This window comes from Nicotiana tomentosiformis, chromosome 12, assembly GCF_000390325.3.
Source record: "Nicotiana tomentosiformis chromosome 12, ASM39032v3, whole genome shotgun sequence".
Classification (NCBI taxonomy): Eukaryota; Viridiplantae; Streptophyta; class Magnoliopsida; order Solanales; family Solanaceae; genus Nicotiana; species Nicotiana tomentosiformis.
The window spans coordinates 74,407,086-74,479,174 of NC_090823.1; the positions used below are offsets into that span (position 1 = coordinate 74,407,086).

Consider the following 72,089-nt stretch of genomic DNA (forward strand, 5'->3'; position numbering starts at 1 on the left):
CTAGATACTAAGGACCCGTTTGGATATAGATTTTGGCTACTTTTTCCAAAAAAAATTTAAATTATTATTTGTTCATAAAATTTGATTAGTTTCTGGAAAAAAAATTGAAATAAATTTTCAAGTTCCCAAATGAATGAATATTTTTCTTCCACTCACAAAACTTTAATCGTTTTTCAAATAAAATGCATGCCCAAACACAACTTCAACTTTCTAAAACTATTTTTCAAAACACAACTTCAAAAACTGTTTTTGTAAACTTCAACCAAATCTATGTCCAAATGCTAGCTAAATTAATAAGATGTTTCAATTATCAGAAACAATAATTGTGCGCATTTGTACATGAAAGCTATGTTTATAGTACGTATGAATATTTCATTTTTTCAATTGAACTATTTTTATTTCACTTCGATTGATATCAATTTGCTCAGGTACGGATAAGTCCATGTACTTAAAATCCAAAAGTCAAATGTAGGATTTCTGTTAAACAGATGTTCAAATTAAAATAATTTAAATTGCAAGGTGACCGTTAGAATTTGCAAGATATAACTTTTAGATATATATGCACGTGCAATAAAACTTACCATAAAGTATAATATAATGACATGTTAATAATAACTGAATAAAACTTCCCACACCCTAGCTAATTAACCTTTTTATCTGCAGCAAAAATATAATGAACACAAATGGAGGGGTTCTGAATTAAGGATTTCCTCTAGCACCAGAAAGTAAAAAGAATTCACACTTGCTCTCCAGTGGAAAACTACAATCACATACAAATGACTAACAAGAATATGGCCATTGGAACAACCTCCAATGCCTTCTGCTATTTATCTCCCTAACAATCAATTAAACTTTACAATGATTATGTTATTAGAAACACATTTCCTTCTTACAAAATAATTCAAAACAAACAAAAAAAGGAATTGTTGATTACCAAATAGGCCCCCATGAACTGAATTGCACCAAGAATACTCACATTATGGTGCAGTTGCACTTGGATTCAAGTTTTGGAGGATTCAAGCTATCACCTTTAATAGGAGCTCCTACAATGCGAGTTGTGGATTTGTCGGTTTTCTCATCACTCTCGGTGTTGGTGTCGTTTCGAGGAGATTTTGTGTCTGTATCCATCTTCTGCCTAGTCTTTAGTGAGGACTTAGAATTACGTCTACCAGAGGTTCTACCACGCGGATCCCTTCTATCCGAATTTGCTTTGCCCACTACAGTCACTGTGGGCCGCAAATCTTCAAACATAACTGAATTCTCTTTTTCAATAGCTATGTTTGCAGCTCGATATGCAAGGTCATGTACAATGGAGCTACAAAACAGTATTGTGTCAGTAGCTTCTTCTAGTGTCAAGCTTCTCGCCTTATTTCCTCCTTGCCCCTCCAGCGTAACAGTTGATTCTTCTGTCAAAAGAGATGGATCTTCAGATACAAAAGAGTAAACTGGTGGATATACACCTTAAAACTTTCCACAACGGGATTAAAGGATTGTAAACTTGATTCCCTAAGTCATTTGGTTCAACAGTTAATATAGCAAACCCAAAAGGGAAAACCTTAACAAGAAAAGCATATTTACAATGCAAGAAACATACATACCGAGAATGATGTCTTTGTGATCCATGGACTCAGATTTTTCAACAGTCGCTACAATTTCATTGCCATCACCAGATGCTGCATGCAAGGACTGCTCGTTTAATTCATCTATGCTGCTCTCCGAGTGAAAGGAGCAGATATCAGATTGTGAATCAGGAGAACCCACATGACCATTCTCAATTTCCAGCTCAGATATTGCATCTAGTGAGCTCTGATTCAAAGAAGTCGCAACCTCCACTTTGTCAACGGAGGAATTTGAAACATCTTCCTCAATAGGACGAGTTTCAGAAATCAAACCACAAGGTTCCACGTTCACAGAATTGTCTGAGTTGTTTGCCAAGTTTTCACCATTCACAGATGAAGTGGACTCGTCAAAATTTGCAATTGACGGCACAGATCCTGTGTGATCCACTGATTTAGAGGAAATTCTACAATTATCATCACTCTCAACATCAGTGCAAAAGTTGTTCACTTTTGTATTTTCCCCATGCAGCAGTTGTTCTTCTCGATCAACATTCTTTTGCAAGTGGGCAGAAGCAGATGTTTCAGAGAACTCTTCAAGGGAACTTGTTGTGATGCTTAAAGTTTGGACTGCATGACTTGAAGTTCCAGACAAGGATGAGTTGGAGCTTTGGAGCTTTCTATCACCCTGATTCCTATAATTTTCCAAGTCAAGTTTCCTTCCACTTAATTGCCGCTGGAAGCGAGTCTCTGTCTGACCAGTGGAACCCAAGTCAATGGATGATGAAGCGGATGCACTGCCATACCCAGTGGAGCTTCTCAAGCTGTTCACTGTGTCTCTTACATATGATAAATCATCATAATTTATATTAGTGGCATAAAGTGTTCTGTTTTGAACAATGTTTCCTTTCCCACTACTTGATCTATTTAGCAGCACTGAAATACCTGCACCTTCTGGAATTTCAGCAATCAGGTCAGGCTCGGAGCTAATGTTAGCATTGGGCGATTGAGCCATTGCTTGGCGGTTGGCAAGAGCTTGCACACCTTCATCTACATGCGGATTCATAAAAGACTTCTCACCCGCATCAGGACTCAATCTAGTATGACAATCCCCTAATATATTCTTGCCAGTTGCTTCTGAGGAATTACGTGAATCGCCAGCTGGCACAAAACCATCAACTAGTCTGTCTTCTAGGATTGCTGTCAAAGTTTCAGGAGAACTCTCACCAAGCAATTGTACTTCTGAACTTCTGCAATCTGGACAAAGCTTTAGATCTCCATCAATTGTTTCAGTGTCATAGTACCACTGACCACATCTACAACACTGTACCGCATCTTCTAGAGCATCTATACGTGTCACATTGACATTCGAGTTCAAGACTTCCAAATCTGCTGTGATTTCCACAGCTTTATCACGTGGACAGCCAATTTCATAGCCAACAAGTTGAGAATCAACCATCAGGTCACCATCAAGTTCACCAAGCGGACTACAAGATGCCCTATCATATATTTGCTTCCCAAGAGCTTCATTCGTAGCATCAGCCTTATCAAGGACAAAAACTTCCTCCTGTAAATCAGCATATGTTGTCTTTACTTGACCATTACCTATATCCTCCTGGTTTTGCTCACTTCCTTCAGTGTCATGTAGTGCAGTCGTAGCTTGATCGGAGCTAGCATTACTGCTAGTTGTGATAGAAGAGTTTCTGGAAATCATAGAACGATGTGCGGCGCTAGCTTTACCTGCGTAGAAGGTTGAACTAGGGACACTTGACATGAGAGGCCTGAACATATTCTGGGGAGCTTTCCTTTGATCCTACAATGGGGTTGTGCAGGGATGGACTTCAGAAAACATATTTTCTCAAGAAATTCAACGAGAAAGCTAGACATTCTCCCATGCAGTCACTATTTAGCTGCAACTGAGATTTTGTATGTGCTTAATCAGTAAAACTAAGCGCTGAGTTCCACCCCCCCCCCCATAATTTGCTTATTAAGTTCCATGCTTTTGGTGTTAGTGCAACAGTGCTAGTAAACAGGGCTGCAGATATCTTTAATTAGTTTGCTGAGGAGTTTCACTTGCACTGTGGTGATGCAATGGGTTAACATTTTCAGTTTTGCAAGTTTGAAGATGTTTACTTGCTAGCAATGCTACACTCACGTGGTTACTTCCCAAAAAAAACTTACAAAAAATGCCAATGAAGGAAATCACAAAGTAACTTGGTAAGCGGGAAGAACAAGCAGGAGCAAAAGGTTAATTGATGGCCCTTGTCAAATATTCTTAGTCCTCTCTTAAGTGGTGTGTTGGCTTTTGTTTGATTGCGTAACAAAAACCACCTAACTCATGTATTCGGTCTTAGTCGTGCTCAACTTGAAGCCTTTGGTCTCCAGGATTTGTTTCCAAACCTCCAGCCTAGCATTGACACCTCCGCACGTCTCGTCAATCAACACGATGTCATAAGGGAGGTATAATGAGAGGTAGAGGGAAGCCAAAGAAGTATTGATGAGAGGTGATTAGGAAGGACATGAAGCTTCTTCAACTTACTGAGGACATGACCCTGGATAGGAAGTTGTGGAGGTCGAGAATTAGGGTGAAAATTTAGTAGGTAGTAGAGCTTTATGTCTGTCCTTGCTGGTAGTTTTAGGCCTCATTTATTTTTATTAAGATTAAGACATTTAAGAATAAAATTAAGATTAAGACGTAACAAAAACCACCTAACTCATGTATTCGGTCTTAGTCGTGCTCAACTTGAAGCCTTTGGTCTCCAGGATTTGTTTCCAAACCTCCAGCCTAGCATTGACACCACCGTACGTCTTGTCAATCAACACGATGTCATAAGGGAGGTATAAGGAGAGGTAGAGGGAGGCCAAAGAAGTATTGATGAGAGGTGATTAGGAAGGACATGAAGCTTCTTCAACTTACTGAGGACATGACCGTGGATATGAAGTTGTGGAGGTCGAGAATTAGGGTGAAAATTTAGTAGGTAGTAGAGCTTTATGTCTGTCCTTGCCGGTAGTTTTAGACCTCATTTGTTTTTATTAAGATTAAGACGTTTGAATCTGAATACATATCTGAATATTAATACATGTATTAAGATTAAAACGTGTGAATCTGAATATTAAGATATTATATTAAGATCTGAATACTAAATAATTAAGACTGTTTGTTTTCTCTACATCTTAATGTGTAAAACTTGTCTTTATTTTAAAATTAAATAGTACTAATTAATCTAATACTATATTAATAAAATATTTTTTAAAATTATATGGTGGTTGGTGGTGATGATGGCTCGCAATGGTAATTGTGGGTGCGGAGTTCGTAGTGGTTGGTGGTGGAGTTAGTTGATAGTCGTGATTGTGGGTAGTAGATGGTGGATGATAGTAATAGTTATCTGTGGTTGTGACTGATAACAATGAGGAGTGATATATAGTGGTGGTTGTGGTGATTGGTGATTGTTAAAGTAATGGTGGTTGGTGGTGATGGTTGAAAATGATGGCTAGTGGTAGTGACAACTGGCATTCGTGCTTCACAGCGGTGGTGGTTATGGTTGAGGATGGTGGTAATGGGTGGTGGGCAATGGTTGATGGTAGTCTATAATGGTGGGGGAAGCAATAGAAGTGGTGATGATGATTAGTGGTGGAAGTGTATGAGTAATAGTGAAATATCATTTTTATATAAATTCTTGAAATCTTAATAATGATATTAAGACTCTGTTATATATCTTAATGACTAAGATCTATTCAGACCCATTAAATAGTTGTAAAATTGAAAAAACAAACAGACTTAATGGTTAAGATCTGAATGATTAAGATTCAGATCTAAAAAATAAACGCACTTAATAACTGAGATCTGAATGATTAAGATTCAGACCTCCATTAAGTGCAAACAAATGAGGCCTTAGTATTACTCTTTTTTAGTCTTATTCTTGGTTGTCTCTATCTATCTGATGTCCTTCTGCTTCGCTTCTGTTACTATCTTGTTGTTGTTACTGCTTTTTCCATGTCTTTTTTATTACTTTATTTCCTTTGCTTTGTTGCCGACTATGTTGACCCGGGGGTTTATCGGAACCAACCTCTTACCTACACAAGATAGGGGTAAGGTTTGCGTACACACTACCCTCCCCGGACCGCACTGGTGGGATTCCACTGGGTCTGTTGTTGTTGTTGTTGTTGTTGTGACTTATTTACTACCTTGGTGTAAAAAGACATGCCTTTAACTACAAATGAAGCATCAATGGACAACCACATGATGCAGCACTAAAACATAAGTCCGTACACAATCTACACCTCACCTTCCTCATGCAAGGTGCATATAACAAGTATACTGCTCTTTGTAACTGTTACTCTTCCATTCTATGTTATATGACTATTATCTCAAGTAAACTATAGCGACAAACTTTATATATGATTTTAAATATGATGGTGAGCACTCTAATATCAACCCATACCTGAGTTTGAACCTAGAAAAGAGATAATAATGTAGCGTATCAATCTTTCTTACCATGCTTAGATCCACTAGCCCCATTAGGAAAACATAACCAAAAATAAATGTAACAGACACAGTTCTTCATTTTCTGGAGAACTTTGACAAAATATTTGTTGATAAATAATTTTAAGAAACTATTGTTAGTTGGACTAGCTAATTCTGAAATTAAACTAAACAAATAAAAAGGTAAGAATTAGAAAAACAAGTAAGTATATTTTCAGTATGTAGTTGTTTTAAAATTTCTCAAAAGTTAATTAAGTTCCCAACTTGGCAACTTCTACTCACTTAATAATGATGAGGCTATCAGAATTTTAATGCAAAGGAAATAAAAAGAGAGTACAATAAAAATAAGCTTACCTCTCAACTACCTACCAACATAATAAAAAATTAAAAACAAAAGTTTGTTTCTTGATAACTTTCTTTTCAAGGAAAATAGCTTATTGGAATTCAATAAAAGAATATCATATTTACTACTCTTCCTTTCCCCTTCAAAGAGAGTCATTTAGTATAATAAATTGCACAATGAAAATGCAATTGCATGTATACAAAAAGATCCTTTGTAATAAAAACAAGAAAGGAAAAACCATAATTTTCTCCATTTTTTTATCCCAAGACCAGTATGTTGCCATTCAATCTTTTATGCTTCATGGGAAAATCACAATATAAGAGAAATCTGGGAAAATATTTCAGCTTAAAGGGTTTAAAGGACGACCAAGCTTCGCTGGTAGAATAACCAATTAGCCAACTAGACAGACACCTTACTCTTCTGTAATTCCAGATCCTATACGTCACATTATAGTCCATCACCCGGTGCTATCAGTATTTCATTGATATAGTAAATTACTTCTCTCAGCAGATTTAGAAAATTTGAAAATATGGAGAAGAATACAGGTTCAGAAAGTACCAATTAAAAAAAAGAACACAAATTTGGAAGATATTAGTGTGCGTGTGTGTCTTTATATTGTAATTTAAGAATATTGCCAGGATAGCTTCCTTAGTAAAATGTGGTACATCAAGCAGAGATCCGTACGCATGTTTCAAGTGTAATGAAAATGTTAAAGCCGTTAAAGAAGTTTTTAGGCATAAATAAACCAAAAATTGTAACTTCCAACACCATCGTATACTTCCTAAAATGTCAATATTTCTTTAAGCTTTCTACTTGCATTTTTGACAACTAGTCCCAAGCATTACAAAGTATACATGTCAGCTGGGGACCACCCAAACACCATTTTTAGCACAACTTGAGCAAAATGGTTCCATTTTCCAATCAACTGTACATGCTATTGACATCTTTATGAGAAAGTGATAGAGAACATTAATGCCAGGTTCATATTAGTGTTTCACATATTCGAGTAACTAAAAAGAATGGCAAGATTAGAAGGAAAGTAATATACCATTTGCCGGATTGCCATGTCAAAGGATCTCTTCGGAGCAGAACTTGAGGACACTACTCTTGTTGGCTTCTTTGAAAGGCCAAGAGCTTTCTTACTTTGAAATCCATTGATACTTCTTGGACCTGAGCGATCTGAACTGCTCACAGGAATGGATTGTAGAGAATCTATGTCGTCATCACCAGACGATGCAACTGAACCTTTACTGTGAGAGCTAAAATGGTCACGTTCATGACTATGTGATGAACTAACACTTCGAGTAGCAGTCGGGGACATTGATTGTCTTCCAGACCTAGTTCCGCTTCTGGATGCAGGAGAGGACCCTCTCACATAGGAAGCAGGGCGATCACCCAGTGAAGTGCGAAGATTAGGAGGTGCCTCTAAAGAAAATCCTGGAATATTTGACTGCCATGCCCTAATCTTTGGTGATGCCGAGTTCCCTCTACCAGTCTTGACAGGAGAGGTGCCCCTCACTCGCGATGGAGCTGCCGTACCACTAGAACCTGTGCTCATCCTCCGAGGAGTTGGTGTAGAGGACCTTGGAGGAGGTGTAGAGAGTTTATTAGGTGAGGGAGACGGTTTCCTTGTTGGAGTAGAATGCCGCAAATTAGGTGGTGGACTTGAATGAGGAGCTGAAGATGGTCTCCCTCTTGATTGATTGGCAGTATAGCTAGACCTAGGAGATGGGCTAAGGCGATTTGGACTGGCGCTACCTCTACTACTTCTGTAACTCTTGTCCATCTGTCATTCAATCCATATGAAAGTTATTAAATTGATTAATATTAAAACAGGAGCTCCATGCATTTGATATGGTTAGGTAGCATTTGGTATGTTATTTGACTATAGTTATTAATACAGTTCCCGAAAAAGGGGAAGGAAAACAGTCACACAACTAAAATGCTCACCGTTGACGATCTAGAGATTGAAATGGGTTGACTTCTAGGTCGGCCCCTCTGCTCAAGATTAGTCGGGCGTGTCTCATGACTCTCGTCATCCAAAGAAGGAAAAAGAGGAGTGTCCGGAGGGGTCAATAACCTTTCATCAATAACTCAGCATATTAGGCATGAGGGGTATATTGAAGAACTTACACCAGCTAACAAGCATGCTAAAAGAAATAAATAGTTACGTCTCTGAATGAAAAGAGAATGCATTTCATCTTTCTAAAATTTTACTGTAAACAAGAAAGCCTACATTTTTTGGCTCCAAAGCTTTGGGCTAGTAAACAACAGAAGTTTTTAACTAAATCAAAAACATTTATAGCAAGTTTGGACAAACATGTAGCTATTGGATAAACTATGGATTTGAGTTCATTTTCATCATCTATGCACAATCTGACAGAATCGGGGAGAAAAGAGTAAATGCATGAAAGATAAACATAACCAACCAGTCATAGTCATTCTTATCACCCTCCACATTAAGCAGGTCACTACTCTCTCCTCGAGCTGGAATCGATACTCCAAGCTTATAATCCGAAAAATACCTCAATTTAGTTGCTGCCAACAACAATGAGCAATATAGTCAGACAAATTAAAGAAAGCACAATTTTCTGTGCTTCACAGCAAAATAAAGCTCTGAAATGTAAGCCAGAAATTATTGCAAACATCTTACAAAATAAGTCGTCCAAGTCATCATTTGATTGAAGCAAGAAGTTATCTCTTTCTCTGGTTTGCACCTCATTAAACAGGGCAAGATCATCATCCTTCTCCCTCAAATGAATCCCACTTTCAAGACTACGCCCTCTCTTGTGATTTTCTGCCCTGATCTCCCTTCCAGGAGAGCATCTCATAGCCGGTGAAGGAGGCATCACAGTGTCCGCTTCAGCTTACTCAATCAGTCAAACTCCCCCCAGGAGTCCAACACTAAAATAGCATATCATGTTCCCCATAAACAAAAATCGCGCAAAGACTTTCAACCCACTTTAACTAAAACAACTCAGCTTTCACTTGGGAATCAAAAAGCTAACTCAAGTTTACACGTAAATCTCAAAGTGGGAATTCAAATTACTCCAAACTACCTCTTCTACGTACAATTCACACATAGACAAAAGTCCTTGCCACATTGCACTTCAGTGTCTGAAACTAGCTAAAATAACCTCAATTCCAAACACCATAATCTAAGGCCAAATCTGAATCTTTAGCCACTAAGTCAACTTTATAACAAAATCCTGGCAACAAAACCACAGTTCAACTCCAAGTGATCAATCACTATAAGCGTGGATACTACAAAATCAAACAGGAATTCCCCCAAAAATGCACAATTACGAACCAGTATCCTCAAGAAACCTAACCCAATCACTAATTAAACAAAAGCAAGTCAAATAACTGTTCCCCTTGAGCTTATAACCTCATCAAAAGTGGAATTAGCATAAATAGAAGAAACCACTCAAACCCCACTACTCCAAAAGCTTAGCTTGACACCATAAGCTTGAAACTTGAAGAAAAATCTGAGCTTGAAAGAAGAAAAGATCAAGAATCAGCAGAAACCCAAAGCTGGATCTGCAAGAAATTGTACAGATCAGCAAAATGCAAAGATGGGTTGTGAAATAAAACAAAAGTAAACCCAAGAAAGCATTTTTCCTAAAAATGCAGAAGAGTGTGTTGTGGATCAAAATAGAAGTAAACCCTAAGCAACCATTTTTTCCAATAAAAAATGAACACCCAAAAAGGTACCAGAAATGAAATTGTAGCAGCAGCAGCAGAAGCAATTGATAACGATGATGATGATGATTCTTGAAACAGGCTTTTGGCTTTAGGGTTGGATAGTAACTTGCTGTTCTGCTTCTTTCCTTCTCAGCAACAACAAGCTTCCCCTTTTTTTTCTCTCTCTCTCTTTCTTTCTGCTATCTGATAGTTCCACTTTCTTTTTCCTTTTTTTATTTTTAAATTTGGATAATTACAGTTAGATAAGAGAATATTAGCAGCTAAACAGAGTTTCTTTGTGATGTTTGAGGTTATGGTTGTGATATTTACAGAGTTTTCATGTTCATGAAAAGGTATCAAAAGCTTAACATCACAAGTCACACGTGAGTTTGTGGATGTGTTTTTACTACTACTACAAAGTACAATTCCCTAGGCTGTGGATCACTAGTCTTCAGATCCTAATAATACCTATGCTTTTCGTTGAGAATTACTGTAATACTTTATCTATCTACTCAGTTGTTTTGTATTTTCATCAAATTCATCTCTTTTCTTCTGTATTTAGGATGTTTGAATTGACTTATTTTAAGTGCTTATTAGTTTTTAAGTATTTTTTTAGTTTTTATAGTATTTTGTAATGATAAAAAGTGCTTAAAATATTTATTTTTAGGCATAAAAAGTATAAAAATTAACAAAAAGTTGAGTATTATCAATATATTCATTGAATTTAAAGTACAATATATGTCTAATTTACTATATGAATTTATATATCAATTTTTTAAAAATAAAATTTACATATTTATAAGTTACTTTAGAAGTATAATGAATCAGAATTTGTATAGTCAAAATATAAAACAAAATTAAAATTCAAAATCAACAGAAAAAAATCGTTTCACTCCGTAAATATAATACTTAGTCATTTTTTAGTAAGACAGAGAGTATTACTTTTGATTAGACTGTTATCCTTCCACTGTTTAGCTTTGTTTACACTCTCTTTGTTGGAGTTCAAAATATTTGGTGAATTAATGCAGATAAGATTTATTAATATTCGATAAACTTAGAAGTTGCCTTTGAGTGACTTTTACTTTATAGTGTGATTTTCTTTTGCCTCGAACTTGAATTGTCATACATTCTATATATTGTTGGCGAGTATTTATTCTGTTTCCTATTATAGTTCTTGCATAGAATCAACGTATTTAGCTGGTTGAATAATAAACAATATATTCACAATTATGATCCGTATTCACGTTTTAATTATTAAAACAAAAAATCGAATATTGCATAAGGTATGGTCGATATTGCTGTCATTTTTCATGTCATGTGCAATATATATATATATATATATATATATATATATAATAATTGTAAAAACACGATCTTTATGAAGTTATACTCCTAGTTTACATGGGACCTAAAATAAATATTGTTGTTATAAGAGAAATCAAATTATGTTGGATGTCTACTCTTCTTCCATGATCTTCTCAAATGTTTAATGACATATTCAAGGACATATTTCTATGCTTAATGACATATTCAATGACATATTTTTATTCACTTTTCATGCCTATATAAAGGCCTTGTAATAGATAGGAAAAAACACACAATTGAAGAAGAAATAAGAATCTCTCTTCCTCTCTTTCTCTCTATATCTCTTAGCTTTTTTTTTGTTCGATATTGTTATTTTGTGTTATATTTATAACACGTTATCAGCACGATTGTCACCTTCATTTTTACAATCACATCCTAGTTGTGTTCGATTCTCCTTCAGGTATATCACTATATATTCTTTTAGTTTATGGTAATATATATGCACCAATATGCTATTTATTAATAAATTCATATACGGTTAAGCATTTATTTTAGTTGATCATGTTACTGAAGTTCTCTTACCTTGATTATTGTTAAAGAAAATATAAGATATAGATATTAAGTGCGTTAAACTAACAAAAATAATTTAATAAATATGTGTGGACTTGCGTAGAGCAAAACTCATCTTCAAGACATTCTACAAAAATAAAATAGTGATAACCAAGGTGACAAAGTAATTATTGTACATACTAGTTTAAATTACTTTACAATTGGTGGAAAGTAATATTTGAAGACATTCACTTTTATTACCGTATATGATTATTCCTCAAATCCACGTTTATAATAAATTGCTTTTCTTTTACCATACTAAATATATCTCTTTGTGTTTATTCATATACTCCATAATTCTTGTTTATTTGACATATATATTATATGTTACTTACATCTCTCTTCTTTTTTTTTTTTATACTACATGTTTGAAGTGATCAACTTCTTAATTAGTTGTCTGATTTATTTTTACAAGTATATTTTCATTGAAAATTATTTTTATTCGTTCTAACCCATTTACTTTTGTGATTAGTTTTAATATGTTAAACTTGTCAAAACTTGAATTCGTGGCACTAGACATTACCGGGAAGAATTATTTATCATGGACAAGAAAATGAAGCATCAAATTAGGATAAAGCGAAGGCCATGATTTTCCTTCGTCATCATCTACATGAAGGGTTAAAAACTGAATATTTAACTGTAAAAGATCCACTTGAGTTATGGATTAATTTGAAGGATCCATATGACCACCTAAAACTTACGGTATTACCAAAAGTTCAGTATGAGTGGATACATTTAAGGTTGCAAGATTTTAAAATCGTAAGTGAGTATAATTCGGCTATCTTTAAAGTAAGTTCTCTATTAAAATTATGTGGAGACACTATCACAGATGAAGACTTATTAGAAAAAATATTTTTTACTTTTCACGCTTTAAATGTGGTGCTACAACAATAATACCGTGAAAAGGGTTTTAAGAAATATTCTGAGTTAATCACATGCCTACTTGTGGCAGAGCAGAATAATACTCTTTTAATGAAAAATTATGAACTCCGTCCCACTGGGTCAGCACCATTCCCAGAAGTGAATGTTGTAGCAGCATATGATAAGTCTGAAAGAAAATAAAATAATTACCGTGGTCGTAGACGTGAACGTGGCAGGGAACGAAACAATTATCGTTATTATGGTGAAAATAAACATGAGAACAATAAGGGTTCTCAAATTAATCCTTCAAAAGGTAAAATTAGTATGTGTCACCGATGTGGTATGAAAGGTCATTGGGCACGCATTTATCGTACACCAGATTATTTTGTCAAACTTTATCAAGCCTCCCTTAGAAAGAAAGAAAATAATATGGAGGCACACTTGACCTTTCAAAATAATGATGATGAAGAAGGTCCCTCAAACAAATATGATTCTAAGGCACATCTTGCATATAAAGATGATGATTTTGGAGGCCTAGCAAATATTACTCATTTAGAAGCTGGAGACTTCTTTGAGGATATTGACAGAAGAAATAATCATCTTACTGGAAATGAAGCTATAATAAAAGTTGTCATTTTGTTATGTTTGCAACTAGTTTATTTTTCTTAAGTGTATTTTCCTAATGTATCATGTGTTGCTAGTTTCTACATTCCTAATGTATTTCTTAATATATATTTTGTTTGTCTTTCATATTTCTTATAATGTACTTTTTTAATTTTTTTTTATGAAGAATATGAAAATTTTTCAGTCTTCAGTTGGACTCAAGATTAATAAAGATGATATATGTCTTCTGGATAGTGCTACAACATACACTATTTTAAGAGATAAGAGATATTTCTCTTATTTGGTAATGAAAGAAGTCAATGTTAATACAATATTCGGTAGTACAAAATTAATTGAAGAAACTGGAAGAGCCAATTTATTACTATCATGAGGAACAAATTTGGCTATTGATGAAGCACTATATTGTAGTAAATCTCAAAGAAACTTATTAAATTTCAAAGATATTCGCCAAAATGGCTACCATATTGAGACTACAAATGATGAAAAGATTGAATATCTTTATATTACTACAATAATGTCCGGTAAGAAATATGTGCTTGAAATGTTACCTGCACTTTCCTCCGGCTTATACTACACAAGTATTAGCAGAATAGAAACACATGCCATAGTAAATAAAAAGTTTACTAATCAAGATAATTTTATTATTTGGCATGACCGGTTAGGTCATCCTGGTTCTGCGTAAAATAATTGAGAATTCACATGGACATTCAATGAAGAACCAAAAGATTCTTCAATTTAAAGAATTCTCTTGTGCTGCATGTTCTCAAGGCAAATTAATTATTAGACCATCAGCTATTAAAGTTAGGATGGATTCCCCTACATTTCTGGAACGTATACAGGGTGATATATGTGGGCTCATTCACCCTCCATGTGGACCATTCAGATATTATATAATTTTGGTAGATGCATCTACAAGATGGTCACATGTGTGCTTAATATCAACTCGCAATATGGCATTTGCGAGATTGTTGGCTCGAATAATAAAGCTAAGAGCATAATTTTTAAATTATGCAATTAAGACAATTCGTCTTGATAATGCTGGTGAGTTTACAACCCAAGCTTTTAATGATTATTGTATATCAACTGGGATAACAATTGAGCATCCGGTTGCTCATGTTCATACACAAAATGGTCTAGCGGAATCATTGATCAAATGCCTCCAATTAATTGCTAGACCAATGCTTATGAGAAAAAAACTTCCCATTTCAGTATGGGGTTATGCTATTTTACATGCAGTAGCACTTGTGCGGATAATGCCCACAAGTTATCATAAAGTCTCCCCATTGCAATTGGCTTTTGGTCAGGAGCCAAATATTTCTCATCTTAGAATCTTTGGTTGCGCGATATATGTTCCAATTGCTCCACCATAATGCACAAAGATGGGTCCCCAAAGAAGGTTGGGAGTATATGTTGGGTATGAATCTTTTTCTATTATGAAATATCTAGAGCCTATGACTGGAGATTTATTTACAGCAAGATTTTCTGATTGTCATTTTGATGAATCAGTATACCCAATATTAGGGGGAGAAAATAAGTAGCTGAAAAAGGATATAGATTGGAATGTATTATCACTATCTCATTTAGATCCTCGAATAAATTAATGTAAATAAGAGGTTCAAAAGATAATTCATTTGTAAAATATTGTAAATCAACTGCCAAATGCATTCACTGACCTACCAAGGGTGACTAAGTCACATATTCCAGCTGCTAATGCTCCAATTCGAGTGGATATCTCGGTAGGACATTTAATTAAAGCAAATGAGTTTAAACCACTCTTGAAACGTGGTAGACCTATCGGTTCTAAGGATAAAAATCCTCGAAAAAGAAAAGGAGCAAATGATCAAAGTGATCATAATACGGAGGTAGTGACTCAAGAAGAGCACAACGACATAACAAATGATAAAACCTCAAGGGAGATTCAGGTACCTGAAAAAGATAAGAATGGAGAGATCTCAATAAGTTATGTCTCAACGGAAAAAAGATGGAACCGAAATAATATTGTTATCGATAACGTTTTTGCTTATAATGTCACTATTGAAATAATGTAACAAGATGAGAATCTTGAACCAAAATCTGTTGATGAATGTAGACAGAAAAATGATTGGTCAAAATGAAAAGATGCTATCCAGGCAGAATTAACTTCACTTGCGAAACGTGAAGTTTTTGGGTCTGTAGTCCAAACACCAAATGGTGTTAAGCCTGTTGGCTATAAATGGATTTTTGTACGTAAAAGGAATGAGAAAAATTAGGTACAAAGATATAAGGCACACCTTGTTGCACAAGGATTTTCACAAAGGCCTGGTATCGATTATGAAGAGACGTATTCTCCTGTTATGGATGCTATAACGTTCCGTTATCTCATTAGTTTTGCTGTCCATGAAAAGTTTGACATGCATTTAATGAATGTGGTTACAACCTATCTTTACGGCTCACTTGATAATGAGATATACATGAAAATTTCCCAGAGATTTAAAATGCCTGACGTACATAATTCGAAGTCCCGTGAAATGTTTTCAATCAAATTGCAAAGATCTTTGTATGGTCTAAAGAAATCAGGTAGAATGTGGTATAACCGCCTTAATGAGTATTTATTAAAGAAAGGTTATATAAATGATACCATTTATCCATGTGTTTTATAAAGAAAACAACATCGGAGTTTGTTGTACTTGTTGTATATGTTGATGACATAAACCTTATTGGAACTCCCATAGAACTCCAAAAGGCAATTGATTATTTAAAAAAGGAATTTGAGATGAAAGATCTCGGAAAAATAAAATTATGTCTTGGTTTGCAAATTAAACATTTGGCAAACGAGACTTTTGTTCATCAATCTGCCTACATAGAAAAGGTATTGAAACGGTTATACATGGATGGAGCACATCCATTAAGTACTCCGATGATTGTTCGATCACTTGATATGAATAAGGACCCGTTCCGACCTCAAGAAAAGAATGAAGAACTTTTTGGTCCTGAAGTACCATATCTTAGTGCAATTGGTGCACTTATGTATCTTGCTAACACTACAAGGCCTGACATAACTTTTTTAGTTAATGTCTTAGTAAGATATAGCTCTACTCCTACAAAGAGATAAGGAATGGAATCAAATATATATTGCGGTATCTAAAAGGGACTATCGATATGAGATTATTTTATGGCAATGATTGCAGTCTCGATCTTGTTGGTTATGCTGATGCTGGGTATTTATCTGACCCACAAGACTCGATCTCAAACAGGCTATGTGTTTACATATGGAGGCACTGCCATATCTTGGCGATCGACTAAGCAATCAATAGTGGCTACTTCATCTAATCATGCTGAGATAATTGCTATTCATGAAGCAAGTCGAGAATGTGTATGGTTGAGGTCTATAATATACCTTATTCGAGACAAATGTGGTTTGAAGTATGATAAATTACCCACAATTTTATATGAAGACAATGCAGCATGCATAACCCAATTAAAAGGAGGATTCATAAAAGGGGATAGGACAAAACACATTTCACCAAAATTATTTTTCACATATGATCTTCAAAAGAATGGTGATATCAATGTGCAACAGATCCGTTCAAGTGATAATATAGCTGATTTGTTCACCAAATCTCTACCGACGTCAACCTTCAAGAAACTAGTGTACAAGATTGGGATGCGAAAGCTCAAGGATGTGAATTGATGCTCTCACCAGGGGGAGTTAATACGCGTTGTACTCTTTTTCCCTTACAAGGTTTTGTCCCACTGGGTTTTCCTTGTAAGGTTTTTAACGAGGCAACCAAAAGGCGTATTTCTAAACATGTGTACTCTTTTTCCTTCACTATAATTTTTTTTTTCCATAGGATTTTTTCCTAATAAGGTTTTAGCGAGGCACATTATCTATGGACATCCAAGGGGGAGTGTTATAAGAGAAATCAAATTATGTTGGATGTCTACTCTTCCTCTATGATCTTCTCAAATGCTTAATGACATATTCAATGACATATTTCTATGTTTAATGACATATTCAATGACATATTTTTATTCACTTTTTATGCCTATATAAAGGCCTTGTAATAGATAGGAAAAAATACACAATTGAAGAAGAAATAAGAATCTTTCTTCCTCTCTTTCTCTCTATATCTCTTAGCTTGTTTTTTCTTGTTCGATATTGTTATTTTGAGTTATATTTATAACAATTGTATGCTATTTCCAACTTTAAATAATCATTTGGTTAAAGACACTTGCTAAAATGTCGAAAGTGTAATTCTCACTTGACTTATCAAGGATAATTAGATTTCGGCCAAAAGTCGTATATTAGTACTTATAAAATTATGCATGTAATGCAAATCAAAAATTTTGTGAAATTTCTTATATTCTCATGCTTCAAAAACAGAATCATAATCAATTTAGAAAATATCTCAATAGTATAACATTACATTCAACAAGAATGAGATAAAATATCTTATTTACTATGGGAATAACAAACCTACGAAAGTAATAATTGTCAAATGACAAGAATAGAAAAATCACTGTGTGCCTTTAATTTGTCCCTTTTCATTTAGTTTGATTTTATATTATATTATCGTAGATAATAAAATTTGCGTCAAGAAATTAAATGAGACTAAAAAAATATTGCAACAATCGTAGTATTTTATATTAAATATTATGAGTGTTACAATCTCTATGAATTCTCTGATTTTTCTTTCCAATTGTAATAATTCAAGGGCCTTTGAGCTTGAGCTTGAATTTGGATTCATTTATCTGTCACAAATGCCTTGATGGTCACCACGAACAGTGCTTCTATCACAAACAAGTAGCCTTGATCTTGAACATCTTGTATTTGATTTGATTTCGTTCTTAATCTTGAATACTTGAAACTTGTGTTGAAGTACTTGAATGGTTGAATATTTGCAATTTGTAGAGAATTGTAGTCTTTGATCTACGACCTACCTTCTATCTTCTTGTTAGACCTTAGCTTCTTCTCCCCTCAAATGAGTGTGACCCCTTTATATAGGTATGAGTGGAGTACCCTCCAAGCAAGGTTTATGAGTCATGGGTTTGGTTTTACTTGGGTCGACCCAGTTAGAACCCAGATCAAACAACACCGAAGCATCTCTATGACATACTGAAATAATACCTGTAAAAACTTCATCGGATGACTCCTCCTCAGGCCTAGCTGAAAATGCATAACAAAGGGGCTGAGCCCTACTAACTTGTTCTCCACCTCTAGGATGACTTGTCACTGATTGGCCTCAACCTCTAATTGGTTGGCCTCCACCTCTAGCTAACTGACCTCCACCCCTAGCTGGCTAAGCGGGTGGTGTAGCAACCGGTGCCTGAATCATGGCATGAGTATCCTGTTGTGGCATACTGCACTGTGCCTTAGGGCAAAACCTCGTGATGTACCTCAAATCCCCACATACATAACAAGCCTTGTGTTGATGTGGCTGATGAACCTGGGGTTGTCCTTGACAACTCAAATAACCACTATGGGAACTTTGTATCAAATGAGCACTAATATGAGCTAGAGGTGCACTGAATGTTGGCTGCTCGAAGTGAGGTCCCAAGGCCCTATGGCTGCTTGAAGTACTGTGAGAAACCTGGAGTGCTGACTGCACTGGTCGAACAATATGACCTCTACCAAAAGAAACTCTGCCTCCAGACGAGGCACCACTAAAACCTCCAAAATGACAGGGCCTGTTATCAGAGGTCGTCTCTCTCTCTCTCTCTCATCTGGCCTCTAATATGCTCAATCCTCCTGGCAATCTCTACTACCTGAGTGAAAGAGGTCTCGGCCTCTCGGGCCATCTGAAGTCTGATGCCATAAGTAAGACCCTATATGAGCCTCCACACTTTCTCTCTCAGTAAGGATCAGGATAGCTGTATGGAGAGACAAATCAATAAATCTGGTCTCATATTGGGTGGCGGTCATGCTACCCTGCTGGAGATACTCAAACTGGTTGTGTAGCTCATCTCTCTGGGTGTGGGGAATAAACTTCTTCAAGAACAGTTGGGAAAACTGAGCCCATGTAAGAGGAGGTGATCCTGCTGGCATACTTAGCTCAAAAACTTGCCACCATCTCTTGGCTGAACCATGCATCTGAAAGACGTTAAAGTCAACTCCAGTGGACTCAACTAGTCCCAAATTGCACAACATCTCATGGCAACAGTCCAAGAAGTCATGGGCATCCTCTGAAGGTGCAACGCCGAAGTGAGGGGGATGCAACTTTCACGGACCGATCCCTGGGCTGTGTGGTAATAATAGGCTGAACCGCCCCAATTAGTAGAACCCCTAGGGTCTGATAACCATGGGCCATCTGCTCTGGGTATGAGTAGCGGGAGCCTCAACTCCTCCCCGGGCCTGAGAAACGGCTGGTGCCATAGGAAATACTTCGTACTGGGCCATACTCTCCATGTGGCCAACCATGCAAACTAAGACGTCCTGAAGCACTAGGGGTAGCTATGAACCTCTCTAGGACCTGAGCTGGTCCTACAAGCTTGACCTGAACTAGAATCTCGTTATCCGAAGCTATCTGAGGACTGACTGTGGGTGTTGATGCGTGCACTATAGTATGAGCTCTGCCTCTGCACTTGCCCTATGGTGGCTGCAATCTGGGGCTCTGGCTCCTGATCAGATGTAGTCGAAGCACATTTCCTCACCGTCTGTGAGAGAAAAATAAAAGAAAGATTGAAACTTTAGGATAGAACAAAGTCGCACGATAGAGAAAGAAAAAAAACCGAAGTTTCCTAGAGCCTTATATCCTTTATAAGATAAGTACAAATATCTCTGTACCGATCCTTAAGACTCTACCAAGCTTGCTCATGACTCGTGAGGCCTATGCAATCTAGTGCTCTGATATCAACTTGTCATAACCCAAAATCCCAACCAATGAGGTCATAATGGCGCCTAACACTTCTTGCTAGGCAAGCCAACACTTAATGATAAATAAGAAATTAGTCTAACAGATAACATCATAATAAAATGGAATAAAAGTAAAACTCAGAAATATATGTAAATAAGTCTAAACCATACACACTCTACATAACCTCCCAAGACCTGGTGTCACAGAGTACATGAACTACTAAGAATACTACATATAAGGTCTGAAATGAAATACAATACTGTCTAATACAGGGAAACAACAATAATAAGAGCGGAGGTGACTTCGGAGTCTGCGGACGGAAAGCATCACTACCTCGAGCCTCCCTAGTAAACAAGATATGCCCCTTACTGGATGCCACTAGGATCCACACCAAAATCTGCGTAAGGAGTGAAGAAGTGTAGTATGAGTACAACCGATCCAATGTACTCCGTAAGTGTCGAGCCTAACCTCGATGAGGTAGTGACGAGGCTAAGACAAGACACCTACATATAAACCTATGCATTTAAGTAACGAGAAAATAATGAGAGATATAGCAACAGAAAGACGAACAAATTAACAAGTAAGATGACAAGATAAATAACATGATATAAACAATAGGTGTAAAAACAAGGAGATAAAGAACTAAATGATAAAAGAAGAAACGACTACGGTAAACCACGATTTTATACCTCCACAAGCAACTACAACAAACCTTTCAAAAGTATAACCACGAGACAAAATCATAGTCAAAACCTCAGTCAATGTAGAAAATAAAGAACGAGAGATATCAAATCAATGGTACGGCATCATCCTTCGTGATTTTACTCTCGACCTCAAAAGAAAAGCATAATAGCAAGCACGAAAATACGTTTCGTGCATGTTCACTCTTCCTCTCTAATGCGGTAATACTCTTCGTGCAATGATATCAATATGTATAAGCAGAGCACAGAAACACCCTTCGTGCGCAATCACTTTTCCTCACATGTACGGAAGTACCCCTCGTGCAACTCACTCTTCCTCACCAAGCATAAACATGTAAAGCAACATCAAACAAGGTGGGAAGCACAAACAATATCAAGAAGAGCGATTGAACATAGCTTGTCATATAGGAAATAATCATCACTTTGCACCAACAACCAAACCAACAACTCGATAGCCTCATTACCCGATATCACAATAAGTCTAACATTGCTACTAACTCGAATGGAAATAGTCAAGGAGAATTATAATCTAGGTAAAGCGTGAATAACATATTGCATGAAGTAACAAGATATAAATAACTAGTTTTACCTGCATGATCAACCCTTTACAAATGCATATATACTCATTACCTTGCATATACGCTGCCGCCAACACGCAGAACAGAAAGCAATTAGACGTAATTATATCCTAATTCCTCAAATCAAGCTTAATCAAGACACTTACCTCTTTTCGGTAAAATTTAACAATTCAACACATATTTTCCTTCAGAACAAGTCTCCAAACCACCCAAATCTAATCAAATATTACTTAAATAAGATTTAGAAACTACCCTAGTAAGAAAAAGATTCGATATTTATCATATTTGAAAAAGTCAACAAAAAGTTAACCCGGGCCCATATGGTCGAAATTCAAAATTAAGACTGATTCCCGTTTACTCATTCTTCACCGACTCCAAATATGTAATTTTTATCAAGATTGGACCTCAAATCGAGGTCTAAATTTTCAAAATTAGCCCTCGTAAGTTTTTCTCCAAAAACCTAATTTCTAATCTTTAAATTACTAGATGTAGGGACAAAGATCTATGGATGTTCATAACAATAAATCAAAACTAGATTAAAATTACTAACTAAGAAAGTTGGGATGAAAATCTCCTCAATATGTGATCTAGGTCTAAACAGTCGTGAAAAATAGGTAAATCCTAATTTTAGCCCCTTATATACCTGGGCGTTTGATGCCTTTTGCGTTCGTGAAGGACCTGTTGAGTTCGCGAAGAACACTGGCCAACTGGTGACCGCGTTCGTGAAGCCTCCATCGCGTTCGGGAATGCAACACCCCCAAGCCTTCGCGTTCGCGAGCCAACAATCGCATTCGCGATGAAGAGCCATTAGTCAGCCCTCCAATTTTGCATGCCTAAGCATTCGCGTGAGGGCTGTCGCATTAGCGAAGGCCAACTCCCCCCGGCCTCACATTCATGAGCTTCCCCTCACCTTTACAATGTGTAAACCACCCCTGCCCCAAATTTCCCCTTTGCGATCGCGAGACTGGATTCGCGATCGAGAAGCACTGTGAAATACAAGAAAATCAGTTAACTCTACAAGGCCAAAAATGATCCAAAACTCACACGAGCCCCCCCGTGGCCCACTCCAAATATTCACACAAATATAATAACATCATACAAACTCACTCGTAAACTTAAAACATCAAAATAATATACAAATTCAAGAATCAAGCATCAAAGCTCAAAGATTTAAAAGTTGATAACTTCAATTTTTAACTTTTCAAAGTATGCGCTAAAACAGCCTCAGGTCACCCGGGACCCTAACCAAACATGCGTACAAATGCAAAATCATAGTAGAACCAACAAAATCATCAAAACACCGATCTGAGGTAGTTTACCATCAATGTTAACCGTGGTCAACTCTAACTATTCTCAAGTTCAAAAATCAAGTTTTCTTTGAAAAACCACATTTAAACTTTCCTAAAATCAAAATGGACTACGCACGCAAGTCATAAATCATCAAATAATGCTATGAAAGGTATCAAATTATGAAATAGGGTGCTAGAACTCAAAATGACCTATCGGGTCTATCACGACCCAACTCCAACCGAAGTCACGACGACGCCTAACACTACTTGCTAGGCAAGCCAATAGTTTCAGAACAACAAAGAACTTAATAAAGCAGAACTTTTTAATCTCAACAGTCAAAATATCATGAAATAACGGATAAAAAATTAGTAATACTACTACAACCATCCCAAGGATCCGGTGTCGACGAGTAAATGAGCATCACTGAATATCAAAATACAAGGCCAAATCCTCAATACAACGGTCTGAACAATAGAACAGTTATAACATAAATAAATGAAAGAGAACTTCAAGGTGAGCGAACAACATATCAGCTACCTCGCAGTCTCCCAAAAGATGGTACCAACACAACTTTAGCAATCACCACGTCCGGAAGTACCTGGACCTGCACACGAAGTGCAGAGTGTAGTATGAGTACAACCGAACCTATGTACTCAACAAGTAACAAACAAACCTTGGTCTGAAAGTAGTGTCGAGCTCAGAAGAAACAGTTAGTGACCAATATCAAAAATCAACAACAACTCAGGATATAAAGGAAACAGTGTAAGTAAATAACTCAATGATATCATATTCATCTCACTCACATTACAAAAATTTAGACATGCTTTCTAAGTATAATAGTTAAAGCTCAACACGAATAAAATAGTTCATTTACCAGCTAGCATGAGGAAAGTACATCTCTATGCCTACATGTCAACTCAATATCATCATAGTGAAACCATTAAGAATAACCACACTTAGCATGCTCATGGTGCTTAGCACAAGGCCCCTCGCCACACACAACTACTGTTGCTCCTAAACGCACACACAAGTATACGCGGTCAACAAGTAATATAGGATTGTAAATTCAGATATTGTACCCACAGGGACTTGTGATTAACTATTTACTAAATTAAACTAAGACAGTTAATCTACTCAAGCGATTTTTTAAAGTATGAATATTTAACTAAAACTAATCTAGAGTAGCAAACTAAGGAATTACAGAAAATAAGTCGGCAATCTTAGAGACGAATTCAATGGGAGAAAATATTCCAGAGCTATGAATTAGCTAACAATCTCGTTGAGTATTCCACTTAAATTATCTAATTAATTTATCTGGTTTATTGGTTGACAGGGTTAATATTACTCGTAGTATTCTCCCGAAGTAATACTCGCCTATTCAAGCTAACCTAACACCTATATTTCTATGAAATTAGGATTAACAAGAACGCATTAATAATTTCTGTATAATAAACAAGCAAAGCGATTAGGTATATCCCTATACTAACCGCAGATCCATTCCCGATACTAAGGATCAAGATCTCACTCTACTCAATCTTATATGTAATCTAGAATTCTCTCTCCCGAGTTCAATCCTAGATTCGTAGATAGTATTCAATTAGTGATCAAGCAATCGAATAATTAAGCACAATATTAAATAAATAAATCAATATGATAAAATAATAAGAACAATCCAAGTTTCAAACTACAACATTCATGTATCACCCACAACTCTAGAACTAATAAAATATGAAATTAAAGGAAGAGAAGAGAAGAGAAGAAAAACTAGTTGGAAGTCTCCTCCAAGCGTGGTTTGCATTCTCCCCTCTAAAGTGGCATGTTATCCTCCCAAAAATATGTTAGATATCCTCCAAATTAGGTTTAAACCCCCTTTTATACGAGTTGAGATCGTAGGTGTCAGAAAGTCTGTTATTTTATTCATTACTCAAGCACTTAGAGGAACGTACTACTCAAACTCAGGCCTAAATATGCTAGTATCAAACAAGTCACAAAGGTTTTTCTTCTCCCTCTTCTACTACTCCTAAAAAAATCTAATCCTAAAAATGAACAAGTTTACCCGGTTCAAGTTACATCCCCTGAAAAAGAACCGATACACAAAGAAAAATCAAGGGGGATTATTATCTAACTAGAAACAAAAAGAAAATATTATTGGATTGTTTTTTCATTGGACCTTCATCCCTCAAGAAAGCTGTCCACAAAATCCATCGTCGGAAAAGGTCCAAGTTTTCTATTTTTTAAATCAATTTTCCTTTTTTTATTTTCTTTTTTATTTTCTTTAAAACAAAAATCACTACATTAAGAAAGAATACTACAACTAAGCTAGGATAACACAGAATATCACTCAGACAATCTCCTCATCCCACACTTAAAATTATGCAATGTCCTCAATGCATCTAATAAATAAATAGAGGGTAAAAGAGACTCTCTAGTAGGCCAAAGGCCGAAGCATTAGCAACTCACGGGATACTCAGACTTCTCCCAGGCATAGTCCTTTGTGCGGGGCACACCACAATTAATTCCAACCATCTGCTTGATTTTTCTCATGCCTACTGGCTTTGACTCCATGCTCCAATTCCTACAAAAATACAAAAATAACACTACAAGAAAAACACAATAAAAAAATAAAATAAAATAAAAAGAAACATTAGAATTGGGTTGCTAGCGCCTTATTTATAGTCGTGGCACGGATCCATCACTTTTACCACTTTTCCTTCCACTTTGAGGATATGAATTGCGCCCTCAATTTGCATCAATTTTTCTGTCATGTTCCTGGGGTGGTTGTGTGAAAATAAAGGAACCAAGCAATAGATATCGCATTTTGCACTTCTTGGACTTTAAGTGAGGTATGTCGTTTTGTCTCCTTGGTATGACAAATTTTAGAATGTAAGGATCTTGTTCTTCATCTGTACATCTTTCCAAAAGCTTGATTTCTATGTCTTCATCCAAACATAATGTAGAAAAATATTTAGAATGAGGAGCAACATGCCTCAACTCCAAAACTACATTATTTTTTACATCCTCAATAATATATACTTCCTCAACATCGGCATCATCAACAAGAACATGGTATAATGATTGGTATTCTTATTTTAGCTCCTCAATTTGTCCTAAAATATCCTTTTCAGCTTCACACAACTCATCACTAAATTGTTGAAAGTTACACGCATCAACCTTTGCACTCAATTGAGCCTCCAAGTCGTGAATAGAACTGCCAAATTGGTCGATCTCTTGTCCCAATTTAGCTCTTCCTTCTATAAAGTGTTGCTTCTCATTCGTAATTTTCTCACAGAGACCTGCATATTCCTCTAATAATTTCCTGTGCATATCAAGAATGCGAACATTGTGTTCTACATTATCCAATACGTTACTCCTGTCAAACTCACAAGCATTATTATAATCATCATAGGAATGGCTGGAGTAGGATAACAACATTTAGGATAATTATTCCAATTGCCACCACAAATAATACAGGATTGAGATGGTGCACACAAATCACTCCTGCAAAGTATGAATATTTAACTAAAACTAATCTAGAGTAGTAAACTAAGTAATTACAGAAAATAAGTCGGCAATCTTAGAGACGAATTCAATGGAAGAAAATGTTTCAGAGCTATGAGTTAGCTAACAATCCTGTTGAGTATTCCACTTAAATTATCTAATTAATTTATCTGGTTTATTGGTTGACATGGTTAAAATTACTCGTAGTATTCTCCTGAAGTACTACTCGCCTATTCAAGCTAACATAAGGCCTATATTCCTATGGAACTAGGATTAACAAGAATGCATTAATAATTCCCGTATAATAACCAAGCAAGGAGATTAGGTATATCCCTATCCTAACCGCAAATCTGTTCCCGATACTAAGGTTCAAGATCTCGCTCTACTCAATCTTATATGCAATCTAGAATTCTCTCTCCCGAATTTAATTCTAGATTCGTAGATAGTATTCAATTGGTGATCAAGCAATCAAATAATTAAGCACAAGATTGAATAAATAAACCAATATGATAAAATTATAAGAACAATTCAAGCTTCAAACTACGACATTCATGTAGTACCCACAACTCTAGAACTAATAAACTATGAAATTAAAGGAAGAGAAGAGAAGAAAAACTAGTTGGAAGCCTCCTCCAAGCGTGGTTTGCGTTCTCCTCTCTAAAGTGGCATATTCTCCTCCCAAAATATGTTAGTTCTCCTCCAAATTAGGTTTAAAATCCCTTTTATACGAGTTGGGATCAGAGGCAGATCCAACATTTGGAGGTTATGGGTGCCACACTGTCCAAATACGATAAAGGTTGACTTTGGTTTGGATTATTCATCTTTTCGATCCATATATACAAATCGATCGAATATGCAGGTTTGTTTAGTTATATTCTCTTTTAGAAATTAGACTAAAGATTTCTAAGCAATCTTTTTCTTGTAGGAATAGAAGCCTTATTCTCTAAAATTTTAAGAAAGATCTTACGTTAGAAAATCTGAACCTGTATAAATCATCTATAATTATTACTTCAATATATTCATACTCCATTGTATATTATTTATTTTTTCGGATATATAGTTGAAAAAGAATCAAGGATTGTAGCCTTAACCTAATCATTTACACTTATGGTGGACTTTGGTGAAAGATCAAATTAACCCTTTAAATTTTAAAATACACTATAATGAACATTCATTATTTGAAAAAACTTTAAAAAAAAAATTATATTTACGATTCAAACATATCTTTATTAGTATTTATTTAATTTTTAAAATTTAATACTTATCAATATGGGTTATACATGCAACGGGTGTACCCATAAATTAAAACTTAAATAAATGGAAAGAAAAAGATCTAGAACTAATTAAACCACCCCAAAAAAAAGCAAACTAGGATTAATAAAGAATAGAAAATCAAGAAAAACTAAAGAAAAAGAAAATGAAAAAGGAAAGAAAAAAGAATAGAACTAAAGTAAAGTACACGCTTGTTGCAGCAAGCAAAAGAAAGAAGTGTAGCAGGCACGTTTCGAACTGTAGTCTCCTGGAAGGAAGTTCCTGCCCCTTGCCAGTGGCACCTCGCTGTATTCTGTTACTACGGGTGACATGCTTTATATTTATAGAAATTCTTATACATATATACATACATATACAAAGTTTCAACCGAGGCGTCCTGTCACGATCCAAAATCTCACCTATCGTGATGGCGCCTATCTCTATACTAGGTAAGCCGACAATCTCAATAAAATACCATATCTTTTAAATTTAAAAACATAATATTTAATTTCAACGGAAGAAATCTCACAAGTACAAATATAAATACTCCCAAAACCCGGTGTCACTGAGTACATGAGCATCTAAATGATAACAAAGTCTGACTGCTAAAAACACTGTCTAAAAATATAGAACAGTTCAGAAACTGAAAGGAAAGAAAGTCAAGGTATGCGGACGCCAAGCAGCTACCTCGATAATCTCCAACAGATAAAACTCCGAAAAACTAGCAACCGCCGTGTCCGAAGGTACCTGGATCTGCACACGAGGTGCAAGGTGTAGTATGAGTACAACCAACTCAGCAAGTAACAATAATAAATAAGGAACTGAAAGTAGTGACGGGCTTCATAGTTGAGTCCAATTACAGTAATTTCCAACATAATAATATATGCATGCTTTCAAGTTTAACATTTAAGCCCAAAACAGTAATTTCATATCAAGTTCAACTGAAACATAAGATAATATCTCTCAGAAATTTCTAAACAGTGATATATGATAGCTGAAGTGCAAAAATAATAAAATCATATGCCTCCTCTCAGAACCACAATCACTCAGCCATTTCATTCACTCATCACTCGCACTCAGTAGGTACCAGCGCTCACTGTGGGTGTGTACAGACTCCGGAGGGGCTCCTATAACCCAAGCGCTATAATCCACACGGACAACTCACGTGTTAAAGTATAATATATGGGTCCACACGGACAACTCACGTGCTATAGTATCAATATCTGGATCCGCACGGACAACTCACGTGATGCACGGACAACTCACGTGCTATTGTATAATATCTCACAATCAGGCCCTCGGCCTCACTCGGTCATAAATCTCTCCAGTCTCTCGAGCTCTCAATGATCATGCATGCAAATCAGCCCAAACAACAATAATATGATGTATCAATAATGAACAATAGAGACTCAGATAAAATAAATAAGTAAATTGTGACTGAGTACAAAACAACAATTAAGCAGATAGTTCAATAGGTACACGACCTCTGTGGGTCCCTACAATGCCAACACATAATCTAAACATGATTTGTGGTTCAATTTCTCTACTACATGGAGAATGTACAGATAACAACAGATTATTCAACTACACAATTCCATGGAATTTTGATCAAATCACAATTCCTACGGTGCACGCCCACACGCTGGGGGCCTAGCATGTGCGTCACCTCAAAACCAAATATATAACACATAATCTAGGGTTTCATACCCTCAGGACTAAATTTAGAACTGTTACTTACCTTAAAGCCGCGTAATTTCTTACTTCGCTATGCCCTTGCCTCTTGAATTGGTCCCCAAACATTCCGAATATAGCCACAAGCAGTACAGTATAATCAATATAGACTAAAGGAATCAATTCCACAAGAAAATACGAAATTATAGCAAAAAATCCGAAATCGGCTCAAACCCGCCTCCGGGCCCACGTCTCGAAATCCGACAGAAGTCACAAAACCCGAAAGACCATTCACTCACGAGTCTAACCATACCAATTTTACTCAAATTCGATAACAAAATCTCATTCAAAATCTCAAAATTCTAGTCCAAGAACTGTCACGACCCGAAATTCCACCTTCGGGACCGTGATGGCGCCTAATATTTCACTTGCTAGGTAAGCCAACATTAAAATAATATAATCTATTTTAAAATAATTTTTAAATTTATTAATATCAAAGAAACAAATGCGGAAGTAAAAGTCTGAAATGAAGTGAATAATCCATAAAAATAACGGAATCTAAATATCATCCTAGAATTGGTGTCACAAGTGCACGAGCTTCTAGAATAATATAAATAAAGGTTTGAATAAAATAAAGTTGTCTGAAAATAAACACACAACTAAAGTAAAGTAGACGGGGACTTCAGAACTGCGGACGCCGTACAGTTATACTTCAAGTCTCCTCTGGTAGCTGAAATCCGAGCAAGTCTATGGTACGCCGCTGGGACCAACTCCAAAATCTGCACAAGAAGTGCAGAGTATAGTATCAGTACAACTGACCCCATGTACTGGTAAGTGCCGAGCCTAACCTCGATGAAGTAGTGACGAGGCTAAGGCAAGCCACTTACATTAACCTGTACGCAATAATAGTAATAACCACAATAATATAATTAAATCAGGTAACTCATTTATAATAGTTGAAGCCAACTCAACAGTCATAACCAATTATTATTTCAATCAATTTCCGTTGCAACGTGCAACTCGTTCCCACAATATATTCATTTTCAACCCTCCAATATATTTATTTTAATCAAGTATATATATAGACTTTTTAATAAGTCTGTTGCGGCGTGCAATCCGATCCGCCGATATAGACTTTTTAATAAGTCTGTTGCGGCGTGCAATCCGATCCCCCAATATAGACATTTTAATAAGTCTGTTGCGGCGTGCAATCCGATCCCTCAATATAAACTTTTTAATAAGTTTGTTGCAGCGTGCAATCCAATCCCCCAATATATATATATATATATATATATATATTTACTTTCATTTCCGTTGCGGCGTGCAACCCGTTCCCCAAATATATTTCAACAGCTCATAAATGTAATAAAAATTACACCAATAAATACCACGTTCGATGAGAAACTATTAAGCATCAAGGCACACAATAATTATAATTTATTTATGAACAAACAATGATAATTAGCAATTAATTGTGAAAATCATAGAGAAAATAGGCAGTTTAATATTTAATATGCTAAATATCAAATAACAATTAAGATACATAAGTCAAATAAGCATATAACAATTATTGAAGAAATTCAAGAAATAATATTTGACAAGGAATACGAGTGAACCAATTAATATAATAATTCATTCATGATTTAAAAAGATTTATGATTTTCAAGTAATTATGCAAACAATTAATTTGACTACGTATAGACACTCGTCACCTTGCCTATACGTGATTCACATGCATCTCACATAATAAATAATTTAAGGGTTCTATTCCCTCAAGTCAAGGTTAATCATGACACTTACCTCGCTTTGCAAATTTTCAATCAATTACTCGACCACAACTTTTTCTTTTGAATTTGTCTCCAAAAGTGCCAAATCTATTCACAAACAATTCGATATACTCAATACGAATCATAAGAATTAATTCCATATGAATTTACTAATTTTTCGGATAAAAATCCGAAATTTATTTTAAAAATTGACAGTGGGGCCCATAGCTCAAATCTCGAAAAAACTTACGAAATTTGATCACACATTCTGAGACGAGTCCAACCATACAAAAATTATCCAATTCCGATGTCAAATGGACCCTCAAATCTTAAATTTTTATTTTTGAAAGATTTTATAAAAATCTGATTTTTCTCCTGTAAATTCACGGATTCATGATGTAAATAAGTATAGAATTATGAAATATAATCAATATAGGATAAGGAATACTTACCCCAATTTTTTCCGTGAAAATAGCCCAAGAATTCGCCTTATCCAAGCTCAAAATGACCAAAATGAGAAAAGTTCTCGGAAACCTTCGTTTTTTACACTGCCCAGGCATTTCCGCACCTGCGGTGCCTGGGCTCGCACTTGCGAGAAAAATCTCGCATCTGCGAAATGGGGCTGCCAGGCGAGGCCTCGCATCTGCGGTGGAAAAATGCGCATCTGCGCTGCCTTCCGCTTCAGCGATCGTGGAGTCCGCTTCTGCGGATGCGCGGGTGCGTTTAAGTTTCCGCACCTGCGGAATTTTGCCCAGCTTGCCCAGGCCGCTTCTTCGATGGAAGGCTCGTTTCTGCGAGCTCGCACATGCGGTCAAAAATTAGTAGGTGAGATTACACCAGAAGGCCAAATTTCAGATTTTTTCTTAAGTCCAATTCTTGATCCGATTTCAATCCATATCACTCTTGGGGTACTCGGGACCCCGTACGAATATACCAACAAGTCCCATAACATAATACGGACTTACTCGGGTTTCATATCACGTCAAACAAGGCTGAAATTACAAATTCACACCTCGATTCGAACTTTGAGTTTTAAACTTTTCAATTTGCAAATCTCGTGCCAAAACATATTAAATGAATCCGGAATGACTTTAAATTTTACACACAAGTTATAAATGACATAACAGAGCTATTTCAATTTTCGGAATCAGATTCTGACCCCGATATCAAAAAGTCAAATACATGGTCAAACTTTTGGAAATCTTTAGCCTTTAAATTACTAGTTTCCGTTAAATGGTCATAACTTGAGCTAGGACCTCCAAATTAAATTTCGGACATACGCCCAAGTCCCAAATTACGATACGGACCTACCGAAACTGTCAAAATACTGATCCGGGTCAATTTACTCAAAATGTTGATTAAAGTCAACTCAGTTGAGTTTTAAGACTCTATTTCATATTTTAATCTATTTTTCACATAAAAACTTTTCAAAATTTTTTACGGATTATGCACGCAAGTCGAGGAGTGATAAATAGTACTTTTCAAGGTCATAGAATATATAATTAATTATTAAATTTAAAGATGACATTTTGGGTCATCACATCATTTTCCCAAAATTTCCATCTCAAATCACTAATTAAATGATGAAAACAATGATATATTCGTGTATATTGACCAAATTCTATTTAACATCACTTACCCTGATGTTTTTCCTTGAGAATTTCTCAAACATCGCCTCTCCCCAAGCTCCAATTTGTCAAAAATGGAAAAAATGGGACGAAAACCCTATTTTGTAACTTAAAGTTTCTGCCTAGGCCTGGCCTCGATTTCTATGACCTCAATTTTCATGACCTCGATTTTCATGACCTCGATTTCCTGGCCTCGATTTTTCATGACCTCGATTTTCTGGCCTCGATTTTTCATGATCTCAATTTTTCGATTTTTCATGACCTCGTTTTTTCATGACCTCGACTTTTCCAGCAGTAGAAATTTCCAACAGCTGTTTAAGTCCAAATTGTAATCCGTTATCCATCTGAAACTCACCCGAAACCTCCCGGACACAAACCATATATGAATTTCAATCATAAAACATGTTACGGACCTGCTAGTGCACTCAAAACACTGAAAAGAGGTCGTCTTGACTCGATATTGACCATGGTCAAACTCCAAAATTTCTTAACTTTACTAGTCTCTCAACCAATGATCCAGAAAAAGAAATACACCCAAGCCCCTCGGGACCCGTCAAATCATACCAACAAGTCCTAAAATATCATACGAACTTAGTCAAAACTTCAAATCATGCCAAACAATGCTAGGACCACAAATCATACATCAATTCAAGCCTAATGAACTTTGAAATTTTAAGTTTCCACAAACGACGCCGGAACCTATCAAATCAAGTCCGATTGACCTCAAATTTTGCACACAAGTCATAAATGATATAACGGACCTATTAAAATTTTCAGAATAGGATTTCAACCCCGATATCAAAAAGTCAACCCCCGGTCAAACTTCCTAAAAATTCGACTTTCGGCATTTCAAGACTAATTCCACTACGAACCTCCCAATAATTTTTCGGACATCCTCCTAAGTCCAAAATCACTTTACGGAGCTATTGAAATTATCAAAATTCAAATCCTAGGTCGTTTACACATAAGTCAATATGTAGTCAACTTTTTCAACTTAAGTTTTCAATTATGAGACTAAGTGTCTCATTAACTCCGAAATCCTTACGGACCCGAACCAACAAACTCGGTAAGTCATAAAACAAATGTAAAGAATAACTTGAGAAGTAAATAGGGAAACAGGGTTATAATACTCAAAACAATCGGCCGGGTCATTATTTTCTCTCCCTCTTAAACAAAAGTTCGTCTTCGAACGGGTTTTGAATCATACCTGGAGTCTCAAATAGGTGTGGATATTTTCTTCGCATCTCCTGCTCAATCTCCCAAGTAGCTTCTACGACTGGCTAGCCTCTCCACTGTACCTTCACTGATGCTATGTTCTTTGACCTCAGCTTTCGAACCTGCCGGTCTAAAATAGCCACCGACTCCACATCATAAGTCAAATTACCATCCAACTGCACTGTACTGAAATCCAAAATATGACACGGATCCCCAACATACTTTCGGAGCATGGACACATGGAACACTGGATGAACACCTGATAGACTAGGTGGCAAAGCAAGTTCATAAGCCACCTCTCCAATCTTCTTAAGTATCTCAAAAGGCCCAATATATCGAGGGATCAACTTGCCCTTCTTCCCGAACCTCAACACACCCTTCATGGGTGAAATATTGAGCATAACCTTCTCCCCAACCATGTAGGAAACATCACGGACCTTCCGGTCAGCATAACTCTTCTGTCTAGACTGCACCGTGCGAAGCCGCTCCTGAATCAATTTAACCTTCTCCAAAGAATCTTCAACCAAATCAGTACCCAATAGTCTAGTCTCACCCGGCTCAAACCAACCTACCGGAGACCAACACCATCTCCCATATAAAGCCTCATATGGAGCCATCTGAATGCTCGATTGGTAGCTATTATTGTAAGCAAACTCTGCAAGTGGTAGAAATTTACCCCAAGAACCTCCAAAATCAATGACACAAACACGTAGCATATCCTCCAATATCTTAATAGTGCGCTCGGATTGTCCGTTCGTCTGAGGGTGAAATGATGTACTTAGCTGAACTTGTGTACCTAATTCTCGCTGCACTGCTCTCCAAAACTGTGATATAAACTGCGTGCCCCGATTTGAAATGATGGATATAAATTTCAGCCAACCGTTCCAAAGAATAAGTAGTACCGACCGGAATAAAATGCGTGGATTTGGTCAACCGATCCACAATCACCCAAACATCATCAAACTTCCTCAAAGTCCGTGGGAGTCCAACTATGAAGTCCCTGGTAATACGCTCCCATTTCCACTCCGGAATTTCAAGTCTCTAAAGTAATCCGCTCGGTCTCTGATATTCATACTTCACCTGTTGACAATTTAAACACCAAACTACAAACCCAACTATATCTTTCTTCATTCGCCTCCACCAATAATGCTGCCTCAAATCCTGATACATCTTCGCGGCACCTGGATGAACGAAGTACCGTGAACTGTGAGCCTCCTAGAGAATCAACTCACGCAATCCATCTACCTTAGGCACACATAGCCTACCCTGCATCCGTAACACACTGTCATCCCTAATAGTGACTTCCTTGGCATCACCGTACTGAACCGTGTCCTTAAGGACAAGCAGATGAGGATCATCATACTGGCACTCTCTGATGCGATCATATAAAGAATACCGAGAAACCACACAAGCCAAAACTTGATTCGGCTCGAAAATATCCAATCTAAAAAACTGGTTGGCCAAGGCCTGAACATCCAAGGATAAAGGCCTCTCTGCTACATGTAAGTATGCTAAGCTACCCAAACTCTCCACCTTACGACTCAAGGCATCGGCCACCACATTGGTCTTTCCGGGATGATAGAGAATGGTGATATCATAATCTTTAAGCAACTCCAACCACCTCTGTTGCCGCAAATTAAGATCCTTCTGTTTAAACAGATGTTGTAGACTCCGGTGATCGGTATAAACCTCACAATGGACATCGTACAAATAATGCCGCCAAATCATCAAGGCATGAACAATAGCTGCTAACTCAAGGTCATGGACCGGATAATTCTTCTCATGTACCTTTAACTGTCTGGACGCATAGGCAATCACCCTACCATTTTGCATAAGCACTACACCGAGACCAATACGCGACGCGTCACAATACACAGTATAAGACCCTGAACCTATAGGCAACACCAATACTGGAGCTGTAGTCAAAGCTGTCTTGAGCTTCTGAAAGCTCTCTTCATATTCATCTGACCACCTGAACACCTTTCTGGGTTAATTTAGTCATAGGCGATGCAATAGACGAGAAACCCTCCACGAAGCGACGATAATAACCGTCCAAGCCGAGAAAACTCCGAATCTCAGTAACTGAAGATGGCCCGGGCCAACTCTGAACTGCCTCTATTTTCTTCGGATCCACCTTAATCCCTTCACTGGACACTATGTGTCCCAAGAATGCCACCGACTAAGCCAGAATTCACACTTAGCGAATTTGGCGTATAGTTTCTCCTCTCTCAGCCTCTGCAATACAATACCCAAGTATTGTGCATGCTCCTCCTGGCTACGAGAGTACACCAGGATATCATCAATAAATACCACGACAAATGAGTCAAGATACGACTGGAATACATTATTCATCAAGTGCATAAATGCTGCTGGGCGTTGGTCAGCCCAAACGACATCACGAGAAATTCATAATGACCATAACGGGTCATGAATGCAGTCTTTAGAATATACAAGTCCCGAATTTTCAACTAGTGATACCCCGATCTCAAATCAATTTTGGAGAATACCCTCGCTCCCTGAAGTTGGTCAAATAATTCATCAATACGTGGCAAAGGATACTTTTTCTTGATTGTAACTTTGTTCAACTGCCTGTAATCGATGCACATCAGCATAATACCATCTTTCTTTTTCACAAACAGAACCGGTGCACCCCAAGGTGACGCACTAGGCCTAATAAATCCATTTTCAAGGAGTTCCTGTAGTTGCTCTTTCAATTCTTTCATTTCAGCTAGTGCCATATGATACGGAGGAATAGAAATGGGCTGAATGTCCGACACCAAGTCAATACCGAAATCAATATCCCTGTCAGGTGGCATACCCGACAGGTCTGCAGGAAATACATCCGGAAAGTCTCGCACGACCGGTACTGAATCAATTGTAGGAGTATCTGCATTGACATCTCTCACAAAAGCCAAATATGACAAACACCCCTTCCTAGCCATACGTTGGGCCTTCAAATAAAAATTTACCCTGCTAGGAACATGATCTAGAGAACCTCTCCATTCGACCTTCGGCAACCCCGGCATTGCTATCATCACAGTTTTTGCGTGACAGTCCAGAATAACATGACATGGAGACAACCAATCCATACCTAGAATTACATCAAAATCAACCATACTGAGCAGTAAGAGATTAACTCTAGTCTCCAATCCCGCAATGGTTACCACACAAGACCGATATACACGGTCCACAATAATAGTATCGCCCACCGACGTAGATACACGAACAAGTGAAACTAAGGACTCACGGGGCATATCCAGATAATGAGTAAAGTATGATGATCCATACGAATAAGTAGAACCAGGGTCAAATAATATAGAGGCTTCCCTGTGGCACACTGAGACAATACCTGTGATCACTGCATCTGAAGCAATAGCTTCTTGCCTGGCAGGAAAAGCATAGACTCATGCCTGACCACCACTTGATCGGCCTCCCCCTCTTAGGAGACCTCTAGCTGGCTGAGCCCCACCCCGAGCTAGCTGGGCGGGTGGCGTAACTGCTGGGGCTGGTGCCGGCGGCCAAGAACTCTGCTGTGGAGCCCCACTCAATAGCCTTGGACAATCTCTCTTGTAATGACCAAATTCTCCGCACTCGAAACAACCCCTCCTCTGACGGAACTGCTACTCCTGATAACCCGAGGAATAACCTGTAGAAGCCTGAGTGAATGAGGCATGATGAAAACTCTGCGCTGGTAGTGCACTGAATGAAGACTGGCCTGAGTGAGCAATATAAGAACTGTGGCTAGCTGATACACCACGATGAGCTGGACGGGTCGTCTGAGCGGGTCTATAAGGGCGATGCGTGTTGTGGTAGGACTGTCCCACAGAAGGTATCCCACCAAAACTGCCCGAACCTCGAGGCCTCTTAGTTTCCCTGTCACCACGCTCCTGGCTACGAACCACCTCTATCTGTCGAGCAATGTCAACCACCTCATCAAAAGTGGTACCAGATACCTTATCTCTACTTATAAGAAATCATACCTGACATGTGAGGCCATCAATGAACCTCCTAATCCTTTCCCTATCAGTGGGAACCAACCAAGCTACGTGACGAGCCAATTCAGAAAACCTCATCTCGTACTGGGTCACAAACATGCCATCCTGCCAAAGCTATTCAAACTGTCTGCACTGCTCCTCCCTACGAGACTGCAGCACGAACTTCTCCAAAAAGAGAATAGAGAACTCCTGCCATGTAAGTGGTACTGCACTGACCGGCATGCGTCTCTCATAAGCCTCCCACCATCTGAAGGAAGCCCCAAAAAATTGAAAAGTAGTGAACGAGACCCCACTGATCTCTAAAATACCTGCTGTTCGAAGCATCCACTGGCACCTATCCAGAAAACCCTGAGCATCCTATGACTCAGCACCGCTAAATGATGGAGGTCGAAGCCTCCCAAATCTCTCAAGTCTTCTCTGCTCATTATCTGCCATAACAGGGACTACCGAGGCTTGAGCAGCTGCAACTGGCTGGGTTGGTAGTTCCCTCGGTATCTAAAGTCCCTGTACTACTTGATCTGGAGTACATGCAACAGGGGTATGAGTACCTCCCCCGACCTGAGAAGTGGCAGGTGCGGCCTGAGCCGAAACCACCTGAGCAAGACCAGTGCAAACTGTCAATATCTGGGCCAAGGTCTCCTGAAGGCTCGGTCCCGACCTCTACCACGACCCTGACCTCTCGCGGCCCTAACTGGTGATACTGATGGCTGACCATCCGATCCGTTAGTACGTGTCCTCACCATCTGTGAGAGAATAGATTAACGAAAATTTAGTTTCTGGAAGTAACAAATTTGCATGACAGAATACAAGAAAGTGAAATTTTCCTAAGGGTTCGGCAACCTCTCAAAGATGAGTACATACGTCTCTGTACCGATCTGCAAGACTCTACTCAACCTGCTCATACTCGTGAGACATATGCAACCTAGGCTTTTATACCAACTTGGCATGACCCAAAATCTCACATGTCGTGATGGCGCCTATCTCAATACTAGGCAAGCCGACAGTCTCAATAAAATGCCATATCTTTTAAATTTGAAAACATAATATTTAATTTCAGCGGAAGAAATCTCACAAGTACAAATATAAATACTCCCAAAACTCGGTGTCACTGAGTATATGAGCATCTAAATGATAACAAAGTCTGACTGCTAAAAACACTGTCTATAAATATAGAACAATACAGAAACTAAAAGGAAAGAAAGTCAAGGTCTGCGGACGCCAAGCAGGCACCTCAATAATCTCCAACAGATAAAACTCCTAAAAACTAGCAACCGCCATGTTCGAAGGTACCTGGATCTGCACACGAGGTGCAGGGTGTAGTATGAGTACAACCAACTCAGCAAGCAACAATAATAAATAAGGAGCTGAAAGTAGTGATGAGCTTCATAGTTGAATAGTTGATCCAATTACAGTAATTTCCAACATAATAATGTAGGCATGCTTTCAAGTTCAATATTTAAGCCCAAAACAGTAATTTCATGTCAAGTTCAACTGAAACATAAGATAATATCTCTCAAAAATTTCCAAACAGTGATATATGACTGCTGAAGTGCAAAAATAATGAAATCATATGCATCCTCTCAGAACTATAGTCACTCACCCATTTCATTCACTCATCACTCGCACTAAGTAGGTACCTACACTCACTGGGGGTGTGTACAAACTCTGGAGGGGCTCCTACACCCCAAGCACTATAATCCGCATGGACAACTCACGTGCCATAGTATAATATATGGGTCTGCACGGACAACTCACGTGCAATAGTATCAATATTTGGATCTGCACGGACAACTCACGTGCTGCACGGACAACTCACGTGCTATAGTATCAATATCTAGATCCACACGGACAACTCATATTATGAGTGAACAAATCACGTGCTATAGTATAATATCTCACAATCAGGCCCTCGACCTCACTCAGTCATAAATCTCTCCAGTCTCTCGGGCTCTCAATGTTCATGCATGCAAATCAGCCCAAACAACAATAATATGATGCATCAATAATGAACAATAGAGACTGAGATAAAATAAACAAGTAAACTATGACTGAGTACAAAACAACAATTAAGCAGATAGTTCAACAGGTACACGACCTCTGTGGGTCCCTACAGTGCCAACACATAATCTAAACATGATTTGTGGTTCAATTTCTCTACTACATGGAGAATGTACAGATAACAACAGATTATTCAACTACACAGTTCCATGGAATTTTGACCAAATCATAATTCCTACGGTGCACGCCCACACGTTTGGGGCCTAGCATGTGCGTCACCTCAAAACCAAACATATAACACATAATCTAGGGTTTCATACCCTCAGGACCAAATTGAGAACTGTTACTTACCTCAAAGCCACATAATTTCTTTCTTCCCTATGCTCTTGCCTCGTGAATTGGTCCTAAACATTTAGAATCTAGCCACAAGCAGTACAATATAATCAATATAGGCTAAAGGAATCAATTCCACAAGAAAATACGAAATTATAGCCAAAAATCCGAAATCGGCTCAAACCCGGCCCTCGGGCTCACGTCTCGAAATCCGACAAAAGTCACAAAAACCAAAAGTCCATTCACTCACGAGTCTAACCATACTAATTTTACTCAAATCGGATAACAAAATCCCATTTAAAACCTCAAAATTTTAGTCCAAGAACTCTTTCTCATTTTCCCAAAAGTTTCATCTCAAATCATTAATTAAATGATGAAAACAGTGATATATTCGTATATATTGACCAAATCCAAGTTAAAGTCACATAACCCGATGTTTTTCCTTGAGAATCTCTCAAAAATTGCCTCTCCCCAAGCTCCAATTTGTCAAAAATAAAAAAAATGGGACGAAACTCCCATTTTGTAACTTAAAGTTTCTGCCCAGGCCTGGCCTCGTTTTTCATGACCTCGATTTTCTGGCCTCGATTTTTCATGACCTCGATTTTCATGACCTCGATTTCCTGGCCTCGATTTGCATGATCTTGATTTTTCATGACCTCGATATTTCCAGCAGCAGAAATTTCCAACATCTGTTTAAGTCCAAATTTTGATCCGTTAACCATCCGAAACTCACCCGAAATCTCCCGGACACAAACCATATATGAATTTCAATCATAAAATACGCTAAGGACTTGATCGCACACTCAAAACACTGAAAAGAGGTCGTCTTGACCCGATATTGACCATGGTCAAACTCCCAAATTTCTCAACTTTACTAGTCTCTCAACTAATGATCCAAAAAAATAAATACACCCAAGCCCCTTGGGACCCTTCAAATCATACCAACAAGTCCTAAAATATCATACGAACTTAGTCAAAACTTCAAATTATGCTAAACAACGCTAGGACCATGAATCATACATCAATTCAAGCGTTGAAATTTTAAGTTTCCACAAACGACGCCGGAACCTATCAAATCAAGTCTGATTGACCTTAAATTTTACACACAAGTCATAAATGACATAACGGACCTATTAAAATTTTCAGAATTAGATTTTGACCCAGATATAAAAAAGTCAACCCTCCGGTCAAACTTTCCAAAAATTTGACTTTCGCCATTTCAAGCCTAATTCCACTACGGACCTCCCAATAATTTTCCGGACACGCTCCTAAGTCCTAAATCACCATTCAGAGCTATTGAAATCATCAAAATTCAAATCCGAGGTCGTTTACATATAAGTCAATATCCGGTCAACTTTTCCAGCTTACGTTTTCAATTATGAGACTAAGTGTCTCATTTCACTCTGAAATCCTTACGGACCCGAACCAACTAATCCGGTAAGTCATAAAACAACTGTAAAGAATAACTTGAGCAGTAAATGGGGGAACATGGTTATAATACTCAAAACGACCGGCCGGGTCATTACACGTTCGGGTGGCGTGGCACCCCAACCCCTCCACATAGATCCGCCCCTGGTTGGGACCGTGTAGGGCCGAAATAACCTTATCTTGAATGAAGTGGGAAAAATCTCGCATGCAGAGTCCAAGCCAGCGCGTCGCGCTGGCCCTGACGCTAAAACCAGAAACGTTTTGCAATTTCCACTCTTTTCTTGCAATTGTATTTCATTCTTTTTTGTCTTCCACTTTTGGAGACAAACACCAAAGGTTGTCCCCCCCTTTTGTTTCCTTATTTATATTCTTTTAATTTCCTTTCTTTTTCTTCTGCGTTTTATTTAATTTTGCTCCAAATCTCTTCATCTTCATGCCGCTTTATTCCTACATAATTAAAATATAATATTAAGCATAAAGTAATATAATTAATACTCAAAAGATGATTAAAAGTACTTGAATGTGAGGCAACAATGGTTAAATATATGCATTTTTGACCGAATATCACAACCCCACACTTAAACTCTTAATCGTCCTCGTAGAGGACTCGGTCGTACCCGACCTCAGGAGGTGTCGACAGTACCCGACTTCAATAGGACTCGGCGTGATTGGCCCCAAGAGGACTCGGTAGCCTCACATCACACATTATCATACCCGGCCACACAAGGGCTCTGTAATATCTTATATCATGTCTCATCATACCCAACTGATCAGGGTTTTACAATAGGTGTCATACCCGACCGACTATAGTGCGACTCGATAAAGTAATATAGATACATACATATAAGTGTAGTGCATAGTCAATTTCAAGGAAATACCTAGATTAAACTCAGAAGGAGTCATATTTTTTCGAACACATGGTACTATCTGGAAACACCTCAAACTTGAAGGAATGACACATGTAAGAACAATGTACAAGAACACAAATAATATTATTGAGAAAATCTTAGAACAAACCAAGTCATGCCAAGAAAGAAAGTTGCCCTACATACCTTATTGAAGAACTAGCTACGCTTATATAGTGGTTTAACTCTGCCTGCAATAAATCTCCAGAATCAATGTAACAAGATAATAGATAATAGAGTGACAGTTTCAAGCTTCTTCACGCTAGATCCTACAAGGTTCGACTCTGATTTAGCTTTAGGTTGTTTGGAAATTCTAAAGAAAGTTTGAGAGCATTTTGGGTGAACTAAAGTGGGTGACACTTCCTACAATGAAGAGAAAGAACTTCACTGCCTTTATATATTATACCAAGTCTAGGAAATTCCACCGCTGCTACATGCAAAACGGGTCGCCCCGCCCCGCCCCAGTCATTGCACCCGGTGGGACAGCTGGCGCGAGACTAATGAAATGTGTAATCCCTTTTGTCCTCATACTCACCGCCAACCAATTGGCTGCGTTAGATGCCCCATTTATTAGTCTTTAATTTTATATGTGGGGTGTAACATTAGTCCCGAAATCCCAACCTTTTATTTAGCTACGGATGTCGCAAATGCGAACCCCACAAATGCGATCAAATGATCGCAATTTCGCTGCCTGACAAGCTCATGGAATGTCACAAATGCGACTCAGACATCACATTTGCGAACTCTGCCCAGGTTGCAAAAGCGACCAGCCCAGACTCAGACCCACCTTCGCAATTGCTATCACGGTATTGCATTTGCAACACCTGACACCCCCTGCCCACTTCTCAATTGCGAGCTGGTGCATGCAATTTCAATAACCACAGCACCAGCACACCAGCAACCTGAAACTCAATTCTAAATGGTCTGAAACACGTCCAAAACTCACCCGAGCCCCCAAGGCTCCACATCGAACATCCACACAAGTCTAAAAGATCATACGAACTCGCTCGCAAACTAAAGACACCTTCTTACTTAATTCTTAGCTAATGATACCCATATCCGAGATCAATCTTCGAAAATTACTTAGAGCCTTGCAATTGATCAAACAAATCATCGACCCTCGGGATCAGATACTTGTTCTTAATGGTTACCTTGTTCAGCTGCTTATAATTAATGCACATCATCAACGAACCGTCTTTCTTTAGGACAAATAGCACTGGAGCTCCCCAAGGGAAAGTACTGGGTCGGATAAAGCCATTATCTAAAAAATCTTTCAGTTGAGCTTTCAATTGCTTCAACTCGGTAGGAGCCTTCCTGTACGAAGGAGTAGATATCGATTGTGTATCGAGGAGCACGTTGATGGCATCGATCTCTCTCTCGGGCGGGATACTCGGGAGTTCTTCAGGAAACACATCATGAAACTCACCAACAACTGGAATCGACTGAAGGAGGGTAGGCTTTGCCTCCACATCTTGCACTTATAACAATTGATAAATATACCCCTTCGAAATCATCTTCCGAGCCTTAAGGTAAGAAATAAACTTTCTTCTCAGTGCTGCAACATCACCCTTCCATTCAATGACGGGTTCTCCTAGAAAATTAAAGTGAACGACTTTCACCCAACAATCCACGTTGGAATAGCACGAGGCCAACCAGTCCATCCCTATAATGACATCGAATTCCATCATCTCTAGTTCATTTAAATCAGCTAAGGTATGACGGTCATGAATCGTCACTTCGCAACCTCGATATACCTGTCTAACTACCACGAACTCACCTACATGCGTGGACACTTCAAACGACTGGTGTAACAATTCAGGCTTTTTACCATATTTACCAACAAAAAATGGAGAAATGTATGATAGGGTAGAACCAGGGTCTATCAAAGCATACACATTAACGGAGAATATGGGTAATATACCTGTGACCACATTCGGTGATGACTCTAGATTATGTCATCCCGGCAATGCACAGATGCGGTTCTGTGGTCCACCCAAACAAGTCGCTCCACCTCTATATCTACTTCTTCCTACCGATGGTTGCATGTCTTACTCATAAGGGCGTGCTGACAATGATGAAGCTGCTGCAAATCTCGTTAGCGGCATCATGTTACCCACATCTCTAGTTGGGCAAAAATGCATAATGTGACTAGGCTTCCCACATGAGTAGCATAAATCTGAACCCTAACGGTAATGTCCAAAATGATTCCTACCACACTGCCCACAATACGGCACCGGGGGCCTCATCTTGCTAAGATCTCTACTATGTTGCGAGCTCTGTCCTTGGGGATTCTGACTTTGGCCAAAATGAGTGATCCGATCATGACGCTGATAATGGGAATGTGACATTGCATTAGCAACCGGATATGATTGGTACCGGGAAATGGGAGGTCTAAACTCACCTCAAGACTCACCCATATCACATGTAGACTGAGCTCTTTTATAGTGGCCCCGATCATGCTCTCGAGTAGCTCGCTATTGTCTTTTCCGATCCTCTAAGCTCTGCGCATAGGCTTGAATGCGAGTGATGTCCATGTTTGGACTTAGAGAAGTAGTTGTACACTCGTTGATCAATTGTGGTCCCAAACCACCCACAAATCGATGTACACTATCACTCATCTTGGCCACAAACAAAGGAGCATACTTGGCCAAGGAGTTAAATTGCATGTTCTACTCCCGAACACTCATGTTATCCTACTCCAAATATAGGTCTTGTTTAGCTCGATGGAGCTCAATAGGCAAATACTGCTGCAGAAATGCCTCAGAAAACTCCCTCCATCCTATTAGCGGAGCAAGAACTCCCCTAGATTGTTCCTACGTTTCATACCAAGTCACAACAATATCCCAAAATCTGTAGGAGGAAAGCTCCAAAGACTTTGTATCAGTGGCATGCATAACTCATAAAATTCGTTGCATCTGATCTAGAAAATTTCGGGGATCTTTGTTTGGATCTGTTCTTGTGAATACCGGGGGGTCCAAATTTATGAAATCTCGAACTCTCATACTAATCACTCTCTTTGAGGTGGCAGGGTCCTGACGTTGGGCATAATAGGCTTGTAATCGAGCCATCAATTGCACGACACTCCTCATATCTAGATCCTATTCAGGAACGACCGGGGGAAGAATCGGAGGCATACTAGTTTCTCTTTGCCATTCCGGGGGTAGTGGCGATGTCCCCAAAATTTGAGTATCAACCTCATCGTTAGGCCCGTGTTGGCCCATAGGTGTAGGTGGCACATGGCTGGTGCCTTCTCTTGCTTCTTTATTCAATCCCTAGATAACTGCCTGGCGTCTTGTGGTAGGCATCACTATAAACATAAACAAAATACAGATTAGAAACGAATACTTACGACTTCGCTCTATCGCACGAATCTAGATCAGAAGGAAAGGTATTCACACTAGATATTCTATAGCCTCATGTTTATAAGTATGGTGCACAACATACCCATAAACAAGACTCTACTAGATACGGCTTGCAGACTCCCTAGGACAGACCTGCTCTGATACCAAGTTTGTTATACTCCAACCTTGGGAGGTGCGATCTACACACGACGCCCGCAGGCCCGTGCGAACCGACGTCCATACTCAGACCTCTTCATCATGGAATCCGGGCCAATGAGGCCACGCATGTATTACCAGAATAAAAATGTGTACAACTGACTTGTAAAAGAAACATTGGCATTTTATACATATTCACAACTGTTACAAACAAAGTCATAGCCAATCCTTTTATATACAACCAAACACTAGTCTACAAGCCTCTAAGAGTGCCAAAACATAGTACATGACTTGGTTAGGACAGGGCTCCACTGCACCCAAAATGATTGGAACATACACTTCAGTACCTATCGACTTTTGAATAGCTACTGCGAAGGAATGGAGTGCAATGACCAACCATTGGAACAAACACTCTACTGTGGAGGGACGTCACCGGGTCTATCTTTACCTGTGAGAATTTACACAGCGCCCAAAGAAAAGAGCGTCAGTACAAAAGAGGTACTGAGTATGTAAAACGGATAATGTATGTAAACCAAAGGCATATCATAAGAGATAGAAATGCACAAGGTTAACCTGAATACCGTAGACAAGCCACCGAGGGCGTATACTGCTATAACCATGAATCATGAATGTATGCAAGCTTTTGTAAAATTCAAGTGTCACGACCCAATTTCCCCTCCGTGTGACGTCGTGACGATACCTAGTCTCTACAACTAGGTAATCCTAATATTTTGCGGAATAATAAAATAAAAATAAAAATTTAACCAACTATTCAAAAATACACAACAATCCCAAAACCCGGAACATCGTGAATCACAAACTACACGAGAAACATCTAGTGTCTCTATACATCAGAGTCTATCAAAAGAAAATACAGAAGATAATGGACATGGGGAAGAGTAGAAGGGGACTCCGAGGTCTGCGGACGCGATAGATATACCTTGAAGTCTCCAATGCTGTCCCGGCTCACTGATAGTGCGGCTGATAAGGAGCACCTGGATCTGCACACGAAAAACATGTGCAAAGAGTAGTATGAGTACACCACAATCGGTACCCAGTATGTGCCAAGACTAACCTCGGTCGAGTAGTGACGAGGTCAGGTCAGGGCCCTACTGGTAAATATATAATAAAACAAGAGAGAGTGTAATACCGAAATAAAATAAAGGCTGAAATCTTACAACAATGAAATCATAGAAGGTAACAGCTCAGTACACAGAAACACAACAGGAGATCTCCCGAGATACCATCTCGTAGTCCTAAACGTAAATGTGCAGTATAGGGGGATCTCCCGGAATACCGTTCTGTAGTCCCAAAGTAAATATGCAGTGCAGGAGGATCTCCCAGAATACCGTTCCGTAGTCCCAAAGTAAATATGCAGTATAAGGGGATCTCCCGGAATACCGTTCCGTAATCCCAAAGTAAATATGCAATATAGGGGGATCTCCCGGAATACCGTTCCGTAGTCCCAAAGTAAATATGAAGCGAAAATAATAGAATTCAATAGTTACGACACAAAATTCTACAGTTCAACCTAAGTACCAGTTAAGGAAAGATAGGTAAATTCACTAAACATGCTGCACGTAGTTCAAGTAAACGGTTAAGGCAAGTAGGCATGCTATTCTAATCTAGCAGGATACTACACATACTGATGAAACTCAAATAAGAAAGAAATCTGGTTATTACATAGTAGAAAATCGGGCTTTTACACAATTAACCCGTGTACGTACTCGTCACCTCACATATCAAAAATAGTACAAATCTTACGGGGAGTTCCCCCACACAAGGTTAGGCAAGCCACTTACCTCGAACCAAGCTCAATCAATCGGTAAAAATGCCTTTCCCACGAATATCCGACTCCGAATGGCCCAAATCTAGCAAAAAGCAATTACATATCATAAATACAACCATAATAGACTCATCTAATTAATTAAATAAATACTTTAACAAAAATTCCGAAATTCGCCCTAAAAAGTTGACCCCGGCCCACGTCTCGGAATCGGGTAAAAGTTATAAAATCTGAAAACCCATTCACTCACGAGTCTAACCATATCAAATTTACTAAAATCCGACACCACTCAAATCTACAATTCAAACTTTCCAAATCCCTAGTCTCAAACCCCCATATTCCACCTTAACAACACACTAACTAGGTAAAAAAATAAATGGGGAAGCAAGATTATTGATCAAAATAAGCACAAGGGACTTACCTCAAGAAATCTCTCAAAAATGCTCTCAAAAGTCACCCCAAACTGAGTTTGCAAAGTCCAAAATGACAAAAATCGCGAAGCCCTTCGGTTTTAACCACTGCCCAGGTATTTTCGCACCTGCTGGTGCGCTTGTACGAAAAATGTGTGCATCTGCGCAAATCACTTAGCCCCTCTGCCTCCGCACCTGCGATGAAAGGGCCGCACCTGCGGAAATCCCTTCTGCTTCTGCGGACCTTAGGGGTGGGCTTAATAGAACCGAAAAAAACCGACCGAACCGCAAATTTTGGTTTATTCAGTTTTGATTTTTCGGATTATTCGGTCAGTTTACGGTTTATGTTTTCTATAATTTCGGTGTTCGATTCGGTGCTCGGTTTTGCAACTTTGATTTTCGGTTAAACCGAAAAACCGAAGTTTTCTAATATGGGTCCTAACCTCTAGGCTCCTTTTAAGTTGTCTCGCCCAACTTTTTCACATATTTACATTATAAAATTTGAAGCCCAAACACAAATAAAGTCCCACATTAAAAAATTATCCCTTTTTATTTGGAAGAAGTTTTAAAACTAGACACGGTTTCAAACAAAATCACATAATCCTAGCATTATAAGGAGATTTACATAGATGGCAACAGAATGTTTCTTTCCATATCAGAAACTTATAACAAACAAAATCTCTCACTTGTAATCACGCTTTTTCCATATCCCATCCAAACCCTTTCTCTTTTTTTTTTCTTCTAAATAAGTATTAATTATACAAAATAGTATAATAACAGAATAACACCAATATATTTATGATAATTATGGTATTTTCATATTTTAATTAGAAATATTTTATTATATGAATGATATAATCTCTTTTTCGAGTTTTAGTTGCACTAAAACATGAAATTAGTCATATTGTTTAGTAGAAAAAGTCCGATTTAAAAGCTCAATACGACAAGACCAAACCGACCGAATTGAACCAAAAATCGACCGAACCGAATTTGCAAAAACAGAAGAAACCAAACTAATTTTGGTTCGGTTATTGGTGCACCAAACAGAAAACCGAAAACCGAACAAACCGAACCGAACTTCATGAAAACCGAACCGAACCGGCCGACGCCCACCCCTAGCGGACCTTGCGCACCTACGATGATCCTAACGCATCTGTGGGCATCGCAGATGCGGAATTCACCTCGCACCTGCGACCCCTGACACTCCTCTACTTTTCCGCTTCTGCGCTTGCCTCTCCGCACGTGCGATCCCGCACATGTGGTCTCTCCACCGCAGGTGCGAAAATACTAGATGCCTGAAGACTTCAACAGCAACACAAATCCAACTTTTTGATCCATTAAGCACTCGAAACTCACCCGAGACCCCCGGGACATCAACCAAATATACCAACAAATCCTAAAACACCATACGAACTTAGTCGAGCCCTCAAATCACATCAACTAACGCTAAAATCACTAATCTCCCTCCTATTCAAACTTAAAGAACTTGAAACTTCAAATTCCTACAACCGATGTCGAAACCTATCAAACCACGTCCGAATGACCTCAAATTTTGCACACAAGTCATATTCAACATTACGGAACTACTCCAACTTCCGGAATCAGAATCCGACCCCGATATCAAAATTTTCACTACCGGTCAAAATCTCCAAAAATTCGACTTTTGCCATTTCAAGCCTAAATAAGCTACGGACCTCCAAAACACAATCCGGACATGCTCCTAAGTCCAAAATCACCCAGCGGAGCTAACAGAACCGACAAAACTCCATTCTGGAGTCGTCTTCACACAGTTCCGACTACGATTAAAATCCTAAGACTTAAGCTCCTATTTTAGGGACTAAGTGTCCCAAAACACTCCAAAAACCAAAACGAAACCTCTCGGCAAGTCACAATAGCAGAAATAATTATGGAAGAAGCAGTTAAATAGGGGATCTCTCAAAACGATCGGCCGTGTCGTTACATCAAGCCACTCATTGGGGCCATGCAATGATTATAATATATATATATATATATATATATATATATATATATATATATATATATATATATATATATATATATATATATATATATATATTCATCCACCCTTTGGCATATATCATCACACATCACTCCATACCCGGCCTAATAGATGACTCGATCGTACCCGGCCTCAGGAGGTCTCGACAGTACCCCGCCTCAATAGGACTCGGCATAGTCGGCCCCAAGAGGACTCGATAGCCTCATATCACACATTACTCCATACCCGGCCTTATAGAGGACTCGATTGTACCCGGCCTCAGGAGGTCTCGAACGTACCCCGCCTCAACAGGACTCGGCGTAATCGGCCCCATGAGGACTTGGTAGCCTCACATCATACATCATCATACTCAGCCATACAAGGGCTCAGTAATATCTCATATCATGTCTCTTCATACCCAATTGATCAGTGGTTTCACAATAGGTGCCATAACCGACCGACTATAGCGCGACTCGATAAAGTAAAATAGATACATATAAGTGCAATGTAGAGTTAATTTCAAGGAAATACCAAGATTAAACTTAGAAGGTGTAATATTTTTTACGAAGTCAGGGTACTATCTAGAAACACCTCAAACTTGAAGGAATGCCACCTGTAAGAACAGTGTACAAGAACAGAAACAATATTATTGAGAAGATCTTAGAACAAACTAATCTCACAACACAGAAATCCTTGAAGGAGATAGAAACGCTCATACCAAGTCATGCCAAGAAAGAAAGTTTCCCTACATACCTTATTGAAGATCTAAATATGCTTCTATGGTGGTTTAACTCTGCCTCCAATGAATCTCCAGAATCAATGTAACAAGATAATAGATAATACAGGGATGGTTTCAAGCTTCTACGCGCTAGATCCTACGAGGTTCGCCTATGATTTAGCTTTAGTTTGTTTGGAACTTCCAAAGAAGGTTTGAGAGCATTTTGGGTGAACTAAAGTGGGTGACACTTCCAAGAATGAAAGAGAAAATGCTTCGTCGCCCTTTTATATTATACCAAGTCTAGGAAATTCCGCCGCTGCTACACGCAAAACGGGTCGCCCTGCCCCGGTCACTGCACCCTATGGGACAACTTGCACGGGACTAATGAAATGTGTAATCCCTTTTGTCCCCATAATCGTCGCCGGCCGATTGGCTGCATCAGATGCCCCACTTATCAATCTTTGGTTTTACGTATGGGGTGAAACATAAGTCCCAAAAACCCAACCTTTTGTTCGAATGCGGATGTTGCAAATGCTACCAAAGGATCGTAATTGCGCTGCCTGACAATCCCATGGAATGTTGCAAGTGCGACTCAGACATCACATTTACGAAGTCTGCCCAGGTTGCAAAAGCGACCAGCCTAGACTCAAACCCACCTTCGCAATTATGATCACGGTATTACATTTGCGACACCTGACACCCCCTGCATACTTCCCAATTGTGAACTGGTGCTCGCAATTTCATTAACCATAGCACCAACACACCAGCAACCTGGAACTCAATCCCAAATGGTTTGAAACACGCTCGAAACTCACCTGAGCCCCCAGGGCTCCACATCGAGCATTCATACAAGTCTAAAAACTCATACGAACTCGCTCACAAACAAAAGACATCAATATAACATTTGAAACCATGAACCAGACAACAAAACACATAGAAATTACAATGAAACTCAAGAATCGCTAAAATCACAACCAAGTGTCTGATTCCAAGCAAACCAACTTGGAATGACACAAAATTTTGTACACAAGTTCCAAATGATAAAACAGACCTTTTCCAAGTCCTGAAACAAAAATCTGGACCCTAGAGCAATAAAGTCAAACCATGATCAAACTTAGGAAATTTCTAAATTCTCAAATTGCCAAATTTTGGCAAAAATAGCCAATTCAACCTAGGAACCTCCTAATTCAATTCAAGGCATACGCCTAAGTCCAAAATTACCATACGAACCTATTGGAACTATGAAAACACTATTCTGGTGTCGTTTTTACAAAAGTCAATCCTCAGCCAACATTTCCAACTTAAGCTTCCAAACTAAGAAGCAATTGTTCTAAATCAACCCAAAACCTCCCTGAAACAAAACCAACCATCCTTGAAAGTTATAAAACTACATATGCACATACGGGAAGCTTCAAAAGAGAAAACATGGCTCAAATACATAAAGTGACTGATCGGGTCGTCACACCAGCTCCAGATCACCCTTCGCGATCGTGACGTACCATCTGCGATCGCGATGCATACCAAAAACCAGTAACTACAAATCAAAGGGAAATGGTCTGAAACCATCACGAAACACACATGAGGCGCTCGGGACCCCCTCCAATTATACCAACAAGTTCCGATACCTTATCCAAACTTATCCAAAGGCTCGAAACGCCAAGAATAGCATCAAATTCAAGAATCAATGATCAAAATTCTTCTCTTAACTTTCAAACTTCGTTGAACGCATCTGAATCACACTTAGACATTCTGGATAACGACCAAACTTCACACACAAGTTCCAATTAACTAAATGAACCTTTCCAAAGTCTCGGAACACCACCCAGAATCCAATAACACCAAAGTCCACTCCAAGTAAAACTTAGCAAATTCAAAACCTTCAAAATACAAATTTTCGATAATAAGTGTCGAATCGCTGTCGGACCATCCGATACTCAACCTGAACATAAGCCCAAGTCAGAAATAACCTTATGAACATATAGAAACCTTCAAATTCCGATTCTGATATCGTTTACTTAAAAGTCAAACCTTGATAAACTCTTCCAACTTAAGGCTTCTAAATTGAGAATTATTCTTCCAAATCAACTTTGAACTTCTCGAAAAATCAAAATCGACTACATTTTAAGTCATAATATATAAATTGAAGTTACTCAAGATCTCAAACCTCTGAACGACATGCTACAACTCAAAACGATATGTCAGGTCATTACACCTATGGCTCTTTGCCCCCTTGTTTGAATCCTTGAATCGTCAAGCAGGTTTTAAAGAGTTCATCCACGGGAATTCCAAGTTCTTTCATGGTGCAAATTGGAAAGATGTTCATTGAGGATCCTCCATCAATCAAAATTTGATTCACCCTTTCATCGCACATATAGCCAACCATGTATAATGGGCAATTATAAGGAGTGTCACCTAGTAGAAGTTCTCACTCGTGAACATGATTTTTTTCTCGTAAGCATTAACTTCTTGAGGAATAGACTAGATGAGATTTTTTAACTTCGAAGATGGTGCCAATGGTAGGTGATCACTCTTTTCTTCCTTTTTATTAGCATTGCAATAATAGGCCTCAATATCATCATGGGAAATTATTGTGCGAAATCAACTTGGTAAGAATTCCTCTAAAGTTATTGAATGGTGTGGCTTTTGAGGGTGGTGAACCTCCACTTTCACTTTCTTTAAATGCTTAACTTGATGCTATTTCCCGGTCCTTTCATTATGATTTTCCTTATTGGTTGTTTGCTGGATTCTTTTCGTTGTGGCATTTATGGCGAGTCGCCAAGGTCCAACCTTCATTATCATGCTGAACAACTTTGGCTTTGTTATCCTCCAGTAATTCTTTATCTTTACTTTCTTTAAAATTGCATAACTCATCTGGATCGAATAAGCAAAAGGTGATCGAAACTTGGTTTGCACTTGTCTTCTCATCTTCAAGCACGATCTTGTTTTCACAAGATAAGTCTATAACTTTATCTTTGAAGACAAATCACTTCTCAAGAGGGTGACTCTCAAGTCAATGACATTTGCAGTAATTCGAGTCATTAGCTTTCCCAGCTTCATTTGGCCGCTTCATATCCAGAAGCTCAATGAGGTCTTCAAAAATTACAGGCACATCAGAATCCATAAATATGTACTCATTTTCTTGCATCTTTTTTAGAGTCAACTTCCCACTTTTCTTATCTTGCAAAGAAGTTGATATCATACTCTTCTTGTTACTCAACCTTGTTGTGAATTTCATTGGGAATTGACATTCATAGCTTATTTGCTTCCAGACTTGTGTACGAACTTGCTCTATTTCTTGACATCTTGCTTGTCGTTCCTTTTGCGAGGTTCATAAACTTGCAACCTTTCATTTATAGTGGAGGACATGCTTAATTCCATGTCAAGGACACAAGTGGCAAGTTCTTCTCATGTCCTATGCTTGATTACTAGTAAGATATAACGAAATCCCCAATGCATGCCTTGGATGCACTTTTTGTTTTCCAAAAGCTTCACTCAGACTATCCTTATAATTGAGGCTTGCATTCCTCCATCGACTTATGAAGTCAATAACTGGTTCATCCTTCTATTTACGAGTGTTAGTAAGTTCCAACATGCTTACAATATGGCTCATTTTAAAAAGCAGTTGAGAAACTCTTGCTCCAGTTGATCCCAACTATCAATAACTCCAGGCTCGAGCTATATATACCAATCAAAAGTTTTACTTAACGAGCAGACAAACTACATGATAAAGTAATATATGTAAGTCCAAGAATTAATTTATGTCTCCATAAAGTACGCTACATGTTGCTTTGGATTGCCTTTGCCTATCAAACTGCTAAAATTCAGGAGGTTGATAGCTCGCAACTATCTTCTAGCTATCGATCCTTGTAGTATATGGATTTGCATATGTGTAATGGAAGACGGCAACAACCTCGTACTTGTCCTTAATAATCCCTTCGATGAACTCATTTAGTTGATCGATTGGAATTATTTCTTTCGAAGAGACTGAAATTTTCTTGCGAGACGGTACTTTCTTGGGGGAGGATTAGTCTCTTGAACTTTTGAGCGCTTTCCATGTGCATGGATGGATTCTTTTTCATCATAACTTCTACCCTATCTATTAACTTTACAATTCGAGCATCTTAATTTTGCATGTACTTGGTCAATCCAACAATTACTTTTGTCAAATTTGCTAGTTGCTCCTCCACAGATGAAGTGTTCGTCATCATTGCTTGGATACTTATTGAGGACGACGGCGAGTAGCATGGATTATCACCTATATTGATCCTTGATTGGCTCACGTTATGCGATTTAGATGGGGAGGATAGTACCATCTTCTTCCTTCATAATAAAGTTCTTGGATCTAGAGAGCTTAAGCAGAGTTTGAGTCTCCTAAGCCTTTTCAATAACATCGCTTCATCCTTCTGATGCGTTGGTAGAGGATCTTTCTCCTTTTGAGGATGGAGATATGAAAGTAAGAGATATGCAAATGGCACTTGGAGTGCTTGTTGTCCCAACATGATTGCCTTTCTCCTTGTAACTGGTTCAAAGCTTCCAAAAGTAAGACCGATGATACTTTCCACATCAGCATAGAACTTAAAATTAGTAGAATTAGAGGAAGTTGATTTGGAGTCGGTCATGTTTCAAGTTATTTTGATGTTTTGAACTTTGAAGATCGAAAAATTGAAATGGGAGTTAGAGATAATCCGCGTGCCAAAATTTATAGACAATAAATTCTTGTAAAAAACTTAATTAGGACTGAAAAATATTACAATAATCGTAGTATTTTATTTCAAATATTTTTATGCGTTACAATCTCTATGACTCCTCTGATTCTTCTTTCTAATAGTAATAATTCAAGGGCCTTTGAGCTTGATCTTGAATTGGAATTTGATTTATCTTTCATGAATGCCTTGACGGTCACCACGAACAGTGATTCTATCATGAACAAGTAGACTTGATCTTGAACACCTTATATTTGATTTGATTTTATTCTTGATCTTGAATACTTAAAACTTGTGTTGAACTGCTTGAATGCTTGACCACTTTCAGTTTGTAGAGAGTTGTAGCCTTTGATCCACGAGCTATCTTTTGTCTACTTGCTAGACCTTATCTTATCTTCCCCTCAAATAAGAGAAGTGGCCCCTTTATATAGGTGTGGGGTGGAGTAGCCTCCAAGAAAGACTTATAGGCCATGTGCTTAGTTTTCATGGGTCTAGCAGTTAGTAGAAAACCATCTAAATGGGTAAGCCCAATGCATGCGGGACTATTTATTAAATTCATATTTATTGGAGCTAGATAATTAATCAAATTATCTTAGCCCATAATATTTATTTGAACTAATATATATTGAATTTAAAATATAGCCTAAGTCATTTTATGAATTTAAATCCAATAAATTTTGTATGCCTACAATTACAATCAAATTAGGTATCTCTTTACACACTCTCTCTCTCACTCTCTCTCTCTCTCTCTCTCTCTCTCTCTCTCTCATATATATATATATATATATATATATATATATATATATATATATATATATATATATATATATTTCGACTCCAAAATCCACCTGGTTGTGATGACACCTAACTCAAATCACTAGGTAAGCTAAATAACAGTAAATATAATTTCAATGAAAATAATAAGAGATCAATAATGGATTAACTGAAATTTTATACAATAACCTAAGGACTGGTAGTACAAGTCCTGAGCTACTATGACTTAGATTTACAATGCTGGTATGAAATAAATACAACATCTATTTAGACAGTACATAAATAGAATTCAAATCTAAAACTACCAAGGACAAGTTGTAGCTATATCCGAAATGCATCTACATCTTCAGTGCCATCTCCCGTCATCCACAGCATCTCAACCCCAAGATTTACATGCAAGGTACAGAAGTGTAGTATAAGTACAACCGACCACATGTACTCAACAAGTATCATAACTAATTTCGGTGAGGTAATAGAAGCAAGAATTATAAATGATACTCACTAATCACCTATACAATTTATAAATTCCGACAAGTACAGAACAATAATATGATCCTATCATAAAATTACAGATAAAACAACCTTGGTGCACACAATTTTTCTCAACGTACTCTATTCAGTCAACAATCCGGCATATAAAGAAGATATGCAAATAAATCAGGTAAACAACCAAGGAAATTGTAAGTAAAAATAAAATGCAATAACCAAATATCAATCAGTTGCGGCGCGTAACCCGATCCAAATAGAAATCATAATACGGCTCTAAGGCCCACATCAGAATCTCAATAACCGAACCAAACCACTGATCAATCTTTCCAAGGCCCACATCAACCAGAAACCCGTCGGTTTCTCACAACCCGCGTATACACCATCAAGAAGACACGTGAGAGGGTGGCCCTAGGGGGATGGATCCATATCCACACGCTGCACGACATAGCCACGTGCAATCCATATGGCGTGATCATAAGCTAAATATCATAATGCGCCCGGCATGGTCATTTGATCAATAATAATCCGGTCGACGTAGTCACATGCTCAATATCATGGATCCGCCCAGTGTGATCACATGCCCAATATTAAAATTCGCCTGGCGTGGTCACATGCACAATATCACAATCCGCCTGGTGTGGTCAAAAGCACAATATCAAAATTCGCCTGACATAGTCACTGGCTACCAATCCAATCCATATTACACATAAATCAGATATACAAGAATACATGTACATGATCAAAGAACATCAAATTTTATACTTCTGTACTGGAATAAGTGACATGCTAAGGTGTATGCATGTGCAAGTGTGATATCATAGCTCAAATCAGGTAAATGCATCACAAAATAGCAACTATCAGGTTTAATCAGGGGATCAACCTCTATGTAGCCTCAAACATAACTCAACTAGCTCACAAGAGGCGTACAAATAAGAGAAACAATACAACATAAAGCTTAGCAATCAATTCAAGACATATCATAGCCTAAGTACTACTCCGAGCATGGATAAATACCCCGGTGCACATACATGGGCTCAACCCCGCAAATGTGCACCACCCATAACACGTAGCTATCACAAATAACTCAGGCAACTAGTACCTCAACTAAGTTTAGGTAAGATACTTACCTCAAGCAAGCCAAATCAATGCTCTAGCAGCACCATCCAGCACGAATCAACCTCCGAACGGCTCGAAACTAGCCAAAAGCAACTCAAAAACATCAAATAATGCCATAGAAAATAAACTCAAACGATAAAGATCGAATCTTTAATAAATTACTCAAAGTCAACCAAAAAGTTAACCCGTGATCCCACCCCAAAATTAACAAAACTTATAAATTCTGACAACCCATTCGAATACGAGTCCAACCATACTAGTTTCACTCAAATCCGACTCCGAATCAATGTTCAAATCTCAAATATTCACTTTAGGAAAACTTAGACAAAACCCCTCAATTTCCCTTTTCCATTCATCAATCAAAATGCCAAAATCAACGGTGGAATCATATAAAATAATCAAATCCGAGTCAAAAGTAATTATCCCAATCCAAATTATGAAAGTCGCCTTCAAAATCGCCCAAATTCCAGTTCTAGATCTTAAAATGTGATATTTTAAATCAACCCTCGCATATAAAGCTTCTGCCCATCACTTCCGCATTTGCGGTCCAACAGCCGCTTCTGCGAATTCCACTGAGGCCTCGACCTCTCGCACCTATGGAAGATCTTCCGCTTTTGCGACATCACAGGTGCGAGGAAAGCTCCGCATTTGCGCGCCACTCACTTCTTCGCCAAAGTGACAGTTTCTGTGGTCTCGTAGATGTGCCGAGATCTCCGCATTTGCGGACTTCTACCCCGACTCCAGATTGCGCTTCTACGCCACATCGACTGCATTTGCGGTTTCGCACTTACGCCCAAAGCTCCGCATGTGCGTGCACACCAGAACCAGACCTGCCAAAATATTCCTAAATGATCCGAAATCAATTTGAAACACACCCGAGCCACTCGGAATCCCGTCCGAACATACCAACAAGTCTCAAAATATAACACGGACCTACCCGAGACCTCAAATCCTACAAAATAACATCAAAACTACAAATCGCACCTCAATTCAAGCTTAATGAATTATTTCAAATTTTCAAATTCCAAACGTACGCCGAACACGTCTAAATAACTCGGAATCACCTCAAATTTTGCACACAAGTTTCAAATGACGCAACTGACCTATTTTAACTCTCCGAACTACAATCCAAACCCGATATCAATAAAGTTACTCCCGGTCAAACCTATGAACTTTCCAAACCTTCAAATTGTCAACTTTCACCAATTAGAGCCAAAACCTTATAAAAACTTCCAAATGCAAATTCGGGTATACGCCCAAGTCCAAAATTACCATCCGGACCTAACAGAACCATCAAAAATCTAATCCCAGATCAAATACACAAAACTCAAATTCGGTCAAATCTTCCAACTTAAAGCTTCTAAAATGAGAATCATTATTCCAAAATCAACCCCAAACTCCTCGACCATACACACAAGTCATAACACATAATATGAAGCTACTCATGACCTCAAACCACCAAACTGAATGCAAATACTCAAAACGAACGATCGGATCGTTACAATATATGTATAGTCCACTTGCCCAACGAGAAACTTCAAAAAAGCACCAATTTGCGAATACTCTTCATTAATTAAGGAATTTTTACATTGATGTTTGGGAGGAAAACATGAGATATTTTAGGGAGGACGTGTAGATCTAGGTAATCACATCGAATATTTTTTAAAGTTGAAATGCCTAAAAATATACACAGTGGTAATTAAGGTAGTATTCAACCTATAAAAGCCTTTTAAGGGACAATATATACGGATTGTAAATATAACTCAATTAGTTATGGTAATTAACAAACTTCAGTTAAACCGAGTAACATAGTTTGTAATATAGTATATATAAGAAAAAATCCTTAAATCTAAAATCAAATATTTGTAATCTTCGTCAATTTTTCTTAAATATCTTTTGAGCAGAGAATTGAACGAGGGTGAAAAAATGTTTTATACTTACGTGCACATATATTGCTACAACGAAATTATGAATGCCACTTTTGATATAGCGAAATAAAAATATTGATAATTGTTTTTTGAAAAATATACAAAAAAATTGTTTTAATATGAACTTTATAAAATATAACCAATTAAAGTTTTCTTTTTGAATCAAATCAGACTTACCTTTAAAACACTTGCACTTAAAACTATAATTGGTTATAGACACACAAGAAACTTAGAACACTGTGAGAATTGATCTAAATAATAAATTATAATTCTGATTTTAACGTAAATTTTATATTCTCACTTCTTCTAGTATAAGATTAAAATCTTCTGTTTGTTAGGTGACGTCCTTAAATGTGTCTTTTATAAATGAATATAAGAATATATAGCTTTTTAAAAATAAAAAAATTTCAAAAAACTCCTAAATCTTCAAAGTTATATGGTCTTACTGAAACTAAAAAGGATGCATGATAACTCGTGAAATTCAAGTAATAAAATTATAAAATTAAAATAATTTTTATATTTGAATATGTTGACCGATATGATTAAGGAGTTCAAAGGGACAACCTTTCTTCTTTATTAAGTTTGCTAAACAGGATAAAAAATTATTCATGAACTTATAATTTTTTTGTCCTCTATTTTATGATTCAAAGCACAAAATTTATAATAATATTTATCTGATATTTTTAAAATTTTATACTATTGAGATAGGGTGCACGCGCGACGTGCGTATCCTAAGGCTAGTATAACCTAATAAGCAAGCCAACTATTAAAAAAGTCATTGTATATTTATAAGAACATCGTTTATTTTAGCATTTTGAAAATTGATGTCATTGTAATTGGTCGGTGAGGTGAGAAAGGCTGGTCCATTATATCATAAATCATAATGTTTACCTATAAAACGGTACAATTGAATTTATACGTGGTTTATACACAAGTGAATCGATTTGATCTCAAAATGATAGATAAATTAAATAAGAATGTAAGACTTAGCGTTGAAATCGAGATAAGACAACAAAAATCTTGATTCCGGGAGCAGAGCTTCCGGAGGCAATAATAACGATCTTAGTAAGCAAGAAGATAAAATATTATTGAGTTTTGAAAAATATATAGCATAAGTTTGTCAGAAAATTTATGTCCCCTATAATGGTTGTTGAACTCACTACTTATAGTTGCTCCTAGGGAACAAGGTCCTAGGATCAAGCCCCTCTTAAATGATAATTATGGGGGCCATTGAAGAATGTGTAGCGGTAGGCTATGAATGTCACATTTTGTGTAACGGGCTACATACTTAATGCTATAGAATATTCTCTATTAAATATTACCGAGTGGCATGTATTTATTTTGTCTTTATGAGAAACATTCCCTTCGTGAACAAACGAGATTTCTGCCCTCGGACTTGATTGCCATTTGCCTCGCTTTCCATACCTTCGGCTCCACGCGACGCTTTATTATGCGAGCATTTAATATAAATATATTTTACCCTTTACATATAGTCCCCCTGCTTTCCGGTGGCACATCCTTGTGTCACCAGGAAGTTGGTGAAGATACCAATACCTTTCTTGGCGGGAAATTCTCTGACCCCCTCTGGAAATTTTTTGACGCTTAATTATGCGCACGTCTCTCCACATTTAATGCTCCGAACACACGTCATCCCACGATTCAGTAACACTTTCGCCAGTTCTCGAGGTAATCATGGCCACGATTTTAGCCACATATTCCTTTACTTATACTCTTCAACCTTCTTCTTTTACACTTGATAATTTTCTAAACTCTCTCAAACTCTCTTTAATCAACTTACACTTGTTTTCAACTTCCTTTAATCTTCTTCTTCAGAGAAAAAACCCTTACTTCCTTCTGATAACTATGGCCTCCTCTTCCAAATATTCCAGTTCTTCAAAGAATAAAGAAAACACTGACGATGTTGTTCCCCCTACGGTGAGCACCATTATCCCCCAGAAGGCTTACTACAATTAAGGACTTCGAAGAGAAGTACCCTTCTGCTAATCCCCACACATGGGTTGTTGGTGTATATCCTTCTTCCATCTGTCCTTCTAGTATCCCTGTTGTGAAGGAAGATTGTGGTTGTCAAGATTTGAACATCATCGCTCTTGACCTAGCGGAGCGGGTAACCTTTTCCAAGAAGGGGTTTACGTACGTTTACACGTACCCCTCAACTTTGGGCCTATTCTCATTGAGCGGAGGGCTTGACTCCGTTATCTTGGAGTTTTTCTTCCGTTACCAAGTCTGCTTAGCACATGTGAGCCCTTCTGTGTGGCGAACGGTTGCCTATCTTCGGCGTCTATGCCAGGAGATGGGGGAAGAGCTATCCCTGGCTCGACTGATGAACCTTTATTCCCCCAAGACTTTCCGCGGAGGAATGATAAACTTCAGCAGATGTGGTCACCATGCTTTGCTCACATGCATGGATGATGACAACAATCGTGGATGGATGGAGCGGTTCGTTGCAGTTACCACCAGGGGCATCATCCCGGCCACAACTCCATCGTAAGTTCAACGTCTGTCTTTTCTTCTAGTTAAAGATTGTCCCATGCTATTTCTTCCTTTATTATTTCAGAAACTCGATGGAGACCACCAAGGGTTAAAGGCTTGGACCAGTAGGTCCAGAAGATTTTGGATGTCACTACGCCTGAGACCCGCCGGTGGAAAGAACTGGCCCTTAAATACGAGTGAAAGACTAACAATCATGGTAGGTTGAACTTATCTTGTTTTTACTTTACGTGTAAGAAAACTGGTTAACTCTTCTTTCCTGTTGAATTCAAGTTTTCTGAAGGCTCTGTTACCGTCCCTGAGGAGGACGTTTTGGTTGATCCTGCTTATGCGGCGAGGTTGCTGCAGAAGGCTTTAACCTGAACGAGTGTCATCGGGCCTTCTTCCGGTATAAGTGCTTCCTCTCGGAGTCCCCGGCCAGAGAACAAGCAATAAAAAAGGTGACGTTCCTCCACAGCCAAGGGAAAAAATAAAAGGCGAAGTGCGCCACGTGCCAGCTAGACGCAGACACTGTAAGTGATCGATGATGATTGTGGAGACAGTGATGAGGGGGCTTCTCTACATAGAAGACGACGACCTTCATCAGCTCAATAGAATGCTCAATGTGTTGAGCTAGTTACATTAACCGAGACGACGTCCAAGCACTCTTGGCGGGAATGTGATATAGTGGAAGATGCCATCTCTCGCTTCCGAGTCCTAGTCGTTGTTCCTGGTACCGTGAGGCTCGGTACCGTGTCTCTTCCGTCTTCGGTTGATGAGCAACCAACAACTAGCACTACTTTTGCCGTAGCTACTTCTCAACCTACATTACCATCAGCTTCTCAGCCCACTTTGCCTTCGCCACCAGTAACTGCTACATCATCTCCACCGGCCGCAGTCGTCCGAGAGGAGGATGTCCCTCTTCCCTAGTCCCTAGTTCATGGGAACATGGGACATAACTATTCTACACCCTCTGAAGATCCTCAGAGGAGGAGGAGTATTTCCCTCTCGGTTTCTACTGGATGCCATATGTTGTCCCGACCGGTGGAACTTGCTAATTATCCATGCATAACACAGCGGTGGTATGATCTTTGTTCCCTCTGTTGCTCCTTCTATCTTTGTTATGGCATGGTTTTCAATTTGTACTTCTGTCTTAAAGGATAACTTCTTTGCTTCCGAGGGCCTTCAGAGGTTGATCCTTGACAAAGAGAAACTCACCTCCGAGCGGGATCAATTGTTGGTCGAGTGGGATCAAATTGATGCTCGCCTCCCGGAACTGGAAGAACAAGCCGCTGTGGCCGTTGAGTTGGAGGCTCGATTGTAGCAAAGCGAGCAAGAGATAGTGACCCTTGGCCAAGAGGTTGTCCTGTTAAGGGTACAATTTGAAGAAGCTATGGCAAAGTGGGTTGAGGTCCAAAATGTCGTTCTTGCTGATGCCACGAGGCTGCCTCTACTGAAAGACTAAATAATTTGGAGGCAGCCTTGAACTCCAAAACTGAAGAAGCTGCTGCTATTGAGGAGAAGTATGCCCGAATGGAGGAGAAGTATAAGAGGGTCATGGAACATAATAATGTTTACAACCCCACTATCCGTGACCTCGAGCCAGCCTTCAAGCCATTAGGTCTAAGAGGAATAACATTTCGACCGAGATTGACCAGCTTAAGGAAGAGATTCAGTGTCGAGTGGCTTCCCTCATTGATGAAAAAACATACTCTATGTATAGCATGAGGAGAAAAAACTTAGAAGAGGCCAAAGCGGGTGTCATCGATTTTGATGCCGAGATCGCCAAGGCCCGTGAGTTAGAGTCAACTGCCCGAAGGGGCCTTCTGGTCCAACCTGATGCAACTGATTCCTCTGGTTCTGGTTCTGAGTTCTCGGGAACTGAAGAAAACCTTAACGGGGATGATGATGAAGGTCAAGACCTCGAGCCGGTGGTAGATCCACCTACTTCTCCCGGGGGTGTAGATGCTTCTCTTCCCCCGGATTCCGGGGATGCAGAAGTTTAGCTTTTTGCTTTTTCTCCTTTTTGTTTTTTACGTTGTACTTTTGTAATTATGCTGCTTGGAACTTTATTATATAGAATTACTTTTTCATTTAAGTATTGCGCAAGTTTTTCTCTTTGCGTCGAATTATGCAAGGCTTCGGGTGCATTTTTCCCCAATAGCATTTGTATTCCGGGCATAAGTTCTTCCGGAATCAACCCTTTACCATAAGGGTTTCATAAGAGAGGGCTCTCTTATGTTTACGGTGCTCTTGAAGAGGATGTCTCCTATTAGTTACAGCACTAGTATTTAAAGTACTTGTTTAACTTTCAAACGATAAAATTAATTCATTGTTCGGGCAAGAAACAAGATAAAAATAGAAGGACTTTACTTTATTCCTTCCATTTTCAAAAAATACATAAGAATTCGCAGTGCTAAAACGAAATTGCCATTACTTGTGGCTAACTTGTACAACTTGTTTCTATGGGAGCCCGGACGGTCCTCGGTCCTGATGATAGAACTTTTATTCTCTGATTTCGTAATCCCGGTCGATGTGGCGGCCATGTTGCCGTGTTCTCATATCATTCCCCTAGTGTTCGAAATGTGAAGAATGCGAATTTGAACACTGGGAGTCTTGCTCCTTTGAAGATTTCACTAGTGAATGGTTGGATAATCTTTGGTTCGATAGCAAATTCGTTTCCCATTAGGAAGTTTGCTACAGAGCCAAAGATGACCTAACCACCCCCTAGCGACTTGCACTCATGAACGGTCGGGTAACCTTTGGACCGATAGCAAGCTTTGTTTCCCGGTAGGAACTTTGCTATCAAGCAAAAGACTATCTAACCATTCTTTAGTGGCTCGTTGCTTGCATTCCTTGTCATTTAAAGATCTTACTTCTACTGGCGAAGCTTCCTTCGTAGTATGCTTTATGTTGCTGCCTCGTTAAAAACCTTGCTAGAAAAACCCAATTGGGACAAAAACTTGGTGAAGGGAAAAAGAGTGCAACACATATTTTCAGTATAGGCGGTGCTCATCAACAATAGTATCTTTTGAGGTGTTCCGCATTCCAGTTGCTCGGCAACTTTACTCCGTTTTGACTTTCCAATTCGTATGACCCTTTCCCGGTGACAACCGAAACCCGGTATGGGCCTTCCCACGTCAGACCTAGCTTTCCTGCGTTGAGCTCCCGGGTCTTCTGAGTTACTTTCCTTAAAACCAAGTCTCCTATTTTGAAATAATGTAGGTTGGTTATTCGATTGTAATATCTTTCCATTCTCTGTTTTTGGGCTGCCATCCTTATATGCACCAAGTCCCTACATTCGTTGAACAACTCAAATTTGACCAATAATACTTTGTTGTTTGTTTCTTCATCCTCCCGGAAGTATCTCAAGGTAGGTTCTCCTACTTCCACCGAGATCAAGGCTTCTGCTCCATACATGAGAGAGAAAGAAGTCTCCCTCGTGCTTGATTTGGCCGTTTTTCGATATGCCCACAGTATTCCTGGTAGCTCTTCGGGCCATTTGCCTTTGGCTGCTTCCAATCTCTTTTTGAGATTTTGGATAATCACCTTGTTTGTTGATTCTTCTTGACCGTTTGCACTCAGGTGATAAGGTGATGATGTGATTCTTTTGATTTTCAGGTCTTCAAGGAATTTTGTGACCTTTGCGTCTATAAATTGTGGCCCGTTATCGTAGACTATCTCTTTTGGTATCCCGAATCTGCAAATTATATTCTTCTATAAAAAATCTACCACTTCACGCTCACCGACTTTCTGGTAAGGACCTGCTTCAACCCACTTAGAAAAATAGTCAGTTAAAATCAAATAAAATCTTACCTTATTGGGGGCCGACAGCAGCAGACCTACTATATCCATTCCCCACATCATGAATGGCCAGGGCAATAAAACCGAGAGCAGTAGCTCTGCCGATTGATGTACCAACGGTGCATGGTATTGACACTTATCACATTTCTGAACATAAGCATTAGCGTCTTGTTCCATCCGAGGCTAGTAGTATCCCGTCCTAATTAACTTTAATACTAAGGAATCCGCACCCGAGTGATTTCTACAGATCCCTTCATGGACTTCTCTCATGACATAGTTAGCTTCGGAAGCTCCCAAACATCGGGCCAACGGGCCTTGGAAATATCTTCTATACAATTGACCTCCCTTAAAGTTGTATCGAGCTGCTTTAGTGCGCTGCTCCCAAGATACCTTGGGATCTCCAGGTAGCTTTTCGTGCTCGATATAGTCAATGCTCTTATTTCTCCAGTCCCAGACCAAATTGGTCGCGTTTTTTGTAATTTCCATCTACGTCCAATACCGAATGCATAAGCTGCACGATCGTACTGGAGTCCATTCCCTTCATTTTTGCAGACGATCCCAGATTGGCTAGTGCATCTGCTTCTGCGTTTTCTTCCCTCGGGATATGTGTAATTGACCATTCCCTGAACCGTGCGAGCAGGGCCTGGACTTTCACTACATATTGTTGCATGCGTTCCTCTTTGGCTTTGAAGATCCCGTAGACCTGATTTACTACCAATTGGGAATCACATTTGATTTCTATGACCTCAGAGTCCAGTCCCCGAGCCAGCTCGAGTCCTTCAATCAAAGCTTCATACTCGGCTTCATTGCTAGTCAGAGGTACAGTTTTTATGGTCTGCTTTAGGGTTTCTCCCGAAGGAGTAATTAGCACTACACCGAGCCCGGACCTTTTCACATTGGAAGTTCCGTCCGTGAACAAGGTCCAAACTTCTGATTCTGACATCATCACTGCTTCTTTGGTAGCGAAAGGTAGCAGTCCCGAACTGAAATCGACCACAAAGTCGGCAAAAACCTGTGACTTAATCGCAGTTCTAGGTTTATACTCTATGTCAAATTCACTCATTTCAACTACCCACTTAGCCAGCCGACCTGAAAGTTCAGGTTTATGAAGGATATTCCACAGGGGAAAGGTTGTCACCACGGCTATCAGATGACATTGGAAATAAGGCCTAAGCTTCCGAGCGGCGACCATAAGAGCTAAGGCTAATTTTTCCCGATGCAGGTAGCGAGTTTCTGCTCCCGTTAAAATTTTACTAACATAATAGATAAGAGATTGCGTACCTTCATCTTCACGGACTAAAACGACACTTGCCACTACTTCCGAAACCGCTAAGTAAATCAACAATTTCTCACCTTCCTCCGATTTCGATAATAATGGAGGGCTATACAAATACCTTTTTAAATCATTCAGAGCCTGCTGGCATTCCGGAGTCCATTGGATGTTATTCTTCTTTTTGAGAAGTGAAAAGAAGTGATGACACTTTTTTGAAGACCGTAAAATGAATCTGCTTAAAGCGTCCAACCTTCATGTCAACCTTTGAACCTCTTTCACGTTTGATAGCTGGTCAGGGATCTCTTCGATGGCTTTAATTTTATCGGGATTGACTTCAATCCCCTTTGTGACACCAGGAACCCCAGGAACTTACCGGAGCTGACTTCGAATGTACACATTTGGGGATTAAGCTTCATGTTGTGCTTCCTTAGGGTATCAAAGGTTTCTTGTAGGTGTTTAAGATGATCACATGTGTTAAAAGACTTAACCAACATATCATCTAAGTAAACTTCCATAGTTTTCCCTATTTGCTTTTCAAACATTTTGTTTACGAGCCGCTGATAAGTGGCTCCGACGTTCTTTAGCCCGTGTCACGCCCCAAACATGGGGAGGCATGGCCGTCACCCAGTGCCATACTCGGACCCAGCATACCACTCTGTAACTGTGAACTCTTGAGGGGTAACCCTCAACTTAGGCCGATGAGGCCATATTCTGAATCATCTGAAAATAACGTCTCTCTTATCTGAGGGGTAAACATACCCAAAAGCTTATATACATAACTGTGCAGGCCGACGAGGCTGCCATGAACGTCTACAACCAGCAATACCAAACTAAATATGCACACATGGCTAGCAAGGCCACAATACTAACATACAAAATATACAGGACTCGTCTACATGCCTCTAGAGATAACAAACATGTATCATGGTCGGGATAGGGCCTCGACCTACCCATCAAACATATATATATAAAATGGACTCCCAGGTCTAGACCTGGTAACTCCGAGGAAGTGTAGCTTACCAACCGAGCTGATGTTTGGATCTGTCTACTGGGAAGGTCTATCCAGCTGTCTATGAGGACCTGCAGGCATGAAATACAACGTCCTCAGCAAAAGGGACGTCAGACAACTCAACTCAATCTACCATAGCATAAGGAGATTCAAAATTATTGCTGAGTAAAGGCTAAGTCCGTTACTTAAGCTATTAGCTCGTTGACTTAAATTCGACAGTATCTCCCCGATAACCAGGGCCTCATCCAATACCATATACCAACAACAACAACCATAGAAATCCAGCAGCATATAAATATCAATAGCAAGACACCAAATAACAACAACAAGTCATTACTACTTCACGAACGGCAAGCTCCGATTGGAATCCGTATAACCTATATCACCCCTTATAGACTTCTTACTTTAACTTAACAGTATCATTAACATGATAATGAAGTCATTCATCAATGATTCCAGCCTTATACTATATATTTATAACAAAGTAAAAAATCCACAACTTCAATTATCCTCAATTAACGACTTTACTCACTAGTTCATGTCTAGTCCATCTATATAACTTAATCAACATCAAGATAACCTTAAGAACATGCAAGAACACAATACACGTACCTCCTACAGTAGTTCCAAGTCGAAATCCATGTTATATTTAGCTTACAAGAGCCCTCAATGGCAATACAACACTATAGAAGTAACTTAAGCTAATCTTCACTTCCAATCTAAAGTTTCATATGTTTCTTTCCAATTCACTTGATAAATATATAGATATGCATAACAATAGAAACTATATCATAATCCAGTTATTTTTCCCATTTTCCATCCATAATAACATTAATATATATATATATATATATATATATATAGCCTTCAAACAACCCAACAAACGATAACAACATCTCTTCCCCTTTCAAGTGCTATCTTGTAATCTTTCACTCCAAAACCATAAACAACATGTAGTTAACCTTAAAAACCATCAAAATGATGTTAAACATACCTTAGGAAGTAGATAAAATTCGAATCCTAAGCTTAACTTAGCTCACCATCATCCTTATTCAAATCAAAATACCATAGAGGGATTATTCTTCACCTTTGGCTAACTTTGATGTTGGATTATGGTGTATTTTTTTGAAATTTATTTGGATCCTTGGGGGAACTGTTTGGGAGGTTTTGGAGAGTGGGAGTATGGAAGGAGGTCGAAAAATTAGCAAAGCTCATCCCGAAAATGAGATATAAACAAGTGAATGTCGGCCACGACCAAGTGGGTCCCATAGGGGATTCCTGCACAGTCACGCAAAAACATGAATATATCTCAACTACGATGTTGTATTTACAAATGGTTTAATGAGTTAGAAAATAGACTCATATATCTTCAATATGGTAGGTGTATCATCCAGTAAATCTATGTATAATGGGAGAAAAACGCAGTTACATTTGACCTAGTGTTCAACACATTTATGAATGTAACATGTGATGACCTTTGCCAACTTTTGTTCCACAACTCGCTTGACTTAAAGACATAACACATGACTATCATACGACTAACATAACTCATAATATAACCTCCTTATCATGTTAAGCACCCTAGTCTCATCCCAAAAGTGCATGTAATAACATTCCCAACTTGTCGACTTTCGAGGAAACTTATTTTCTTCAATTTGTTTAGCTTCTAAGACTTCCAACCCTCTTGATACTTGTTATTCATGATCTTAAATATTTGTAACCTCCAAGTTAACATGATTGACTTACTTTATGTACTTTCAAATATGATCTCATTTCTTAGCTTACATCAATTGACTTGCGACGTATTTTACGTGCGAAAACATGGGGTGTAACATCATTCCCCCCCTGGAACATTCGTCCTCGAATGTTGACTGATGTACTTATCAGTCTCATAACCCATAGATCTTATGAATACTTCAATATTGTCCTTACCATCTAGGCAACTGTTCTGTGAATAAATCCAAAGGCTAGGGCATTCCCCCTTTTAGGCCTCTTTCTCACACCACGATGTGTGGTCAGAATTCTTCCAATCTTGCAACTGTCGCTACCTTCTGTCATATTGCTTGTATGACTCTCTCCTTGTATGCGCGCCTATGCGACTCTTCTCTCCTTTTTCCTCCAGCTTTTAGCCAATCTCTAGGCCTCACTTTGTGAATATATACAGTACTATGACAAGTTGTCCCTCTGGGCATCTATAGGTGTACTGAAGTGTTTCGATCGGTACTTTGTCAAACTTACAACTATTGCTATATTTTGTTTCATAGCCTCAGTTATCTATTCTTATGGATTTACTGCATCTAGGTAGGTCATAATATATAATAACACTTACTTCAATTTGTTATTACCGAGGTTTGCTACCCAACTCTAGGTTACTCTCTGGTTGCTTATCCTATATGTATAAATCTAAGTCCTTTAATGCTTCCTCATTACTGTCCATCTTAAGAATGACAACCTAATATCATCTCATACTTTGTAACTTTTATCCAGCTATTGCTGATTCACCTTCATGTTGATCTGTAATGTACCACTGATAACTTGAAACCTCTTAGGTAATATATTGTCGTTGGGGCTCACGTCTCATCAGGGAACATCTGAAGTTATTTGCCTGATCCACCTAGGGACGATACTATACTTCAATAAGCATATTTCATAGCATCCCAATGTGATTCATCTTAAGGGGGCATTCTAATCCCATGCAATTCATGAAATCCCTTCTCTTTGAATCAATACTCAATTGAAGGCCTAAATGTCATCCGCTTATCATTTATCACAATTACACCCTTATTCTACTACTAGGGCGACATTCCATATTTTCTAAATGACCATAGTCTTAAATTCTTTTGAGTTCATTCAGGTTATATAGAGCTTTCTATAACTTACGGGAAGCATAAGCTCTCTTGTTTTGATGGGCTTAATCCTTAGGCCTTACCTATTCTCGTTACCTTCTCACTTACCTTTTCTTATCCTTACTCATCCTTAGGCCTTTAGCTTACGACCTACACATATCTATTTATACTACTCGTAATCTTCCTTTAACTTTCTAGCACCATAGATTTCCTTATATTATTTTGGAACCTCAAGTGAGACATCACGCTGTCTCTAACTCTTATTTACTCTCTTAACTAGACCTCTCGGTACTTGGAAACCATAGGGCGAAAGATATGCTACTGACGATACCAGTATCATTTGTGGATACTGAATCACGATGCTTCTAGCCCTCTATCTGAAGTCTAGATTATTCACAACCTTCTGCACTTTAGTATCTCGTACCTTCTTTACCTTTACCTTTCTTACCATTAAATCTTGCATTGTATCTTTTGTTGCTTTCATAACCTCCCTTCCACATAGGTGGAATTCACGTCCACACCTTAAAGCTCTACTATAATTCATGCACCTCTGGTGCATAGACAATCCAGCGGGAGTTTTATACTGACTTCTTATGAGGCTGTACTCTTCTAACTGGCTCTATCATAGAGTTGTTATAGAATATGGTTGTTGTTACAACCCATGTTTTTGTAAGTACGAGTACGTCGTAAGTCAA

The 72,089-nt window shown here is 38.5% G+C and overlaps 2 protein-coding genes across 3 annotated transcripts; both read right to left on the reverse strand.

Moving 5' to 3' along the window:
- Window positions 1-690: 690 nt before the first annotated feature.
- On the reverse strand, window positions 691-10,433 carry LOC104086863 (uncharacterized). 2 transcript variants are annotated; one of them, XM_033653582.2, is made up of 7 exons: window positions 10,097-10,433; window positions 9,036-9,870; window positions 8,812-8,920; window positions 8,333-8,462; window positions 7,431-8,168; window positions 1,599-3,369; window positions 691-1,406 (listed from the first exon to the last, which is right to left on the reverse strand). In XM_033653582.2, the coding sequence occupies exons 2-7, from the start codon at window positions 9,229-9,231 to the stop codon at window positions 973-975; spliced, it is 3,378 nt and encodes a 1,125-aa protein (XP_033509473.1). In that variant the 5' UTR covers window positions 9,232-9,870; window positions 10,097-10,433; the 3' UTR covers window positions 691-972. The 2 variants fall into 2 exon arrangements, with proteins under 2 accessions (XP_033509473.1, XP_009589501.1); XM_009591206.4 differs by having other exon boundaries at window positions 9,036-9,922.
- Window positions 10,434-66,702: 56,269 nt separating this feature from the next.
- LOC138902874 (uncharacterized) lies at window positions 66,703-67,329 on the reverse strand. The gene has a single exon (XM_070190776.1). It carries the CDS (start codon window positions 67,327-67,329, stop codon window positions 66,703-66,705), a length of 627 nt encoding a protein of 208 aa, XP_070046877.1.
- Between the last annotated feature and the right edge of the window lie 4,760 nt (window positions 67,330-72,089).

Excerpts from the sequence above, each read along its gene's own strand:
- LOC104086863 (XM_033653582.2), bottom strand. The coding sequence starts at position 9,231 with ATGCCTCCTTCACCGGCTATGAGATGCTCTCCTGGAAGGGAGATCAGG. Across the intron at positions 8,463-8,811 it reads GATAAGAATGACTATGACTG|GTTATTGACCCCTCCGGACA; the intron begins GTTGGTTATGTT and ends TATTGATGAAAG. Across the intron at positions 1,407-1,598 it reads TCACAAAGACATCATTCTCG|AAGAATCAACTGTTACGCTG; the intron begins GTATGTATGTTT and ends CTCTTTTGACAG.
- LOC138902874 (XM_070190776.1), bottom strand. The coding sequence starts at position 67,329 with ATGAGTGAATTTGACATAGAGTATAAACCTAGAACTGCGATTAAGTCA.